This window comes from Elaeis guineensis, chromosome 7 (genome assembly GCF_000442705.2).
Source record: "Elaeis guineensis isolate ETL-2024a chromosome 7, EG11, whole genome shotgun sequence".
NCBI lineage: Eukaryota > Viridiplantae > Streptophyta > Magnoliopsida > Arecales > Arecaceae > Elaeis > Elaeis guineensis.
Genome location: NC_025999.2, coordinates 3,218,865 through 3,279,812, shown reverse-complemented (window position 1 = coordinate 3,279,812; position 60,948 = coordinate 3,218,865). Strand labels below are relative to the sequence as shown.

At 36.6% G+C, this 60,948-nt stretch overlaps 4 protein-coding genes across 6 annotated transcripts; 2 read left to right on the top strand and 2 right to left on the bottom strand.

Moving 5' to 3' along the window:
- Nucleotides 1–205: 205 nt before the first annotated feature.
- On the top strand, nucleotides 206–5,918 carry LOC105049342 (choline monooxygenase, chloroplastic). Its single transcript, XM_073260444.1, has 10 exons — nucleotides 206–617; nucleotides 1,184–1,229; nucleotides 3,055–3,190; nucleotides 3,910–3,984; nucleotides 4,078–4,290; nucleotides 4,431–4,526; nucleotides 4,980–5,098; nucleotides 5,206–5,299; nucleotides 5,387–5,437; nucleotides 5,539–5,918. Exons 1-10 carry the CDS (start codon nucleotides 308–310, stop codon nucleotides 5,677–5,679), a joined length of 1,281 nt encoding a protein of 426 aa, XP_073116545.1. The 5' UTR covers nucleotides 206–307; the 3' UTR covers nucleotides 5,680–5,918.
- A 1,016-nt stretch (nucleotides 5,919–6,934) lies between these two features.
- Nucleotides 6,935–9,739, top strand: LOC105049362 (protein LATERAL ORGAN BOUNDARIES-like). Of its 2 annotated transcripts, XM_073260445.1 has the most exons (3): nucleotides 6,935–7,301; nucleotides 7,447–7,934; nucleotides 8,712–9,739. In XM_073260445.1, the coding sequence occupies exons 2-3, from the start codon at nucleotides 7,572–7,574 to the stop codon at nucleotides 9,027–9,029; spliced, it is 681 nt and encodes a 226-aa protein (XP_073116546.1). In that variant the 5' UTR covers nucleotides 6,935–7,301; nucleotides 7,447–7,571; the 3' UTR covers nucleotides 9,030–9,739. The 2 variants fall into 2 exon arrangements, with proteins under 2 accessions (XP_073116546.1, XP_010927283.3); XM_010928981.4 differs by having other exon boundaries at nucleotides 6,935–7,934.
- A 229-nt stretch (nucleotides 9,740–9,968) lies between these two features.
- On the bottom strand, nucleotides 9,969–32,617 carry LOC105049341 (calcium-transporting ATPase 5, plasma membrane-type). The gene is made up of 35 exons (XM_029265770.2): nucleotides 32,367–32,617; nucleotides 32,065–32,255; nucleotides 30,040–30,156; nucleotides 29,917–29,959; nucleotides 29,036–29,148; nucleotides 28,802–28,933; nucleotides 28,598–28,687; nucleotides 27,389–27,458; nucleotides 25,707–25,777; nucleotides 25,517–25,600; nucleotides 25,348–25,425; nucleotides 25,197–25,268; nucleotides 24,748–24,831; nucleotides 24,521–24,603; nucleotides 24,339–24,447; nucleotides 24,204–24,259; nucleotides 24,030–24,072; nucleotides 23,869–23,952; nucleotides 23,549–23,683; nucleotides 22,765–22,830; nucleotides 22,586–22,684; nucleotides 17,123–17,233; nucleotides 16,881–17,048; nucleotides 15,891–15,950; nucleotides 14,971–15,135; nucleotides 13,501–13,617; nucleotides 13,247–13,345; nucleotides 13,019–13,156; nucleotides 12,642–12,742; nucleotides 11,550–11,595; nucleotides 11,296–11,430; nucleotides 10,958–11,065; nucleotides 10,778–10,869; nucleotides 10,357–10,445; nucleotides 9,969–10,239 (listed from the first exon to the last, which is right to left on the bottom strand). The coding sequence occupies exons 2-35, from the start codon at nucleotides 32,209–32,211 to the stop codon at nucleotides 10,217–10,219; spliced, it is 3,228 nt and encodes a 1,075-aa protein (XP_029121603.1). The 5' UTR covers nucleotides 32,212–32,255; nucleotides 32,367–32,617; the 3' UTR covers nucleotides 9,969–10,216.
- Nucleotides 32,618–43,993: 11,376 nt separating this feature from the next.
- On the bottom strand, nucleotides 43,994–58,731 carry LOC105049340 (zinc finger CCCH domain-containing protein 40). 2 transcript variants are annotated; one of them, XR_003801421.2, is made up of 5 exons: nucleotides 58,597–58,731; nucleotides 56,752–57,021; nucleotides 46,432–46,655; nucleotides 44,451–45,347; nucleotides 43,994–44,333 (listed from the first exon to the last, which is right to left on the bottom strand). XR_003801421.2 is itself a non-coding variant. In XM_073260443.1 (5 exons), exons 1-5 carry the CDS (start codon nucleotides 58,699–58,701, stop codon nucleotides 44,272–44,274), a joined length of 1,467 nt encoding a protein of 488 aa, XP_073116544.1. In that variant the 5' UTR covers nucleotides 58,702–58,731; the 3' UTR covers nucleotides 43,994–44,271. The 2 variants fall into 2 exon arrangements, 1 of the variants encoding a protein (XP_073116544.1); XM_073260443.1 differs by having other exon boundaries at nucleotides 44,542–45,347.
- Nucleotides 58,732–60,948: the final 2,217 nt, after the last annotated feature.

The window sequence follows — 60,948 nt, the reverse complement described above, 5'->3', positions numbered from 1 at the left end:
ATTTTAATTTTTATTCTAATCCCAATTTCGATTTTAATTTTGATTCTGAAGACCGTTAGGTCCGTTACAATAATCACATAAGAGTAAAATAAGAATAATTAAATTGGCGGGAAAGGAGGCATCTCTATTAACCTTTTTTGCTCCCTAAAAAGGTGAAAACATATGAGCACCCTTGGCTTCTTATATTAACGTTCGGACGGCGTTAGAGCCTCTTCAGATTCTATAGCCGCTGGCGTTAACTTAAAAGATTCGGAAGCTGGAAGACGCCGGACACTCCCGAACGGTCGCTTCCTTCTCTCGGCCGGCCATGGCGATTGGAGAAACCCTAGCTGCACTCTGCTCAAGCAAAACTCTAATTCCTCGATCCGTTCCATCTTCCTCGTCCGCTTCCGCTCGTCCACGTGGCGTGAGGCTCGCTTGCAGCTTACGGTTTCCGTCGTCTCTTGCGCCGGAGATCGGGATCTTCGACACCCAGGCTCTGCGCCGCATGGTGGAGGCCTTCGACTCCAAGATCCCCCTGGCCGAGGCCCTGACCCCGCCCAGCTCCTGGTACACCGACCCCTCCTTCTTCGCCCTCGAATTCGAACGCGTCTTCTTGCGGGGATGGCAGGCCGTAGGTAATCGAGATGCCCTCCGTCCGTTCCCTCTTCTTTCCTTAACTATTTTCGTCCTGTTGGATAATTATTTATAATGTTTCTAATCTTGTATTCCGCAAGCATTGACTGAATTCAAAACATTTGAATATTTATTTGCCCAAAAGATTCTATCTTTGTGCAAGAAAAAAGATCAGAACTTTTGGCCTTCCCCTATCATGTGCAATTTGTTCTGATTAGGAAAAATATGCAAAAGTCTGAATCATCTGGAATAAACTAAAATATCTGGAAATTTCCATCTGATAGCATAGTTTCTGTGTCAATCAAGATATTGGTTTATAGTGCTTTCTGTCTCCCCCTGATATCACGTATACGAAGTATCAGCTTTTATTATGTACACAGATATAAACTGGCGGTCTGTAATGATCTCTGGATATGAAACAAGCTTTATCAATCAAGGTTTTCTAATGTCCTGGAGCTTTGCAGAACTGGGAAATGATCTCTGGATTCTATAGACAATTTGTTGAATTCTTTCTGATCAAGTCATCATTTCGTAGGAATAATGGAGTTTATCATATACTGATTTTCAGGTTACACTGAACAAATCAAGAATCCTCGTGATTTCTTTACTGGAAGGTAATATTATATCTCCTGGCTTTCTGTATGTTAGGATGAATTTCTCATCTCAAGATTGTGCAATCTTACTGCCTTTGGTATTCTTCCCCTTCAAAGGCAAAAGGGTGTAAGGTATTATGTGCTTTTGGGTGTTTTGTCAGTGCAAATCAAATTTATAGTGAATGCCAAATCTTGCTTTTGCACTGACGAAACACCCAAAGTAATATGCGCTTTTGGAATTTGCCCACATATGGGCATGGACATAGTTATAAAGGGAAAAGGGGCATTCACTATAACCTTGGGTGTTTTGTAACTGCGAATTCGAATTCTTATATTAATAGTTAATGCTTTATAAAACCTATATTATATATAACACATAACTACAGAAGCACATATACCAGTACTTATAACATGTATCTTGTATTTATTGTTGTAGACAAGTTGAAAGTTGTATTATTCTCAGGAAAGAATGTTCGTTACAATTTGAGAATACATTGATTTTTACAAATTAATGTTTTTGAAAGCAATTATTATCCAAGAAAGTACTTAACTATGCACTAAAGGAATGTAGGATCCGTATTGCTTGCACCGATTAAGTAATTGAGTTCTGAACATTGAGTTGGCATTGATCATTATAGAAAATCAGATGAACATGAGATGCAGCATAAAACCTTGACTAGTATAAAATGGGCATACAAGATCATCGAAAGGTCTAGTTTCTTTATTTTAGTTTTAATTGTATTTCATTAGGGATCTTAGAATCATCTGGTACCTGCACTGAGAGGCCTAATATCCTTGTTGTTGTTTTTTTTTGGGGCTAATTTATATGTGGAATAAGTGAAGGTCGCAACCCGTACATGTTTAGGATTTTTCATGAAAAAGTGGGGGCAATGGAAAAAGATAGGAAGCATTATGGCCTTTTGTTTTGTTTTGTTTTGTTTTTCCTTCCTCAATTCAGTTGGAATATGCCAATGCATGAAATTGAGAATATGCCACTATATTAACTTCTTAGCCTCAAGCATGATATCTTGGAGGTTTATGTCTTGAGAATTATATCAGCAGAAAGGCTTAGGAGTTAAAATGATGGTATATATCCACATACACGGTTTTTTTCTGTTATTATATGACAATTGTAAGACCATGATTTGCTGTTTACTGGTTCATTTTAGTTACTCGGCCTGAAATCCCATATTATCTGCATACTTTTTATGCTTACCGTATTTGTAAGATATGTTTTAATATAGCAGCAGCTGACCTTTAATGGCCTGAACATGTGTGATCCTTAAATTTCAGTTATGATTCATACCTTAGAGATTCAGCTGGATATCTTGCAAGTAGCTAAATTATCAAGCTTCTTGGAGAACCTTTTTCTTTGTCGAGGTGCTTAGCTTGACTTCATAGTCCATAGCTTGACTTCATAGTCCAGATCTCCCGATTGTTTTTGATGGAGCAAAGAAGGGCAGAAGGGCAGACTTAACTGGAAATCCTACATGTCTCTATCTATTGTGGATCCTCTTTATGTAGCATAATTTCTATATTCATCGTCAGGTTTGATTGCTCAAAATTAAGATTAATTTAAAGCATTGCTGTACATCTTAATGAAGGGGTTTATTCTATTGCTCTGGAGAGCTAGTTTGATGATCTGGGAACCCCACAAGCAACATTTAACCATAGTCTAGTTATTTTTCCTTGAATAATTGATTTTTATTTCACCAGGCAACCACCTGAGATTGATTGGTTAGGAATTGGAGCCACAGATAAATTCTCCTTTTTTTTTTTTCATTTTTTCGTTGAATATAAATTAAGCAATTGTAATTCTCATATATCTAATTAGATGAAACAACAGATTGGGAAATGTAGAGTTTGTCATCTGTCGAGATGCAAATGGAGGCCTTCGTGCGTTTCACAATGTGTGTCGCCACCATGCCTCTCTCCTTGCCTCAGGAAGTGGGCAAAAGTCTTGCTTTGTATGCCCTTATCATGTGAGTTTCTACCCAAATGAATGACCTCTTTTTGGCAAATTTTGAAGATATGTTTCTACAGGGATATGCATGACCTATTAGAGCTTTGTGGAATCTGCTCTTGATAATCTTTGCGATCACTCTGACATTTCATGTCATGGATGTACCACTGTCCCGACCAGTTGCACAATTTTAAGTAATGTTTCTGGATCGCTTTGTTCTAGTTTTTTCTGACTGGTTAACTGGCTTGGCAAATGGAACCTTTGGTTGTCATATTTTTAGCATATGATTTGCCCATATAGAATGCAATTTGGAAGTCTTAAGAGATTTTGTGGTCATGGTGTTTATGCTGAAATGAAAGATAAGTCCATCCCAAGACACACACACGCACACGCACACGCACGCACCAAAGGAAAGAAAAGAAAATGAAGCACAAATATCATCTTTTGTACACGTTCTGATAGAGCTGTTTATTTTTGTTTTTTCAAGTGCCTGCTGCACTAGATTCTATTTGTCATCATGTTCTACTGTAACCCCTAATATATATTATTTCTCATTCACATGTTTAATCGGCATGTCCACAGATATGACAGTATCTTGCCTCCCTGTTTTCTTCACTATAATTTTCGTTCCTTTATGTTAATATTTATACTGATAGAAATGTACTTGTGAATGTTCAATTGATGATGAGTATAGTTTCTTGGGTTATATTACTCTAGTCTGATTTCTTGTGCTCTCAGGGATGGACTTATGGGTTAGATGGTGTACTCTTAAAGGCAACTCGAATTACTGGAATCAAGAACTTCAATAAAGATGTACGCAGAGTTATTGCTTTAATATCCTTTATTATTGGTTCATCACCTAATTTAAAGCTAACAAAGATGCTTCGTTCTGTCAATGGGGTACAGGAGTTTGGTCTCATACCATTGAGTGTGGCTACTTGGGGACCCTTTGTACTGTTAAATTTGGATACAGATATCGTACCTCAACAAAATTTTGCAAATGATTTGGTGCCCAATGAATGGCTTGGGAGTGCTTCAGATACACTTAGTAATGATGGGATTGATTCTTCACTGAAGCATATTTGTAGGCGTGAATATACTATTCGATGCAATTGGAAGGTTTGGTTTTTTGTAAAAGCCTAAGTCATTTGTAGTTCATATTTATCTTTGCTCCAATTAAGATGAAGCAGTGCCTATTAGTTAAATTAGATGATATCATGAAAGGTACTTTCTGAAATATCTATCATCAAATCATGCAGGTCTTCTGCGACAACTACTTAGATGGTGGCTATCATGTTCCATATGCACATGGAGGCCTTGCATCTGGTCTTAAGCTTGACTCCTACTCTACCCTTGTATGGACATTTCTTAATATGGTTTTCTTATCTGTTATACATTCTCTGTGCATTGTTCTTGCTATAAATTTTCAACCTGGCATTGTAATACTGCAGTGGAATGTCATCATCCTGTTTTTTCATTCCATGTTTCTATTGTTTCTGAATCATGAATGCTATGATGGGGAAACATGCACATTTTATGTAAGATTTGGCTTTCTTTCCAAACTGTGCTGTTCATCTTGCTTTGAAATCGTACTTTGGTTCCACCTTCCTCCCAAATTATGTGGATCCATAGTTCACCACCAGCTTTGCTACCATATTCCATATTCCCATCATAAGTATATTAAAGTGATGTCATGCTTCTTAGCATATTTTTTCCCCTTTTCTTCGTTGCATTTTCATGAGATGGAAGCTATAATACCTTTCTGGGACAAAATTTTCTTTTTCATTCTTTATCATGCTGCCATGTAGATTTTTGAGAAGGTAAGTATTCAAAGATGTGAAGGTGCTTCTGTAGATGAAGTTGGCTTTGATAGGCTGGGATCAAAAGCAGTGTATGCTTTCATTTATCCAAACTTCATGGTCAACAGGTGTGCTATTATTCAGTCCATAATTTCTCCTAATGAGGATCTGATGCTTATTCAATGAGTTATGGTAATTGATAGCTCAGAGATTTGAGTTTTTCAAATGTTTACAGGTATGGTCCATGGATGGACACTAATCTAGTCGTCCCATTGGGCTTGACCAAATGTCAAGTGATTTTTGATTACTTTCTTGATTATTCACTGTTGGTAAGTAATCGTTATTATTTTTCAATTGTAAAGCACATATATATGGTTGCTGTAGATAGTGCTGAGTTGATGTACTAAATTATTCAGGATGACAAGGTGTTCATTGAGAGAAGTTTAAAAGAGAGTGAAAGAGTGCAGGTAAATAAGCACAATCTACATTTTATATTATCTAGTCTAAAAGTTGCCAATTGCTTAATACTATTTTGGCATCTAACAAAAATGAGCAATTTGAACTGCAGATGGAAGATATTGCACTGTGTGAAGGAGTCCAGAGGGGCCTAGAATCACCAGCTTACTGTAGTGGCAGGTATGCACCATCCGTCGAGATGGCCATGCACCACTTCCATTGTCTTCTGCATGCATGCCTTAATGATCTCTGATTATATCATGGACTCCTCCATGATACCTGCAAAGCTGTTGTACCACCTTATCTTACCTGATTGATAATCAGAGTAGATAATTGGAGAACTCCCTTGTGTACCATTGAGGGATATGCATAAATGAAGACGTGATGCAAGCTTGTCAATATGCTTATTCATGAAAATTTGCTGACATGTTGTGTGCTGTTGGCCTTGAATCAGTAGCAGTATTTGTTGATCATTAAAATTTGGGTGAGGTCCTCATCAGCTTGTCAGTTTTCTTTCCATGAACTGGGTATGAATACGTAGGAAAATCACTCATTCGCTCCTGTTCTGGACCATTGAGTTATTCACATCATGGGATGTAATGTCATCACCACATTAATCCAATTATGCAAAGGTCCACAAATATGACAAGGTAAGATCTGAAGAATTGCAACCAGATCAAATGATCAATTTCATTCTGTTGTAGAATGGTCTCTATAATTTCATTGGTGAGCTTTTGAGCTGATAAGCACCCATGATCTCTAAAATATTGATGCTCTGGCGTGTGAAGGTGCTATGCTTTTGCTTAACCTTTGGATTGGACACGAGTACAAATCCTAAGACATGGTGCATCATAAGGTGTGCGGTATCAAAATCTTGCTTGCATATTGTTTGCTTGCTTCTTGAGGCAATCTTTTTGCTTCGTTGCACGATAATTATCCAATTGCAAGTCTAATTCATCGTTCATGGGATTTGATTATTCGTGGCCATGGATTATTGTCCATCACATATTTACGGGTTCCGATACTGGTAATCATGGTAGTAGAATTTGCAATACTTGGACAAAAAGAAGAGAATGTGTCGTGGGATTAGCCTTTGGTGCGGCCATTCTGGCACATGAACCGGTTCGGAACCGTGGCATGCAAGGTGCTATGAAATGGGTTTCTCAAAAAGAGAGGGAAAGAATTGGTCGGAGACATATTACTTGTTATTGCCAGAAATTTCATGCAATTGTGAGCCTTCTGAAGATTCCATCTCGAAATGTATAATTGAAATTCTATATAATGACAGCCGTTAGGAGGGTTTTGGCCACTCTCTATAATATGTTATTTACTATTATCACTGTCTGTTTTAACATGTATAGTGATTGAAATCCATTTGTACCTTTCTCTAGACAAATAATTAGTTTTGTAATTTTTTGCATTAAATTTTCTTCTAAAAGCGATTGAATAGTGTAAAAAATATTTTCATTCAATAAAAAGTGAAGGAGAAGATAACACTGTTAATTGTTTTGTTATTATTCATTATTTGCTGTTATTGCACCATTATAAGTTGTTATAACAGAATATGTAAATGTCAAAAGTTTGAAATGATATTTCTTTTTGAGGTAAATAATGGTTATTATGGTAGGTATAGTAGAAAATAGCAATTTCGGTGAATAATATAACACATTATTGAAAATCTTACGTACAATATCTGATCTCAACCGAAATCCAAATTTATTTGATCCACTATTGTTTTATGAAGTAGGAGATGATAATAAAATATGGGGGCATCAAAGGCTTAAAAGTTGTGGTTTGAGGGGAGAGTACTGTACCACCAACAGATTCAAGCAAGACGTCTCACCTAATATTTGATGCGAACATAGCTCTACTATTGTACGTCTTCATTTTAGAATATCCATCAATATTTGGATTTTTTTTTTTTGCTAGATTTTCTTTATTTAACATCCAGCATCAGCAGTGAAAGCGATGTAAAAACATATTTTCTTTTTTTTTTTTTTTTCTGTTTTATTTAATGAAGCTTGAAAACGGAAAGGCGACTCTAACCGGGAAGTTTCGGAGCATTCCTTCTACTTCTCTTTTCCTTCCCGCACCATTCGAATTCTACTAGCCGTTTGCGTTTCCTTCTAAAGCCTTGCTCTTTCAATGATCCTCTATATGTATCGAAGGCAACGGCTAGAAAAAATAAGAAAAAGAAAACGAAAACGAAGGGAGAAAAGATCTTCTGCAAGGCAAAGATCTTGGAGGATCCTCCAAAATCTTCACGAAATCCAGCTCTTGGATATCCAACAATCTATAGAAGATCCTATCCAACCAATCATGTCCAGTTCCAACTCCAATGTTTCCTCGAACGATTCCAATCCCAGGAGGTGTGCGGCATGCAGGTATCTGAGAAGGAGATGCGCTGGGGATTGCATCCTCTCTCCCTACTTCCCTGCATCCAATCCTCAAAGATTCGCCTGCGTCCACAAAATATTTGGTGCCAGCAACGTGACCAGGATGCTCCAGGTATCTCCCTCCTCCATTTACCATATATACCATTTCACCAACGCCTGATATATCGAAAATATGATATATTTTCCTCACGAAAAAAGAAGTGAATACTATATATTATAATATACTATAGATTCATAAGAACATGTCATTGATCATCTAACTATTATCCATGGACATTACATTGATCTTCTACTAAACCATGCTACTTTAATAAATATAATTTTTTTGGGTAATTTGAGAAGCAGACTTTGTAATGTGTTAAATGCTATTAAAGGTGACGGATGTATACTATCTATGCATCAATCTCACTGTTCTTTAGTAATGGAACATTGAAGGAATACCTATACAACTGCCTGAGGAAAGGATTGATATAAATGCTGAGATGCCGCGCCTATAGATTATCTAGATGACAGGAGTTTCTAATGACTGTGCCTACAGAGCCTGCATTTTCCCATTTTAGAAGCTCCTGCTCCTACGGGGACGGCAAGCAATTAGAAACCAAGTCCAATCATGATACATTTTCTTGGTACCAAACTCTACACCAGTGCCATTCTATTACTATATCGGTACGTGTGTGTATATATATATGAGAGCTAGTTCCATATACCAAGTGTCGGTAAACTCCTTGTATCATGTATCAATATCAAATCGATATGATATAGTATGCTCCGTGTCGTTTCCTTCCCATTACTCTTCCCCATGACATCTTGCGAGTGCTGGTTCTTCGTACTCATTGTTCTTATTGGTTGCTGATGCATATTCCTATAATCATTTTATTTGGGCACGCAGCAACTGCCGGTCCAGCAGCGGGCGCAGGCAGCCGATGCCATCTCAATGGAAGCTTATTGGCGGGTGCAAGACCCGGTGTACGGGAGCGTGGGGATCATAAACCTCCTTCAACACGAGATCTACATGAACCAGCACGAGCTTGCGAGGACACAAGCTCAGATTGCCATGTACACAGCTCAGCAGCAGCACCAGCAGCAACAGCAGGAGGCTCCGGCCAGCCAACCAGTTGAGGCCTCGAACATCAACCCCCAACAACAGGATCTTTTGGCTCCGGACAGAACCTTTCTCGACCTCAGCCATTTTCCAGACTCTTTCTGAGGCTTGCCATGGTGAATGAATGAATAAGATTACGTGGAAGAAGAGTTTGTGCATGCCTCTTTTCTGTCTTTTTTTTATTTTATTAGTTCGGACTCAGGAGAGACAAAAAGATTGAAGCAAGCTGAATTGTCTTGGTTGGGAGAAGTTGCAATAAAACTGATCTCTTTAGTTTTCTCGTCACTGCCTGGTCGATGAATATGGGCATGGCATAATCGTGTCATTCCATATCTGACATCATGGGCCGAGTCACATAAATGATTGGTAGCTGACAATTGCAAATATCTGATGCAGAACATCACATGCGGTGTAAGCTTCCACGTTCTTGTCATCAAGCACTCTCCACTTCATGGCACGACATACAATCTTCCGACTTTGTCCTGATGGTAGCCATCATCAAATTGTAGTGAGATTGATTCGAAAACAAAGCTAGCCCACTCAATGGAGGCGTCTACTTCAACTATTTTATCCAGTTAAATAACATCCCATCCTACCACATTTCCTGGCAACCCCTACTGCAAAATATTACCTTGCCCGCGAATTCATTCCATAAGTATCTTGTGATTTAAGACGCAACTCCCAAGATTCCTCAACGTGACTTCGTAGTGTTATCTTGAGATTCAACCTCAATAGCTTGTGTATGAGATGAATAATACTGGCTAGAAAAAGACCATGCCTGTGAAAGCGTACATGGGGGAGAGCCAATAGTTACCTTGACCTTAGCTTGAAGGAAGCTCTTCAACAATTCCCTCAGATTCAGATAAAAATTTTTGTAAAAGCGTGAGACAGCTACCAGGTTCTCGGTGCAGGGAAAAATGAAAGGCAGACATACTACTGCCGAGCAGTAAACTATTGTGCAAGCACTGCATATTCTTTAAAAAAGAAAAAAAGAAAAAGAAAGAAAGAAATAAAAAGAAAAAGGCTCACATGATACAATCATAATTGAGTGAAATCTCTGACTAGCTTTTATCCAAACAAGAGAAAATTTTGCTACAAATATTATATATATTAGATCTTGCTGTATAAAAATAGTTCCACTCGCTTAAGAGCCAAATAGAACCAATTGCTCAGTCAATATACATATTATAAATAGGGCTATATCTTTACAATATGATCCACGAATGGGGCAACTAGGCACTTTATCAAAATATCCGCCCATATTCAGCAGTTGCATATCAAATCTGGTTATCTCACTGCCTCTCAGCCCTTTCATCTGCAAAATGAAGAAAGATAAACCAAAAGATAAGCTGCGTGTGGTCTCAGCTTTTTTGATTAATATATGAAAATTATGACACATCATCCAGCCATATTAGAAATCAGGAAACAGGACCTTGTTCATTCCTCCGGTATCTGAAAATGTAGTCCCTGAAAGGAACCTGAGGAACTGGAATGAACTTTCCAACAAGAGCCAGAGGCCAACTGAGAAAGAAAGGATGCAGAATACCGTGAGTAATTGTTTAAAAACAGAAATATTAAATCAACATGTCTGCTTAGTGACAGCCAATTGGTAAACACTGTTGAGGACCACATTTTTATATATTTACAATGTTCATTAGAATATCCATGTGTCTTGATACTATATATTCATTATATATTTTACAATAAGAGGAGGCAAGCAATAATTTTAGCAGGGTTAATGCATGGTAATTTAAGGTCCTATTCACCACTTCACAAATATCCAAGTCATTAGCCAAAGACAGCGGAATTGACAAAAAAGGCGCTGTTGAAAATCTCAACACATAAAGGTATACCTTACAAAAGCTATAGCAATTGAAAACAGCCACAACTTCCAATTGAGCCTGACAGTTGAAGTAAAATGTCCAAGGAACTCAATAATCAAAACCTGCAGCAAGATATAGCTACTTAATTGGTTGGAAACGAGTACAAAAGAAGATGCTGCAAATTTCAAAAATACTTTCATTAGTTCTTACCTGAAGTAGAACTGTTATTCCTATAATCCCCATGAAGAGGCGGTTCTTTGTGACTCCACGGAAAACATTCTTTTCATCTGGTTTTCGAGCATTGAACTCATTGAATATCTGAAAGAAAAGGTCATAATAATATCATTAAACCTTCAAGGAACAACTAGACTATAGTAACAACTGATTAGACAAGTTTATGTGAGCCATGGTTGGCAGTTGGAGCAGGATTATAGTGCTATAAAAAAATAGATACTGGAGAGCATTCAATAAGACAGGAATGGTTAAACCTAGTTAAAATGCTTACATCAGTTGTTTGTTCCACTCTTAAGGAAAACAGTTAGGCTTACCTGACATAGGACAAATGTATTAAATACAAAAGTATTCTTCACTTTTTCTGCATGTTCTAGGGTATCATCCTTCATATGCAGGATGCTTCTGCCACCAAAGTTGAAAGTCAGGAGGATAGCCACTTGATAAAGTGCCTGCACTTTCGTTCAACCAATCAGTAAAGCGAAATTGGTCCAATAAACATAAAATTCAACCAAAAGAATGAAGGATCCACAGTTATATTACCAAAAAAAAGGAAGAGGAAAAAGGATACCTGCATTATTAAATTTCTCCACATGATATTTGTAACAAGAGGCTCCCTGAGGAAATAGATGATTATCAGAACTAGGATTTAGATATATCTAAAAGCAATCAGATTTACTTCTCCTGAAATGAGTTCAGAGGCAACTATTTCTCTGATCAAAGAACATGAGAATTTATCAATAACTTGCATCAAAATCAGAAACAGTATGGCTTGGTCAGGTAGACTATCATTAATTTTACAGCCAGAGACTGCACCGGTGTATAATCAGAACTGCAGAGGACATGTCTTAAATACACACACACACATACATACTTCTTCCTGAAATGATTTTAGAGGCAACTTACTCTCAGGTCAAAGCAATGAGAAGTCATCAATAACTCCATCAGAATCTAAAACTGATATGTCAACATTTATTATCACAAGTTTGCAGCTTTTTGTGTAGAGAATGTGCAAGAGAAAAGTCAAACAGTTCTTTTTGTATATATTTCAAAATGCTGTAATGTAGATAATGTTAGAAACTTCCAAATAAAGCAAAAATAGAAACTAACATTGCAACCTTCAAATCACACATTCCTCACACTTAGGCACTGTAGCCCAAACAAAAAGCAAACAGCAACGAGGGGTTTACCTCCGAGTGATAAGCTATTCTGTGAAGCTTTATAACTGTTTCTGTATTGTTTTCTGACAATTCATCATCGACAACTCCTATATCAGAGGCTAATATCATTTTTTCTGGTAGGAACTTTTGTTTGACGTTGTATAAAAACATCAACATTCAAAGGTTTGGTAGGAGGCATATGTGTGTCTTGTCTGTCAAAAAGGATTATATGATATATATTCTTTATAGTATAAATAAACAGCATCACATTGTTCTGGTGAATACTCAATGTATTGATGTAGAATTTTATTTGCAAAAGCCTCCACCTATCTTTCCCCACCTGAACTGTCCCTTAGAAGGGAATGCATGCAAAGAAACAGACTTGCGCACAGAACAAAAGCATCAGTGTAAAATTATTACAGTGCTACCGTAAAATAGTCCATTATATCACCATGTAAAGAAAGCATATTTATCAAATTATATCGAACATGAATTCTTCTAACCTCCGACCAACAGGGGGTCTGTTCATAAGTCGGTTAGTTGGTGCTTCAGTTGCCAATGCAAGCGCTCCAAGTGTGTCCATGATGAGGTTGACCCAGAGAAGCTGTGATAGATGAGAAAAGTGAGGCTCTACATAAGTAGAGAGGAAACATTTTTGCCAGAACTAATCTATAATTAGTCTAACAACACAAGATGCGTCCAAGCAGAATAGAAGAGAAGTCAGAGTACAACTCAATTAGCTTGTGTTTGCAGCATAACGGCTGCTCTGTGTACAACATTTGGGCAAGACAAGATATTTGAAGTTGGCCAAGTTGTTTTTGTTTTGACCTGTTCCTTTATCCTAAAACCGAAAAAAAGGGCAAAGAATCTTATTGTCAACCTGTACAGCATTTAAAGGTACATCGCCAGATGACACTGCTGCAACCACATTTATTACAAGGGCTGCAACATTGACTGTTAGCTGGAACTGGATGAATTTCTGAATGTTTGCATAGACGGAACGGCCCCACCGGACAACCTGAAACAAAGAGAAAATCATGCATCTACCGATCCCATGTAGCAGCTTGAATCCAAATGAGTACATTTAGCTATAAGATCAGTGTCCAACCTTCACTACTGATGCAAAATTATCATCCAATATAATGATGTCTGAGCTTTCTTTTGCAACTTCTGTCCCCTGAATTCCCATTGCAAGACCTATATCTGCCTAAAAAAAACAAAGTATACAACTTGAATGTGTTATCTGCCTAAACAAGAAAACGAATATCCAATTTGAATATGTTACATATACAGAACAGTAGTCTTAGCACTAAGCAAATATAGTTACAAGTCAAATAAAAAGATACAGAGAAACAACCAAACCTCATGCAATGCAGGAGCATCATTTGTGCCATCTCCAGTTACAGCAACTATGTGACCTTTTCTTCTTAATGCTTGGACAAGTAAAAGCTTGTCATTAGGAGAAGACCTTCCCATTACCTATACATGAATTTTCACAAATTAATGGATTGCTTTCATCATCATCTGGGAGGACTTGATATCTCTGCATCTTTCAGATAGTGTGGCTCTAAGCAGAGCCGGATGAAAGGATTCACGGCCTCAACTAGTTTGCATTTAGTTGAATTGAGTTGAGTTGAGTTGCTTTCATCATCATCCAAATACATAAAATTCATCTTTATTTTTCTTGTTGAATGTATGCAACTTATTTGCATGAAACAAATGCATCATAGACAATATACAAAGACATACATACTCAAGCACTGGTGCATGTGCAGACATGAAAACATGTCACCCTTCTTTGAAATATTGATCATAAAGGGTTAGCAAAGAATGATTTGTTAAGCACAGCCCACAAAATAAGGCTCAATAGTTATTGTTTTGTAAATCCTTAGTTCTTAAGCCACGTCTCGTCCACATCAGTTGGTTATATGAAAATTCATCATCATCCCAAAAATTTTATAACTGACTCCCAAGTTAATGTTGATCATCCAAGAGCTATGCTAAATACTATGCAAATTTGGATGTTGCAAAGCCTACCATGGAACCATGATGATTAGTTGGTTCAGCAAAATGTCCTGTTTATAGGCTGTGATTGTGCAATATAAGCAACAGAACCAGTCAATCATGCTACAAAGGTCCCCTTGAAGCTTTAGATGAAGTCTTAAGTAAGGAAGAAAAAAGACAAGGTTTGTTATAAAGAACTACATTGAAGAACCAATTTGAGCCAGAGCACCAGATCTGAAGTGCATTAAACTGTAAAAATTTAAATTAAAGTTAACTGATGGATTTTGGCCAGATTTGAGGGCCTAAGGAGTAAGGACTTCGATCTATTCTCTATCTTGTTAAGCAACTAAAATAGGAAGTGTGGTGGTTTATGATTCTAGATGGCATGCAGCAATACAAACTATAAAACTAGTTCTAGATGTCATGCAAAACCAAGATGCATGGATTACCTGATAGGAAAATTAATTTAACCATGGAGCTGGAAGTTTTTAGATTCTGCATTAATAATGCTTGAAAGCTTTTATGCTTGAAGCATGCACCAAGAGAAGTTATGAAAAGTTTAAACCAAGCAGACTATATAAGATTGAACATTTGGGGAGACCAATTATGCTCTACCAAACTGAAGAGAAACATAAACATTTTAAAACAAGTTATCTTTTAATTATTTATATCATTATGATGTAAAGCTTTTCTTATAGTATATGCCCAAATACTTAATGCTGTATGGTGTAGTTATTAGTTTCTGTCAGTAAAAATGTTAGCTAAAATAAGACAGTTATGCACAAAAAACACTCTTAATAGGTCCCCCCATGGTTGTCGTAAACTTACAGTTATCCTCTCAGCAATTGCTTCTCTTGCTGTTTCAGACAAGGCTCGGAAAGCTTTTCCTTCTATAACCGTTGGTTCAGTGGCACTGGCATCTGAATCAAGTATCCCACACTCCAAGGCTATGGCTTTTGCTGTTTGAATATTGTCTCCCGTAACCATGCGTACCTATTAATCCATAAGCAATCCACCTAGCATCAAATTGACCAATGGTATAAAATATAGATGCAAACCAAACAATTCAGAATCAATATCTGAGATCTCCAGAAGAATGAAAAGGTTATTACTAAGTAATATGGAAAACAAAAAATTTCTAGCACAAATCTAGCATGAAGAAAATGACCATAAGGAAAGTTTATAACCCCATTGATATAGAAAACTACCATAAATCCACAACAAAGTCTTCCTAGTGAGCACAGACTGCAACCCTTTTCTACATCTGAAACTTAATCAACAGCTTCTGAAGACATGCAAATTCCTCCTCACGTGCAAGCAATACGGACATGTGAACTTAAGCCATTTATCATAGACAAACTCTTGTTAGTATAGTAGAACACATACTTAGGACACATTCTAAAAATAAACATACAAAAAGATTATGGATTTAAACCTTTTTCACTCACAGTTTTGTCATTCCATATTTTTACCACATATTGTGAACTTATGTACATTTCCCCTCATCCACTACCAAATTTTGATAGAAATTCATGCATTTTTCCAGCCTTACTTTCACAAAGACTGTATGGGTTAAAATACATCGCAGTTGTTGTATTGTATATCTTCTGGTGTCTTTTTTGGCTGAATGCTAATTCAAATGATGCAGGACGACAAGGAACAGTTTAAACAAGCATGATTATAGCAAAGCAGATTTTGTGTGCATGTATTGCATTTTGTCAGATTTAAAAGAAATATCAAAAGGGTACCTTGACACCTGCTTTAGTGCATAAGTTAACAGCATCCTTTACGCCTGGACGACAAGGATCCTGCAACCAAAAACACTTATTTAGCAAAAGAGATGATAGGTGAAATTACCTTGATTATAGCAATATAGAGGATCTTAAGCAATGAAGTCTCTACTTGCCACTGGAACTTGGGCATTTTTTGCGGTTACTGAGAGTGGATCAAGACCATCAACTGGTTGTATGGAGTATGGATAATATATTAATAAATGTCCATTATTGTGTCCACGTCATGAAGGCAATACAACAACCATAAATAACACCACCAAGAGACAGTACTGAATCATCCCATTAATAAAGATCATTACTTCTTTTATAATAACAAAATCATAAAAATGTAAGCTTTTTAACACTCCGACCACAGGTTTATGGCCTGATAATTTTAGGCTGCCATCAACAGCCATCAATTAACTTTCACTACAATTAAAAATAGTTCACCTCATTATGCTATCAGCTAATTCAGATCACATAAATTTCTGAAATACCCTTTTATAGATTGAAAAAATGTTACTAGATCATCAGCAACAGTCACCAGATAACCAAAACCAACTTCATTCATAAGCATGCCAAACTAGAAATTGATTAACTTTTGCTGTTATATTGAATGAGATATATTTTTTAGAATTTTTGTGTTTACTCTAATGTTTTTCCTCTCATCAGTATTTTCTCCCAAATAGATATTTACAGGAGTTTTAAGTCCCATAGAGTTTTCTGATTAGTGTCCAGCAATTTTATCGCAGAGTTGCCAGTTTCTGTTTAAGCTAAAACCACTCAGTTTTCTTTTTGGTGTTGTGGTATGAAAACTAATAACTAACATGTACTTTCAAAGAATGAGCTCTAACAATAAAAAAGAGACTTACACCGGGGTTGTTGTAGAGTAAATATAATAAGGACTACCTCAAGAAAACTATAAAATTATCCAGCACATTTTCAATTAAATTTCTTAGAACAAACCTTTATTCCCACTATACCAAGCAAAATCAGTTCATCCTCAGGCAACTCCCAGGTGTCTCTCTTTTCCTCATTTGGAACTTTTTCCAGATCATACAATCTATATGCAAGCGCAATGCAGCGTAGGCTCACTGCTGCCATGTCCTTGATTGACTTCTTAAATTCATTCATCTGCAATGGTTTTTGAGCATTCAGAAACTAACTTTCTATGGAATGGGCATAAGATTAAATTGATTGATTTCCACCTTGTTTGAGGTTATCGGTTGAACTGAACCATCTGGAGCAAGCCAGTTTGAACAACAGGCTAAAACTAATTCAGCAGCCCCCTTCCAATGGATGTGAACCCTAGAATCTGGCTGCAATTACAAACAAATGAAAGCAGTTTTACACAATTAATATTGAATGTTAGATCACATCAACATACTCAACAATATCCAATTCTACATGACTACACATGATAATAAACAAAACGAAATGCTTACCAAGTAAAAGATAACAAGAGGAAATAAAACACTACTATTGAATGTCAAAGCCATGAGCACATAGGGACTTCGGAATGTCCTGGGTGAAGTGCATGTGTGATTAAGTGGTTTTCTTACTGCAAGCCTGACAGCTGATTGATGGCAGTTTCAGCATCTCTTAAAAGAGCAAGCATCATATAACACCTCATGATCTACATTATTTACTAGACATTACCGCAGGATAGAAGTCAGTCATTCACTACCATTATCTCTAGCTAGTTTTGGCAAATTTGAGCTTTTGGAATATGTTAAGGAGTGCAACCAGGAAGCAGGAAGCAGAAAGTGAAGCTTGTTAAGAAGATACTCAAGCATTGCAATACTACAGTCATTAATGAATAATGCTACAACCTACAAGCTTCTAGTTATGTCACTTTGAATTGCAAATAATGTACTTTTTGTTCGCACTTCAAGCAGAGACTACAAGAACATAAGATACAGAATAATGCCTCTCTGAAGCAATATACCCAATTAAAATCACTTATCATAACCACAGCCAACATGCTCCACTCCATCTATTCCAGTGTAGCCATATCAATGATGCTGTGCTGCCCATTTCAATGTAGGTTCACATCCAAACCATGAGGAGGTTCCTTAGTTCTTTAGCTATCAGTGCTATTAAAGTCTTCCTATGTTTTGTCATCCTTGTTCTAGAAGATGTTTTCCTAAATAAGAGTCCCTCTCACCTTGGTTGACCTGACAAGCCTTTATATGCATGTATCCATTTCTGTGTTACATGTTTCGTCTTTGGAATTCATCCAATATTAGTCGCATATGCCAAATATGGAGATGAGCTTGCATCAATAACTCAACATCCATCTCTGGTATTCCTCATTCTCAAATGAGAAGTTGAGAACTGAGAAGGCAAAAATTTGGGATTGTTGGCAAGAACGAAAAAATAGATAGGGCAAAAACTACCAAGAAGATTATGGAATATCATATGTTGCATAAGTTATAAAAGGTATAAGTTATTTCAGAAGAAACTAGTGTATCATCAGCAAAGTATGTCATTGGTCAAGTTACCATGAATTGCTATTGCTTTCTTTTACATTCAGTTATAGGTGCTACACATTAGGTTAAATAGTAAATAGGCATTATGATGCCCCTGACTAACATGTTCAATATGAATTCCTATGTGTAGGATAGTCGAGGGAACGATATCTAGAAGGGTTTAGGATACGATAGGAACCTAAAAGGTGCTAGAATTTCAATTGCAGATCTTAGTTTTCAATAAAACTGAACTAGAAAGATAAATTTTTGGAAGAGAATAGGTAATAGATAGATAATGTAACGTAACATTTGGGCTTCTAGAACTTAAATTGAGATTTTAATGGAATGCACAATTAAATATCTTAAATCAAGTCTTGCTAGAATATTATGAAAGAAAATCCAACATATTTATGACCAAAAAAAAACCAATTGGAAGCAATGCTCAAAAAAAAAAAATCAATAAGAGATGAATAGGAGACAAGTTAGCAAGACCAAAAAAGTCTCTATGGGTCAAACACTAAAAAAAATAAAATAAAGGGAAGGGAAAAGATAATACTGGACTCACTCCGGACCCTAGGAATCATATCTAGGGTTTGAAGGCCTCACACCTTGATGGAACCAAAGATTTCATTTTTTTCATTCATAATCCGTGTAAAGTCTGATTACATCAAATTTTAAAAGTCCCTTTTTATAACAGAAACCCTAATTTGACTCTGTTTGGCAATCCTAAAACTGCCTCTAATAAAGCACAGTCACCGTAGCGAGTACCATGAATGCTGCTACAGTACATAGTCTCATCAAGTTAACAATTAAAATCTGATATCTGTTTATAGACAGAAAACTAGAAAATTGATAAATATAATTAAATCTAAGAAAAATTCCATGTTGCTGCCCTTCAATGCACCATGACATGTTCTCCATCTCCATCATTCGCTTCGGCTGCATGGAAAAACTTGGGTTCTTTTAGATCGCAGTTGAAGCTACTCTTATTGATTCTTCTGTCTCAATGATATCCGGTGACTTATGCCAATTATTGGATGCCATGATATTGTCAGTAGGTTTGAAACTCCATTTGATGTGTGATCTAATCAAACATGTTTGTTCTTGATAAAAGCAAATCTTGACTTGCTTTCAATCAGCCCATGCTTCATTGCCTTTCATGTTAGCTTTGCCCTTCACATCTGCCTTGCATGAAGAAAACATTATTAGCATGCATTTCTTTTAAGATGACAACTTCTCCAAGGTTTGATGGAACCTATTGATGATCTTGTTCATCAAATTTATGAGGATCATAAAGAGCAAGTTTCCCAATTTCTTTAACACTTCTTTAGAAAATTTGGCAACCAAAGAGCTCTCTTTTGATGATTCAGCAATAGACGTCACCTTTTCTTCTAACATCACAGCAGAATCTTTGAAGTTCATAGCCTCATTATAATTTACTTCATTAAGATCTTCCTTAAAATGTGAACCTCAGGAAGCTTCTTCCATGACTATCTTTTCTTCCACTATGTCTTTTGGATCTTGTATATTATCAAATTCTTCAGGTTACTCCTTTGCCTCTTCTTTCAGTTCCACTGCTACATGGATGGACTTGATGCTTTGCTTCCCTGTATCCCAATCTGATCTGAAGGTACTTTGTTCCGGCTTTGAACTGAAATTAGCTTACTGGTCTTCAGTCTGCACCTCTGAAAATACTCTGAAACATGATGTGCTTGACTTCTTTGCCCATCTACCACACAATCAAGATCTTTCACTCGCTTGGTTCCTGAAAATTGATAAGGTTTCTTCAATTTTTTTCCAAATTCTTCTGTTGGATTCTTCATGGAAATAGGTTGGTCATATTTGTTCTGATGTTGAACAGTAAAAAGTTTTTGTAGGAGGGCAATAAATAACTCAAGCAAGTTCTTCATCTCTTCCCAACTAAGATTAAGAGCTCAATCTTGACGAATCATCCTAACTTCTATGCCTCTCCATGGTATGTAGGATTGATCTTTTAGCTTTGTCTTGGCAAAGTGAACTAGCATTTGGTCAGAGATATTTTACCAATAAATACAATCTCCTAATCTGTGATCCAATCCAAAAATTCATGTGGTTCAATATCCCCAGTGAAAACTTCATCAAGGTTATGTTCATAAGGGCATTGTTGATAATCAGATACACTCAATAAATTGGATCAGCCACAATGATAGAATGAGTTGGCTTACCAGAAGCTCTGCCTCCAAACTGATGTAGAAGTGTTTAGGATAGGACTGAAACCTAAAAGGTGCTGGAATTTCAATTTCAGATCTGAGTTTTCAATATCACTGAAATAGCTTTGTGAAGAGAATAGGCAAAGATGGCTATCATCTAACCTAAGATTTAGGATTCTGAAGCTTAAAATTGAGATTTTAACAGTTCATGCCATTAAATATCTGAAATTGAGTGCTTAGTAGAATATTCCGAAAGAAAATCTTAAAAATCGTATGGAATGTGAAGCTCAAAAGAAAGATCCATAAAAGATGAATAGGAGACAAGGGAGCAAGACCAAATAAGTACCTATGGGAGCAAATATAGAAAAAAGAAACTAAAATTAAAGGGAAGGGAAAAGACAATACTGGACTCACTCGCATATGTAGGGTTTGAAGGCCTCACATTTTCATTGCAGAATCACACCACAAGAGTAAAGAAAACCAAAGAGTCCATTATTTCATTCATAATGTGCATAAAGTCTGATCACATCAAATTGTAAGTCCCTTTTTATAACAAAATAGAAACCCTAATTGACTCTATTTTAAAAATACCCCTAGTAATACTGTAGCATGAACAGTGCTGCTACACCAAACAGACGTCATCATCAAGCTAACAATTAAAACCTAGGATATTTTAGTCTCAACCTTTGATTTTTAAAGATCTAAAAACTAAAAATAACAGACAATAAACCCAAAAAAAAAAAAACAATAACTAATTTTAAGAAACATTTCATGTTGCAGCCCAATGCACCATGACATGTTCTCGATCTCCATAAATGTGTAACTGTGATGGCTGATCTAAGGTCCCTTGACCATAGCATGGAAGCATTTAACAGCAAAATTCATCCTCTATAGTATGGAACAAGCTACTTGGAAAAAACAGAAAAGAAAATGAAGAAGAGCACAGAGAAGAAGTTGGAACTCCAGCTCAACATGAGCTCATAAGTGATATTTAGGGATTTCCTAATGGCAAAACTAGTTCCTTTTAACTACTTTATAAAAAATAAGCAGCCTTTAATCTTTTTGACTTATATTTCAAGGAGGCTCTTTATCTTAGGCAGAGAAAAGATGCTATTTGTCCCTGTTGCATCTGAGATGCAAGAATAAAGGCTCAAGTTTCTCTAAGAGACCTGCAAGAGCTTTTGCCTTCATTTTGCTCAAAGTCCCCAATAAACACCGACAATGTATGTCCATCATGGTCCTAATCCACCCCAACAAACATGAATGGGCTAATATTATCAAATGGCCTTCTACAGAAGTTGACCTCATGGGAGGGCTTCCACCTTGGCTAAGTTTGTGTCTGGCATTCCTTCTGCTTCTTAAAAAATCATTCTTAAGAAACACTTCCACTTAAGTTCTAAATAAAATGCATCTCTTAAGAAACACTTCCACTTAATTTGATGTTTGGTAAGTACATATTATAAAATAACCTTTTATGATACATCATATTTGAAAGATAATAAGCAGCTCATAGAAACAGAAGCTAAAAGTTAGTCTTTCTAGCTTCTTGTAAAATCCACTTTTTGACTTCTACTTCTTGAATGATCATATGTACCAAACAATTACCTTTGCCAGAATGCACTTTTTTTTTACTTTACAAAGTCGCAACAAGACCTTTTTTAAGCAACATCAAACACACCCTTAACAATAAAAGAACCATGTTCCAATCCCAACAATTGGGTTTAGATATAGTGTTTACTGAATGTTTGAGACTTCAGTGAAATCAATTTATTGAATCCAAAAGGACAACTTCTAAAGATGGAAACAATATATCTCAGAATAACCTCCCTAGAGAGAAACAGTTTATCTCAGAATAACATCTCTAGCAGTATTTGCATCCTCAATAAAATGTCAAGACAAAATGAAGGTTGGCCATGTAAGAAATAATGTAGATAAAGTTTTATTTGTTATCAAAAGAAAATAAAGAATCAGAACCAATGTATCTCTTAGAATTTATATTAGATGTCATTACCAGCTGTATTGCAACACCACCACGCTTCTTCTCTGAGTTGAAAGGAAAGACATGAAGAATTGAGGATTTTGATCTCACATCATTGAACTTCATTCCCAGCTATAAAAGTATGATCCCAATTACAATCAGCATCGATAGGCAGAAAAAAGTAATTATGAGAAAAGCAAACTGAATTGTACCTTGACACCCCAAGAAAGGATGGCCTTTTCAGTGGGTGAGCCAGTAACCTCCATAGCTCCACCATCCTATTTCAGAAATATATGTTCAATTAGATGCTTCATGTGTTACCACAATAATCATTTGACTTCAAGGTATAGGACAGAAAGGTTAGAGCAAAAAATAGGAGCTGTACAATTTTTGAGTCCAGAAAACATACAGGAAATATATAAACTCATTTACATTAAAATGTATGACCCGCAAAGGCATTTATATAAGTCAGATGTATAACAACCAAGAGAGGTTTACAACTATATAATCAACAGTGAAATAGTTAAACACCATAAGAAAAAGAAAACAGGATTTATTGAAATCTCAAAAACATCCAAAATTCCAAACAAGCAATCTGTAGTATAGCATGCAAAATCAACAACAATAACACAGCTACCATTAACAAACACTAAATCTGGAGTCTTATTCTAGCCAGTGTTCTAGACATTGTTTCGTAAAACACAATGCGTTAATAGTTCTGCTGTGGAAGACATGCCACGCAAATTTAGCTGCAAAATACAAAAACATTCACATTGCATCTAGAATATCACCTGTATGTTACCATATTATGTTAGTGGCATTAATTGGTAAAACTTGCCATCTCTGCCTTGTACTAGAAACAGTATCATATCCAAGAAGTTTCATCAACACAGAAGAGCCAAAAAATTCTAGTTAGGCAATAGGTTGGATCCTGCCCATCTGAATAATCATCCAAGTTGTAAGAGTAACATTTAAACCAGATAAAGAGAGGTGTACCTCAGGCTCAAACACATCACCAGTTGTATTTTGTGCAATGCCTTCAATCAACAGAGGAGATATATTACACAACTCTTTAACATCATTGGGAGCATCTAACTTCATCCCACCGACATATGCTTCCACAACAGTCATCTATAACAAAAAAGCAACACTTTTAGAGTTTAGAAGGCAAGCATATTAAGTTTCTTTAACTTCACATGTTGAAACAAATTCTTCATCTCATAATCAAATATTTAAGCAAGTAAACTTTTTGAACAAAATGTATAATTATAGTCAAATAGAAAAACAGCACCTATGAAAGTACAAAATTGATATACCTGATTCAGGGTCAGAGTTCCAGTCTTGTCACTGCAGATTGTTGTTGCTGAACCCATAGTTTCACAAGCTGAAAGCCTTCGCACCTGTAACACAAATATTTTAAAGCTTGTCCAATTTTATAAGTCTAAAAGTATTATTAAGGATTATGCGAAAAGCATACCAGGGCCTTGTCTGCCATCATCTTTCGCATAGAGTATGCAAGGCTGACAAAATGAAAATAAAATTAAAAATTTACAAACAGGAAAAGTAGGAAAGTTAACTTGAAATTAAGGAGATGGTGGACTTTTAGTATAACAAGATAAAATAATCCCGTAAATATATAGCACACCCTTACGTCAAGGTTACAGCCAATGGAAGCCCTTCAGGCACCGCAACAACCACGATTGTCACCTGTCACAAACAAGAGGAACATAAGCCCCTATAACCATAATATTATGCAATATAAAATACTAAATCTACCAATACATACTGCAATTGTCAAGATCTTAATGGCTCCATTAAGTGCATCCCTGACACCTGTCTGTCCCCTTATGAATTGAACAGTTCCATCAGGATTCTTGGTATGCCCAGTGAAATATCTGAAAATTAAAAGGAACAAAGGTAAAAATAATGTGAATAATTTCCAAATTAATTACTCAAACTTGCATTTACCTAGCTAAGAGGACTACAAGAACTGCAGCAGCAACAGTCAGGCCAATTATACCAATGAAAGTAGCAACACCATTCAAGCGCACCTATTTCAGCAAAATACCCATGTAAGCTGTTAAAGGCATACTCGACTAAGCTTTTCACACAACTCATAGAAGATATGATACAGCAAAGAAAAATAAAAACAAAAAGAACCCATTCTACCAAAGGAAAAAAAAAAAAAAGAAAACCTGCAAGGGAGTTTCTTCACCATTATCCTCAGATATGGAGGCCATCAATAGACCCCATTCTGTATTGATTCCGACAGATGTTACCTGGATATAGTTCAAAAAGGAACAAAAGACTGAAGTGAATAACATAGTACAAGACATAAACCCCCCCACCACAACACAACCCACCCGCGCCCTCAAAAAAAAAAAGAAAAAGAAGAAGAATAGATTATGATTTTACTATAGAATAATAGTGTCATCTAAAATCTTGTCAAAGCATTTACATCAAAGTTCCCTAACGGCAAATTCCCTAACTTGTCCCAACCATATGGAGTCAGCATCATACATCCAACTTCATCATTGGTCTATAACTAAATCCATTTCCTTTGAAATGGAAACTACATATTTTTTCAACTAAGTGAAAACAATAGGATGTATGGAAAAATGTCACATATTTCACATTCACTTACCAACATGGTACCATAGCCATCAGCAACCTTGCAACCAGACATCAAAAATGGGTTCTTTTGATCTTTGTGAACCTGCAGCAGATGCATCATATTTATATACCATCGATCATGATATAAAGATCAAGAGAGGAAAAAGAATACAAAAACTTACAATCTTCGCTTCTCCAGTCATACTAGATTCATCAATGGCAAGAGAATGGCCAGAAATTAAAATGCCATCAGCAGGAACCTGAAAAAGAAATTTAAGGAGACCAATCAGTTTGAATGTACAAGATGTAGAGGTACACCTTAATCTACCTAAAGCTACTTTCATTACCTACCTGATCACCAATTTTAAGAGGAACAACATCACCAACTACAAGATCAAATATTGAAACTTCAAATCTTCTACCACCTCTGACTACCTGGGTATCCCCACAGAATAGATATTCGAACGGTTCCACTCAACATTACCCCATGTTAAGGAAACAAAAGGCAAGTTAGAGAAAAGAAACAAGGAATGATGCTCACCTCCAAGTGTATATTTTGCTTTTCCTTGTTCAGATTTTGGAATTGAAGATTTTGCTTATAGTCACTGATGGCTAAAGCAGCAGGAAGAAAAAACAAGATAAAAATGTTGAAGTGAATGGATGCAAATTAAAGCTGCATGATTTACATGCACCAATTCCAAGCTTAACATAAACTGAGTTCAAGTATGAGTTGTAAATTGAATCCTATCTTGGAAATAAGAAAGAAATAAATAAAGAAAGAAGAAAGAGGAACGTCACAATCCAAAAGTTACTGCTAAGCCTAACAACTTTGTTTTGATCCACCAGCAAAACACAATATTCCATCCATAATATCACCCTACAGTAATCTATTTAATGATCAGAAAATGTAAGATCTACATCATCAGCAAAGAATTTAAAAGTAGCCTCAAAGCTTAGGCAAATCTAGGCTGCAAAGCATATGTTCACGTTGTTTTGAGATGATAGAGATCACCTGACACTTGACAGATGACTAGAAAAACTGACATGGCTTGAAAGAAGCATGAGAGTGGCTTAACATACATCCAATCCGCTACACAATGAAACATAGGATGACCAACCATTTTCTCCACTTTGAAAACATAATTGAAAACGGGTGAAAACATGTCACCCAAAACTGATCCTGCGTAAAAGGCATTACTCCATGGCATGAGCTATTAGCTTTTCTCCCATAGTTATGAGAAATGGACAAGACTGGCTGGTTGGACCAGAAACCCAGCAACTGGACCTATGTCTGATTCAATTCAATATTTGTATCAGATCTGCAAACAACCCAGCTTTCAACCACTGAAATCCACCAAACCCAGCCAGGTTTTGCTCGACCTAGCAGTTTTCAATGACCTGCATGATCCTTATCTTAAAAAATCCTAAGTAAAAAAAAAAAAAGAAAATGAAATGTAAAACCGGTGAGAGCACTGTAACCAGTGAGATTGCATTGCCAAGTTGTATCATGATACTTATTCTCAAGATATTTATAACAATTTTAATAGTTGAACTGGTGGCAAAGACCCTTGGCTGGATCAATTTCGGTCAGTTCTGATTACTACATTTTCTCCAATGTTACCTGGAGACATGGTATGGATGTTCAGTGTCCATGTGTCTGAGACAGCCAGACATATACAGGGGCATGTCCACATTATATAGATATGTTTATAAATATGTACAAATGCATGTATATATGAATAGTTTGTTAGACCAGTTGCTGCATTTTTCTTTTGCAGCGAATAGACCAATTGCACCATTATTTAATAGAATTCATAGAACCTCTGCTAAATGTTATGTTGGACTTGAGAACTTCTAGGTATGTGTGTCAAAATTTGATAAGCAACCATGATGATATTATGGTTTGCTGATTTGAAGTGTCAGGAAATATTATTCAGTGTCCAGGTTCCATGTGTCTACAAATGTCTGGGTAACACTGGTTTTCTCATTTTAATTTTGTTGTCAATGGTTTCCAACAAAAAACTACAATTTGCAATACCTTTAACAAATAACAGGATATACAACATAAAGTCTATATAATGGCATCCTAACAAAATAAGGTACATAGTGCCCAGTGTCATTGCCAAGCTTTTACAGCAGGCATGGAAGCAGGGAAATCCCAGTGCGAACAAGCAAAAATGAACAAAACAAGTGTATTGGGTGGGCGGGAGTTCAAGGCCATACCTGTAACAAGTATAACAATAATAACAGCAAAGGCAATGCTACCACCATCATACCATCCTTCACGTAATCCCTAAGATGATAGATAGAAGTAATCTAAAGTCAACATATGTCATGGAGTCATTCACTCCACCCTCTTCAAATGAAAAACAGTTCATAAGAAAATATCTATGATATAGAAAGCACTCATTATTTTATAATGATCCATATATTCAAGTTTTTGATACAATGAATTTCAGTTATTTTCCTTAAAAGTTCTGCAAAACAAATTAGTATAAAAATATAATTTGGTTGTTAAATAAAACAGTACAGAGCAGAATGGATGACATTAACCCTTCATTAAGGATGCAGAGATAAAACCCAGCAAGGAACACCATGAAGAGTACAAGATAAAGTGAAAGTATCTCAACATCACCAAAATAATCATCAAGAATCAATAATCCTCAAACAGATGTCTTATGTCTAGCTTGATAATTCCCAAATGAAGGGATCAAAAATGATAATTTTCTTACTTCACAAATGATGAAATAACATTTGTAATAGAAGATTCTGTCAATCACTTAAAATATTGAAAGCTTAACTTTGCAATTTAAATAATGTTATATGGAACACTTAGTTTTATTAAAGAATGAAGCTAGAAGGAAAGGCTCATAATTTCATAAATCTATCATCTTGGACCAAAAAACATGCGCTATGGTGACTAGAGGAGAACTGTAAAAGAAATGATATCAGAATAAGAAGAAAATAAGCATTGCATCAAAGAAATCTAGTATTACGAAGATAATAAAACCAGTTGTAAGGTCCGAAATTCCAACAAAAGCTGACAAGCCACTTAGTCAGGCATATTTTAGGCTAGTTAATAAAAGTCTCTGAAATGTTTAAAATCTAATTAGGCATGACCTATGTAACAATTTTTTGCACACAGCAAAACAAAAAGTAACAAAAATTAAAAGACAAGGGTGAAATAAATGAATTTTTCTTTATGCATAAAACAAACACTCAAATTGCATATATACAATATATTGAGTTGAAGTCAAAGGATCAACAAAGTAGAAGGCTACAAGAATAAAAGTATAAACAGGGAACATAATGGAATTGTGGAAATATAGTTACAGAATAAACAAACTCCAACATAGCTTATTAAAATTATTTCTGTTGCATATATAGGCTAGCAAGACAAATCTTCATTACAAAATATAAAGTAAAACTTACCTCTGTCTGTATGCCCAGCGCCAGAGATATAACTGCAGCTACCATCAAGATGACCAGGGTTAAATCTTGGCAGGCTTCCCATACAAAAACCTACAAGCATTAAAAGACAGGACATTAAGTTCCATTAAACAGGAATCCTCAGCAAGGAGGGATGTTTGAAAAATAAAATAATGACTATGACTGGCATGCTAGGTTAAAACATACCAAAAAATTTCTTCCTTTCTTTTGAGGATATGTGTTAGCCCCAAATATATTACTTCTGTGCAATACTTCTGAATCATCTCCGCTAATTCCCCTATCAATATTGGTCTTCAGCATATCTGACAGCCCTTTAACCTGAGCGAAGATATACAAATTTATGCACATCATTTTGATAATTAATAGAATACATAATGAAGAGTACATAGTGAAAATGCAAAATCTGAAAGAAGTACTTGCCCCCCCATATTCTTGTAGAGCAGAAAAATTATGATCCCTATTCATCGAAGTGAGCTGCTCCACACCAATTTGAAAACCACCAGCAGGTGCTATTGGCTTTCCTCCCACAGTGTCTGTTCATGAGATGCAAAGAACATGAATCAAAACAAAGAGATCAGCTTAATGTTGCATAAAAATTATATAACATAAATAGTAAAAAAGAGAAAACGTGAAATTTGGACAAGTATAAAACAATGCAATCTCAAGATTTTTTAACTTGAGAGTTAATCAGGACCAGTCATTTTAAGAAATATCTTGCAGAAAAAGGACAAAAAAGCACAACACTTTGATCAAATTAAAACAGTCTGAGCAGTGCAAAAAATAAAAAAAGAAAGAAAGAATTAAACAGAAGTAAAAGAATAGAGAAAAATGAAAAATAGTAATAGAGCAATGAATTCCTAGGCCTCTTTAGTCACATAAAAATTACAGAATCTAACATTTATAGAAGCATAGGTAAGTGAAATTTGATCCTTTGAGGTCCAATAATGGAAGTTATTAGGTCAAGTTACAAAAGTAATAGCACTACTACCAGATCCATTACTCAAAACTTGAGGCCCAATTAAATAATTATGCTCCAAAATAGTCCAATATCACCATATCATGAGAACAAAACATCATCAAATAATCAAGTCAACAATTCCTTTATAATGGAATAAGAAAATATTTTAGTAAAAGAAAGTTCAGTAAGTACACTTGAATAATTTCAAAATATATAGATAGTCCAGAAAAAGAACATGATATAGGTAATTAAATTTCTTAAATTCATGGCAATGCAAACTTCAACTTTTCCTGAAAAGAACATCAAACCATTAATCAAGCAAAAGAACTCAAGAATGGAATACCTGGTGGCTCTCTTTCCCCTGCCTCCTTAAAGAGATATGCTGCCTGAAAAGGTCAAACTTATGATGAATGTGCACTATCCCCCTTACGCAAAACTTCAGGCCTACTTGTGGATGAGAAAATACCCGTATGACTTGGGCATGTGCCCGAATCTTCCTCCTTATTTGCTCTTTTTGTTCCTCCTTTTTTAGATCCAGCGTGTATCGAAATCGACGAGAGGCATTCAAAACGAGGGCAGCTTGCTGCCAAAAACAGAAAATGATAGAATCAACAATTATCATAATCCACAAGATATCTCATCCATCTGAGGCTTTAATAATGCAACTGATTAAAAAGAATTAAAAGGAAATATTTATTGTAGATTACATATTATATATCAGAAAAATAGGAAAGAACCAAACATAGAGAAGTTTTCCTATTGATCCAAAGATGAGAAAAACAAGAACACTTACTCAAGATGACCCATATATTTGTAAGGTTGAAGCCTACATTATTAGATGGATTAAAATATATTCTACTCGAATAACATAATAAGCATGAAAGCAAATAATATATTAAGTTGCACAGCATCTTCCCCCACCATGCTGGGGGCGGGAAGGATGAATTATGAAGAATACAGTGATACAGAGACAGAAGTTCATGTGCATAGTAATGTAATCCTACCCAGCATCTTGCTGGAGTAAATACTAAATGCATGTAAACATGCACAATTAGAAGTAGGATTCTTTTGTAACCAGAAATAGGTCTATAATCCAGCTTAGGTAGGACTTGCTTTGAGCTTTACAATAGAGACCAGCAGTCTAGATGTACCTACAACATTAGGCGATGCTCAAGATAACTCACGTTGTTGACTCTGCTAATTACAGCAGAAAGTGGACCCATTAAGCAGTACACTGCATGCAGTGCCTTCCTATGAAATGGATAAGACCACACATATTCAACTCATGTAAGCACAAACTCGAAACAAAACATGCTCATCCCATATTTTTGACTTTGTTTTTTTTTTTTCAGTTCATTCTCAAACATTCTTCCCTGCCAAGCCTACTCACAGAAATTCTTATCTTAGTGAAGAAATGTTCAATAATTCTCAATATTTTTCACTAAGAACATTTTCTCAACTTTATGTCTATTAAAATAAAGAAAATGGTTGGTTGGAGTTCTTGGAAATTTCTGCAAGTAATTATTGATTTCCTGTACTATTTTGCAAACTATTCTTTCTACAATCTTGCCTCAGAATCCAAATGTTTCCCATATTTCATCTATTTTTCTAATCTTTGATATTATAGGTTTCTCATTCTTTTCCCTCAACTACTGCAAAACTATGCTTTCTACCCCCCAAAGATAATCCCAAATCCATAATTTCTTACTATCGACATCCTTTATTTAACCAGTTCACTAGCTATTTCAATTTAACTTCTATCAACATTTTCTAAGGCCTAATCAATCATTACTCCAGCTCATATGCACAGTTCAAGCTTTGCCCACGTCAGGTCATACTCAATCTCAAGGTTTCGCACTTTCGTCATACAGGACTTCCATGGAGCCACTAGAAGCAACACACTCACTATGTGCTCATCTGTTACAAATGACGATCTTCATCTTCAAGGTTAAAGGAAAAAAATTTTCCTTCTCTCAATAGCCATCGTTCTGTTCTCGTTCTAATCGGTCCTCGGCATCAATTTTATTCTCATTGTTGAAGCATAAGATATGCCAAACAAGTAAACCCTCCCTAGTGTCCGTTCCTTTAGCCCGTACGCCTTCTCCCGACCAGGACCAGTGAATCAAGCCCACCAAACCAAAACATCCCACTCGCACAATGGCAATCATGATGCAGTCAATTCCTTATCCGTTTTTCCTTTTTTCTTGATCAAACTCCTTTTGAGTTCGTATTTGTCTGTATTTTCGATCATGAGAAAAAATCTCCAGCATCAAACATCAAGACGAAATTCCCAGCAAGCAAGAAGCATCGAGGAAAAAAAAAAATCTCCAACTTTATCAAGAATCCTCACATTGTAATCAAGTAGATACAGCGAAGAACGGGAACGAAAGATGATATCAAAAACTCGTATAATTGCGGCGGGAATCTATATACATTGGATGCAACCACATCAACCAACATGTCGGCGTAGGAAGGGTAGGGATTGACGTACCCTCCACCGGCGGAGGCGCTCGACGGGGACGTTCTTGGCCGGGATATCGAAGGCATCGCTGGAGGAGCAGATCTCCTCGCCACCGCGATCTCCGCCGCACTCCTCGTCGTACTGCTGCAAGCGCCGGTCCGGCGATCGGAGTTCCATCCTGTCGTCGTGCCGCAGGAGAGATGACACCTCGCCCGCCGAATCTGGGCCACCAAATCAGCATCAGACGCTCCTCGCATATCCCCCCAAGAAACCACGAAATAGAGAGGCAAAAAGAAAAGAAAAGAGATATTTATAGAGAGAGAAAGACTCGCCTTGAGGGGGTGGAGACGGGTGGGGTGACGAGGGATGGAGAGGGCGAGGCGGTGGGAAGCGGAGGCGAGGGTGGGCGGTGGAAACCCCTTCCCTTCTGGTCTCCTTCCTCCCTGTTTCGTTCGTCTTTTTCTCCTCTTTTGGGAGGATGTCTTCTTCTTCCCTTAATTGTCTCTCTCTTCACGGGGTCTTCGGAGTGAGCGAGAGGTGGGAGGTTTCGCTGCAACTTCCCTCCAATAATAGGAGCCACAACGGCGCCAGGTTTTTAGGCACCTTCACACGACCGCATCATCTCTGAGGTGGCGCATTAAACAAGTCCTGTGCGGAAATCTTAATCAGCCGTACGTCCCTTGAATAGACGGTGAGATTTGAGATCTCGCGTAATGAATACGCGTATTCTTGTTTAGGGGGAAATTAAAATTAGAGAGAACGGGCTGTGGCGGGTCCCGTTAAGTGTCGCGCCTCCTGGAGGTGGAGTGACCGTTGTGAGTTTTGAATTGGACGGATCTGATTCTGAGCAAGCGGTCGTCATGTTGCCTCGACAAGTATAAGATGGCGCTGGGTTACTCTTTATATTTAAACAATTCAATATCAAAGAGAGGCCTGTTATCGACCGTACATGCACCTCGAGATTTGGATAGTCCACTGGATCTGGATCTGGTCCGTGTAATACTTAAGACTGCTGGTGGAGAGTAGGAATGAGCCCATCCACTTCAACGGCTACCCAAACTTCAGCGGGTCGCATCGGCGAGAAATTATTGTCTCCACAGGACCCAAATCCCATGGTGGATAACACGCCACATTAACCAGTATGTCACCAATTCCCAATTGCATGTTACCCACCATGCATGAGCCCCAAGATTTGCACTAATCTACCTGAACATAATCCAGACAATAATTTCTCCCCATCAACATTGATTTTCATGGAGAGAATCACGAAAAATAAAAATTATTGTCTGAACCGTTCCCAAATAGATCAGTACAAATCTCCGAACACATACATGATGGATAATGTGCAATCAAGAATTCGTGAAATATAAAGATTAATGTGGCATGTTATCTATCATGGGATTTGGGTAGTCTAATTGGACATGGTTCAAGCAATAATTTTCGTGCGAAAAAGCCCACCACTAGATATTTGATAACGGCTTTGCATCCTAACGGTAGAATGCAGTTATCTCACACCAATTGTAGTAGCTTTTTGAGGTAAACAACACAAATGGTTGTAACTGTCCACCAGTAATTTAGGTTCAGCTACCTTGATTTCTAGCTATCTTTACTCGAATTCCTATAAAGAAAAAATGAAGACATCACTCCATGTGACCAAAAGGTTCTGCTATTTGGATCAATAAAAATTGGTGGTTATGCTTTGACCCACACAGACCTACGTAATTTCTAGACAATGCCACTTCCCATACAGCAGTGCACTCAATTCGAATTCCACATTTAATCTATAATTGTCTACCCTCGTCTTTACTAAATACATTTCTATACTCTTAATCTCTCTCTTTTCATGCACATGCATGCATGCATGCACAAATATAGGCATGCAAATGCATGTGCATGTATGCATGCACTTACGTGTTTCTATAGAAACTCAATTGATATAAAGGCATCTTGTTTACGCTGGCCAATTAGCCATAAGGCCATTCTATTACCGAGTACAGAAGATTTCATTAGTAACATGCCCCCTGCAGAAAAAAATTTGATCAAATGCAATAACTCAAAAATGTGGAGTATATTGATAGGATTAGAACTCATGATTTCTAGCGAACGGAGGATTATGCCAAGTTATATTAATAATTAGAAATTAAACAGGGGGAACTATTGAATCAAGCATCATGTGAAGCTTAAAAAAAAAAAGAGGAGGAGGAGAAGAAAAATCCTAATTTCGAGTAAAGTGACTACATCAATCCTATGCTGCACTACGAGCAATGTATTGTTATTCTTCACAATGTCACCGATGTTGATAGCTTTTCATGGTCTAACATCGAGGGCAAGCCGATTTGTAGATCTAGACTTTCATATTCTTAACGATCTGTCTCTGAGGTTTTTGATCTTTCCAAGCTCTTTGTGAACCCACCTGCCTACAATAAACATTATTATTCTGTTCTCGCATAGAATGTTATGGTATGAAAACCGGTCAATTTGGAGAAGACATGCAACATGCAGAACACAACAATCAAAGTACGTGTGAGATAGAGATTTAGATATCTTTTTTTAAGATATTTGGATTAGACATTATTAGTTAAACATAGAATAGGAAACAGGAGAGAAGTTACCAAAAAGCTATAAATAATGGGCAGAGTTAGAATCGTGGAAGCAAAGCAAGGTCCTACATTTAACCAACAAGTCTGAAATGACAAGAGGTGCTCTAACCTTTCAACATTCTTTTCACACCAATGGGTCCAGCCTAAGATCTACCCTCGTCCAACTTGGTATAATTCGAGCTGTATATATCACCATCCGAACAAGTCTACATAGTTGGGAATCTCATGCAATGACTGAATAATTGTTATTGCATATTTGTGCTTGGATCACTAGGGAGCAACTTGGATGGCTATCCTTCGGGTCCACGGGAAAGTGGGTGAAGAAAAGTAAGACAAGAACCAGTCTTATAGTTTTGTTATTGCGACCAGGGGAAGTCAAGCTGCAGATCACGTCACAAGAGCGCGACTGGCAAGCTGGCAGCAGCATCGTCAAGCAGCGCGGGCTGGTGGGGGAAAAAATGGCATTAAATCATGGACTCCTGTCATATCGCTGCCCTGCCCCCGTCCCATGGTGAGAAAAAAAAAAAAAAGTTGCATCCCGGTCTAAACGGGATTTGATGGGATTAGGCTAGATAACTACGGCTTTTGATATGGTACACCAAAAGTTTTCAAAGTTCTTTCACCGACCGTCCAATACTATATAGACGATTGGTGGTTGTGGCAGACAAGCACGCTCATCTTCCTTACTTACCATCACTATTTGTATTGGTCATGTATTCCCACCTCGCTTTGCAAAGGCATCGGCTCCACCGTTCCTATTAGTTTGAAGGCCCCTTCACCAATTCTTCTACCGTCACCACCTCTGTAATACGAGGCCCAAACAATCTAGGCTTGATCCAATCACAAAATAAAAAGATTTAAGATAAATTTTAAAATATTGAAAAAAATAGAGGGCTAGCACGTGCTGCGCATGTACTTGGCAGAAGAGTTGGACTCCCATCAGAATTCTTTTCCTTCTTTGATTAATTTTTCTCCTCTCGACCTCCATTTAAAGGGACTAAGTCCCTTATCAAACCAACAATCAGTCATTGACCATTGCCAGAGAAGCCTTCGTCTTCTTCCGAACGACCTCCCCATATTGGCCTCGAAACCTCACCGGAGATGAGGTATGGTACTCCTAACTCTTTATATTTTTTTTTTTAGCTAGGTCCCTTTCAATCTTAAGTGAGCCACTGCTAGCTGGATTCCATTGGGAGCCATCGAAAATTTATTTAAAAACCCCTCCCTTGCCTTGATTTAGTTTGTCCCTTATTTTTCTTTGGTTTGCTAATGCCGATCATCATTGCTGACCATCAGTTCGAGATCCTCTACTTGCACCGTTGCAATCCCAGCCGCCGCTGGCAATAGCCACACCAATGGTACTCCTCTATTTTGGGAATAAAAAGAGGAAGTAATCCCTGTTTCACCATGGAACCAAAGAAAGAGAGAGAGAAGAAAAAGAAAAAAAAAGAAAGAAAGGAAAAAAAAAAAGAGAGTTTTTCTCTGTTCCCTCTCCCTCTCACCTTCCTCTCTCTTCCCACTTTCTCTCTCTATTTTTTTTCTAGTTTCTCTTTTCTAGGGTTTTTTAGATCGTAGAAAGATTTTTTAACCATCTTGAGGGACTTTAGTGAAAGAATCTTGACCATTAACTATTGACCAACCTGCCAAGCCCCATCTTGATCAGATCGAGTATCATGAGATTTTCCTGTCGATTGCATCTTAGCATCCTAGTTTGACCTTTGAATTATAGTTGGTCAATTGGATGTCCTAGATCGAATAGATTGAATGTCGGTCGTTACTGCTTAGCCAGTCCTATAAGGATTTTGAAATTTAAGATTTTTATTTTGAAAATAATCATGATTAAAATTTGATAAAAATATAATTTTTGAAAAATAATTTTTAGGATTAGTTGGATTTGTCAATCCATTGTTCGTGTGAGATGGCTCTATGTCAAATAAAAAAGGTTGCTCAAGGTGTTGCAAAATAGACATCAAATCAACATGATAGAGGTACTCAACAAATTATTAGCACCCTTCAACAAGGAGTTATTAATGATTTCATCACAAACGTCTAGATGAAGCAACAAAAACCAAGTATGGCCCAAATAATGCTGACTTTAGTCGGCTTGGTGCAATCGCAATAATAGTTGCAATAACAATTACTACAATAACAGTAAGTGCAACAGCAAACATCACCATCAAAAAAATACAGAGAGCAGTTAAATAAATGAAGTAATATTATAGAATTTAAGAAGTTGCCTCCACCGACTTTCAGGAGACTATCAAATCTTTGGAAGCAGATAATTAGATTTTGGAGATGGAGAAGGTGTTCGTTGTCTAGGAGTGCCATGATAATAAAAAGATTCATTGTGCAGCTTATTTGTTACAAAGTGAAGCGTTCAATTGGTGTCAAAGATTGAAACATGAATATGAATAAGATGGAAAAAAACTCATTTGGGAGAGATTTTAAAGAACATGTTCTGACTAGTATTTCTTTCGGAGTATAAGGACACAGAAAGAATAGAAATTTATTTATTTGAAACAAAGAAATATAATAGTTATAGGATATGAAGCTAAATTTATAGAGCTTGTCAAGTTTGTTTTGAGGTTGGTCGAGGATGAGCGTGATCGAGTGCATAAATATGAGATGGGATTGAAGACAAAAATCAAAAGACTAGTACCATATGAATTAACTACTACTTATGTAGATGTAGTGAATAAAGTATTAATAATTAAAAGAAAGTTTAATGAAGAACATACAGAAAGGAAAAGAAATAAAAAAAAGAGAAATAGGTCAAATGATTCTTTGGGACAAAATAATAAAAATACCAGGGGTTCGAATGATGGATCAATAAATAACAACTCTGGACCATCTAACAGTATCAAATATTCTAGGTGTAGTAAAGCTCATGCTAATAGTGAATGCTATTAGATTATTGGTGTTTATTTGAAATGTGGTAAGATAGATCACAAAATAGCTGAATGGCTATAAAGTATTAAGAGCCAGCCTATCTTGACAACTGAATAAAATAAAAATAGATATTTAAAATCCTAGATCTAAGAAAGAGTTTATGCTCATACGCAACAAGATATGCAGACTTTCGATATAGTAATAACGGACACTAAGAGATATTTTTAGAATTAATTGGACTAATCGATTAATTTCGCTCATAAGATAAGTAATGATTCATATTTTTTAGATTTTTTATTTATATAATATTATTTTAATATCGAACAAATTGTTAATAGATTTATATGTAATTTATAAATCTTACAAAAATATATTTTGAATGAAAATTGATATGAAACTTTAAAATATTATTTTTTGAACTATTGTTATAATTATTTACTAATCTGATATTGTTTATGTATATTTTGATCTGATCACGAAATATATGTTATTTTGTAAAAAAAATTTTAATATGAATCAAATTTAGACGCTTAGCCTGATTATATTTTAAATCCTACCAATTGGGGGTTATGTATTGGCACTTTGAGCTCATGATTCTATTTCTGACATGACTATAGGATATAAATATGGTATTTCGATCCCGCCACAAGATAAAGTATGGTATTTTGGCCCTACCATAAGGTATAAGTGTGGTATTCTACTTTAACCATATGGTATAAGTGTGGGTATAGTTAAAGGCTAATGACTTGAGTGCCATTTATCTTGAATCAAATTTTTGAATATAATTGATTTTGAAGTTAGGTATATGAATATATATATATGAATATTTGAAGGATACTAATATTATTGAATTTGTATTTTGAAAATGAATTTGATTGTGTTTGTACATGGATTAATGATGCACTATATTTTGACCATCACATCCTAGATTATTACATAAATTATCTAGTCAATGCATTCATTGCTCATTGGATGGTTAAGTTTATTATTTTCTCTTTCTTTTTCTGATTCAGATGCTTAGTTATGGATGTAAATATTGCCTAAGCAAATGAGATTAGAAGTGAGATTGACAATATCAATATAATTTAGTTTTGGATTTATTATTATATTTTATAGAACTATTATTTGAGGTTCAATAGATGCAAGACTTTTAAATTTTATTTATCAGTTGAATTTATTAATTAATTAAATTTTGATTTTTAATTATTTAAATTATCTTCACTATGATGTATTTGATATTATGATGAGATGTTTTATATATTTATAGAAAATATAATCGATGAGTATACGATGGTTGTCACAATTCTCGAGTCACGATCTCGGATCGAGAGTATGACAACCCTATTCTTTTCTTCTCCCAAGCTTGACCACGACAGATTTATCTTTGTCTTTTACTGTGCCCTCTTCTCCCTTCTTACCATCTATTTCCTCTTTTGCCACCTCTATTCCCTCCTCTCTCTTTCTGCCACCACTGCCTTCACTCACTGTTTACATTGAGGGAGGAGTCACAAGAAAAACAAAAAATGAGCAAATAATTTATAACATGCCAAGGAGGGAATTGCCTTAATTATTTTTATTTGATGAACGGTTAAAATTTTTCCCATCTCTTTATAGAAAAATAATCAAAAGAAGAACCATAGCAAACCTCTAAATATGGTTATTAGGTCATTATATGTATGCATAAATTTAGTTAGACCAGGTTTCCTTCCAAGAGAATGATCAAAATATTGGAGGGCTAACAGACCAGAAGATATTGTTAGAAAAATAACAAAACAGAATAAAAAGAAAAAAAGAAGTAGAAATAAGAGATGTGCAATGAAAAGTTGGAGACAGAAACATCATGTGGCCAAGTCAGAACCCAAAATCATAACTGAGCCCACAATTCACTAGTCCAGTTTTGATAGCCAACAAAGCCCGGCCTAAATCGAGACACTTCAAAGATCAACTTTCAAATTTTTCTACCAAAAAAAAAAAAAAAAAAAAGATCAACTTTCAAATTTCAAAGAAAGAAACCCTCAAAGTTGTTCTCTAAACAAAAATTTACTGTTAATTTCCATGCCTTGAAGGGCAAAAAAATCATCTTGATGATTTGTCAGCTAGTTGGCCTCTTAAGATATATACATACAAGCAGAACTATTTCTTCATTGAGATATTGAATTGCGGCTTTGCATTTCATGTAACATCAATTAACTAATAATTAAAAAATTAACTGGGTAACCTTTTTACATAAAGCATTTGTCATTCAACTGTCCAACAGTATGTGTTCCAAGATTTGAAAGACTTAGTAATCATCTACTTAATAAGCTCGTCCAAGGCAATACCCGATGAATGATGGAAGTGATATCTAGAGGATAGATATAGCGAGTAATCTGTGGAGAGGAAAGAAGAAGGCATGGAACAATTTCAGGTAGATTGTATCAGAAACTGCACCATTTTCTGCTTTACTTGGAATTTACAACTCAAATAATAATAAATTCTGGCAAAACAATTACTTCAGATAACAAATTCTAGATCTGTTCGTCGACTCTAAGACCATACGTACCTAGTGTCAACGGAGTGTGACACATAACTTCGTGAGAAGAACATCTATTCTATTATATAATGGAGCTCACCTAACGCATCCACGAGTGAGATATGTGTCACCGTCCATGCAATGTGACTCTAAGGTACGTTTGGATATGTTTTTTAATTTTTTATTTTTAAAAAATATTTTTTATTTTTTTTGATTTTTACTATTGAGTAAAAGTAAAAAAAATAAAAAATATGTTCGGTAACTACTTTGCTATAAAGTAAAAAGCAATATTTGGGGACGGCAGGTGAAGAGATCGACGAGAGAAAAAAATTCAGAAAAGGAGAGAGAAGGGGGTGGAGAGGTGAAGAGCTCGACGAGGGAGAAAGATTCAGATTCTTTACTTTTTGGTTTGGCATTTTAGATGTGCGAAAATAAAAAAAAGCAGAAAAATAAGTTTGGAAAAGTAAAAATTTTTTACGTTGTATATAAAGTAATTATTTTAATTATTTTAATTTTTACTTTTTATTATTTTTGATGTTACCAAATATTATTTTTGATTTTTTTTAAAAATCAAAAATATATATATATATATATATATATATATTTTTTAATTTTTAATTTATATTTATTAAAAATTAAAAAATAAAAAATATATATTTTTTTTGATGGCTAACCAAATGCACCCTAAATTTTAAGATCAAAAAAATCAAGTCCTCCTCCTAGCGTTATTATTTAACACACGTATCGCCCATGCCACATTCTAGTAAGCCCAAACATGCACCAACGAGATTTGGAGGTGGCACCCTATGTACTCCCCTTCTGCCTCATCTGTGAAAGAGTCCCTGCCAAGGATTTGGCTTCCGCTTTCTGGTCGTCGTTGTTATTTTCTCTTATACCTGGATTTGAAGGTTTAGACCCAATTTCGTGAGGGATTGAAGGGAACCAACTGGCCAAAGGGCTAGCTTTGAAGAGGTTGGTGCCTGCAATCCGAGTGAGATAAATTAGTATCCTTTAAAATTCGTGGGACAAACTTCTAAGTTTATTCTCAGAAAAAAATGTGCATCGTTCATTGCTTTTCCTTCCCCTTGTCGTCTATATTTTCGGTATGTTTGATTTGATTCAGTATTTATTTGATGTTTCTTGATGGTCAAAGATTTTTATATTACTGTCCTCTACTATTTCTCCATTTCTCCCTTTCAATTGGGAGAAACCTTGTTCATCATGGTATTCAGATCTGCCGCCAGCATTTGCAGGACCTAGGTGAAGCCTCCCCTATGATTTTTATCATGAATATCCTACCGACAAGATACGCTGAATTACTGATACCAGACGTTATTTATTAAGGACTCATTTGGTTCGTGAAAAAATTTTTTTTTTTAAAAAAATAATTTTTTGAAATTAAAATTTTGATATGTTTGGTTGATCATGAAAAGATGACTTATTATAAAATAGCTTATATTTATGTTTGGATAAATACTTATTTTTCTAAAAAAAAACTGTGTAAAATACCTATTATACCCTTAGTAGATATAAAACCATACATTTTTACTCATAAACTTTATATAAATATAAATATTATATTTATATTAACATAAATATAATATAAATATATTATAATATAATATTAGACCATAATAATTTATTATGTTAATATAATACTAATATATTAATATTATATTAATATAATATGAATATTTTAATATAATAAATTTATTAATATAGATATAAATATAATATTATATTAAAATAAATATTATATTAATATTAATATAATATTATATTACTATTCAGTATTTCATCCTAATCATCTATTGATATTTTATTAAATTTTAATTATGAACCTTAAAAGAATATTTTAGGAAAGAGAAAAGTACTGTCACTTTTACTTTTCATAAAATATGAAAAGTACTTTTTTCACAACATCTCCTCTTAAAATTTCAATCAAAATCAAACAAAAAGCTCTTTCTTCACTTTTCAGGAAATGCCTCTTCCCTCTTCACTTTCCATCAATCAAATGGATCCTAAAGCAATGGAAATGCTTCATAATTGTGCTCACCCTCCTCAAGCTTTGGAGTGATTACAGATTCTTACCCAAATTAGGGGTGGCAAATTTGTTGGGTTAGATTATAAACCGATCAGATCTGTATGAATCAGGTCAAAAATAAGCCAAACCTAAATTTGATCATTTTATTAAACAGATGAGAATTTAAAATATAAATATGTATTATTTAATAAATAAGCTATCTGATCCGATCTGCTTAATACATAGGCCAGATCGGATTAAGTCTACCTATTAGCTCAATCTATTGGATTAATCTTAAAATAAAAATAGATAGAGAGAGGAAGATTCCCAAGACGCATCAACCATCGTCAATTGAACTTATTAAGAAAAATCACGGCCCAATATCAGAAAGAGGAGATATTGTACGTTCTTATCAATTAGGAAAAGGAAGCTGTACATAGAAATTCAACCCCACAAACAAGATATTATTTTTTTAAAAAAGAAACAAAATCCTGCCAACTGATCCAACTAGGATTTTACCATGGCAATGATTGTTGCAATAATATAACTTCATAAAAATCAACAAGAATATGAAGAAAGAGATACTTGACAGGGAGAATAGGAAGAAATCATGGCCAAGGTTGCCGAGGTAGGAGATAATGAGGTGGGCGGACTCGATAGGAATGATGATCTGAACCAATTACATTGGCTCCGAGAGCAAAAAATTCATTATAGGGCCCCACTTTTATCCTTGCCTGCCACCATGGCTATGGTAGTCTCTCATCTCCTCCTCTTTTTCCTCTCTCTCCCTCAACGACCAAGAACCGCTATTTTTTCAGAACCATTGCGATCCCCAACAACATGTTCCTGACCACATCGCCATCAGTGATCACCATTCGCTCCTCCAAGGTGCCTACTTTTGTTGCCTTAGGGATGGGATCTTGGCAACGACACCGTCGAAGGGGGTGGAGATGAGGAAGCAACAGCCGAGCGCATCCCCACCGGCATACTTGTGGAGCCATCCAGACTATGATACTTGATTAAGGGGGAGTGCTCCAGAGAGACGATGAGGGCGATGGGGACAATGGTGATGAGGATGAGGAGAATGGCTGCCATAAATCGTGATGGAATAGGGTGGATGAGAAAAAGGCAAAGAGGGCGACATGGCATCAATCGTAGGAGCTAACTAATCGAGATAGCCAAAGTGGAACTCAGGAGAATTGGGACCGGATGCCTATTTAAATTTTAAATGAAAGTAATGCCACAATAACCCAAATCCAAGCACCCAACCCATTTAAAATTTAAATAGTATACAAGTCAACAAGTTATCTGATCTAATCTAATCTGAACATTAAATGGACTAAATAGATCAAACAGATGAGACATCTAAAATTTAAACTAAATCTAAATATTAAATAGATTAAATGGATCGACTTATTTATGATTCAAACATATTTAGCTCATACTTAAATCCATTTATGACAGATCAAATGTCAATTGAATTAATAGGTCAGATTATACTTTGCCTTCTTTATATTTGAAAAGTACATATTCCACTACCTAACTTTAGCTACGTGCACAATACATGTTAAATAAATAAACCAACCTCACCGACACCATCACCGTCTAACCTTCTTAGGTTTTAAAATACCTTAGCTGATTTGAGGCAAGGTTAAAAAGACCCGCTTAATTTAGATGGACTAAAGTTAGCTAAATTGGGATACTTCAATCCTTTTAATCTTGTCTAAAATCAGTAAAGATATTTTAAGACTTGAAATAGGTAGAAAAGTGATGAGTCCATCAACCTATTTGATAGAAAGATAAGCGTAGAAAGTTATGGGTTAAACAGTGGAAGGCATATTTCTGAAATGTTAGGTGAGAATCCATAGTTAGCCCGCACCCCCAGTGAGGTCAGCGTAATCTTCCTTTTCCATTTTTTTTTTTTTTAAGAGGATGGGCACGAAGTATAATCTAACAATAGAAGAATCTCTAAAACTATCCTTCAAAGTGGTATCAAACTGATACAGATGAATTCCATCCTGCCATCACAAATGACCTGTAAAACCTGGACGGGCTCTGCAAGCACGAATCGAAAGACAAGGATTTTACCGTTTCAGAAACCTGTTATCTTGAAAATCCAAACCCTGAACATCCACCGCATTTGGCACAATCGGCTTGGAATTCGGGGGCAATTGCAACATGGTTCGGCTGCATGCTCTTCGAGCTACGGCACATCAAACAGGAATTTTTGCTCTCACGGTGGAAAGCTCCTTCTGATTGCCTGGCAACAATATCTCTGGACAGCAAAGATAAACAGCATACAACATCATCGCCGGATTTCAATCATGTCATAGAGAAACGGCCAGAATTTAAATTTTTATCATCCACATATTAATTGACTAATGTAGCAAACCTGATTCAATGGGTAGCAAAGAGCAGATGAATCTAAAAGGAGAAATACACTCAAAAACGATCTCAACTCTGAGAAGACGATGCAGGTGCACCTGGAGGGTACTGCTGCACTGCAGGAGGTGCAGGCGGAGGTGGGGGTGGAGCCATCATTGACTGGTAAGGAGGATACTGCTGCTGATATGGTGGGGCCATGTACCCAAATGGTGCATAATACTGTGGGTACTGGCCCTGAAGATGTGGCGGCAAAACAGGGAATGCTTGCCCTGAGCTATTTGGTGCTCGCAGCAGTCCCTGCTGCTGTGCTGGCTGCTTGTCTGAACCCCCTTTGCCATCACTAGATTCCTGGGACGGTACTACAGCACCCATTCTCTGAGGATCCATCGAGGGGTAGAAGGTTCGTTCCGCTGGGGGTGGCGCTGGAATGTTGAAGTAGTGCAGTGGTGGCTGCTGTTGGTCCTGTGTGCCTGGTGGTTGAGGCTGCTGGTTGCTTTGTTGCTGGGATATAACAGCCCTTGGAAGCATCCCTCCATGTGCCATGAGCCCTTGCCTTGCAGCCTCATCATCTGGTACCTCGCCCTCTGGTTTGGAGGCCTGTGGCCTTCCCCACATCAGCTTCAGACGCATTCCTTTAATAACAAGCTTGTTGGCTAGCTCCTCTGCAGCCTTCTCTGCTCCTTCTCTTGTTGTGTACGTCACAAAGGCACAAGCTCTTTGGAGCACCATCCTGATCGACTCAATCTCACCATGGGCATAGAAGTGATCCCTCAGATCCTGCTCGGTGATTCGGGCATCAAGGCCCCCAACGTACAGTGTCCTAATGCTCTCATCATCTGGGGGAGTCAGAGATGGCATCTCACCTGCCTTGCTTAAGAGCTTCAGAGCGACTGGGTCATTCACTCTACAAACAAGAGATGCCATTATCATGAGAGAACAGCACTTCAAAAGGAAAAAAAATCACAATAAAGAAAAATTACAAAGTATTCACAACCAGATAATTAAGAATGATCAGAGTGAAGAGATGCACAAGACCTGCAGACTGAAATGCATTGAAATCTAGATTCAGATGCTGATATTAGATATTTGTTGAGTCAGTGTTACCTCAATCATATCTAGCCTGTTAGAACACTATCCATAAACCCAAAACCTAATAGCGGCAATAAGGGAATGACCAGCTCATTAGAGCTTCATCAATATTGATAGTTCATCAACGTCCCCCATGATCCAGATTTTTTCATGAACAGCTCAGGAAGACAATTGCCAATTTCTGATTGACACCACTATTCCTAAATCAGTTATCCTTTATTGGGCTGAGGAGGTCTTCTCAAAAATGGGCTGCAGAAATTTAAGAACCGCTGGACTTGCATGATTTGGTCAATGAGCAACCAACATTCTGGCCAAATGTAACACCTCATATCATCACAATCATCAGGGTAAAATGATTCTAAAAGCTAGCTAGCATCAAACAATTTCGCTGCACTCAAGCTCATTCATTTGTGCTGTATCATTGGCATGCGCATATGATCTCAATCAAATATAAGGAACTTAAAGATTTCAATATATTAATATAAATACTTCATTCGAGGGCTTATTCCAGGGTTTGAACCCTTTTTTTACTCAGGAGGATGGTTGTAAAAGCCCTCTAATGCAAAAATTTGATTATAAGCAAATACTCAAGTTTTGCATACCATCTTAAACAGGATCCACTATTCCTAGGGTGTGAGTTAGCACAGCAGTTCCATTGATCAAAATGTAAGCTTTTCAGCAGACACTAAAACATGACAGATAACCTTAATGATTTGTGCCAGCAGCTTAATGAAGATTCCGACGCACCCATTGAGAGAACGCAACTAAGATCAAGCTACTAGCACAAGCCAAGAGGTTTATATGCAACCTATTGATTCCATGTAGTTTTTTCTTCCCTTCTGTGTACTGAAGTAAGCCTAAATCCCAAAAAAAAGGTGATGATCAGCTGTCATACATACCCATAATACCGATCTTTTATGTTCTGCTGGGATAACTCCCCAGTAACAGGCATCTCATGCCGATACGGACATTCAGCACCACGTGTGCATTCACCACGCGCATAAAAGCTACAGACATGTGCGCGATTCCTTTTGTAATACGGTGTTGTCCTTTGAAGCTTTAAAATGGTGTCATTTGGACGCACCTTTCCATATGAAGACTCATAATCAATGCCAGCTCTAGCCTGCAAAGGAGGTGATATGTCAATAGATGCACATTTGCTGCAGAAGAATGAAAAAGGAGAGAGAACACTCCAATCAGATGCTTTAAAAGCAAGCATATATTAAAGCTGTATATTGTACAAATTACCAGTTAATGTGGTTGATTTTTTTTTTTTTAAATTCCCAGGATAAGGTCATAGACACCAGCTCAGTTACAAATTGAACTCAGGTATGTTCCTGCATTCTAGTCCCATCCAGCAGCCACATGGTCACACCTCACATCTATCACAAGCACAGTCCTAGAAAAATGTAAGTCTCTCCACATGGAAAATTATATAGATGGGGGTGGACATGTGGTGGTGTGATTGTTGAATTGATCCGGGCAACTGGAAAATTTCAGTGTGATTACAAGTAGAATATAATACATGAAATCATTGATCAAGGTATTGTGCCATCAGAATGTATCTCTGCTCCCGCATGGAGGAGCAACAGCTAAAGAGTTTCGAAGTCCTGCCTTAAAAATAATGGTTAGGTATCAACTGGCTTAGATAATGAAGTGGCTAGCAAGGAAAGATGAATCAGGAAGCCACCAGGCAGGCTAATCATATCAATAATTGTACAAATAGGTGACCAGCAAGTGGATGAAATTTGATTTTGAAGCCACAAAACCTTATGTGAAATGGATGAGAAGAAAGTATCTTAGAGATAGCATTTCTAAAATACGAACGGTTGTACAAATTTAAATCTTTGATTTGTGACCATACTCAGTGGCAGTGGTGGATTCATCAATTCTTGGTGTGATAATAAAAAGTATGAATTACCATGATATGGTATTTAAGTAAAGGTTGTGTGTGGAGTATAAAATAAGACAAATGGTGATGGATTATGATACAAGACAATAATGGCTCCCATATTTTCACTTGAGAAAAAGGGTCTTTTCCCTGACAGCTCTGAGTACTTATTGATGCAGGAGTGTCAACACTCAAAGCAAGTAACTGAAAAGACTGCTGTAGAACTAAATCCCATGGTCAGATTTTCCATCAGATGCTGTCTTTTTTACCCCACCAAAAATTCATATATCATGCCACCAATACAGGCATTCATCAAAGAAACGTTAAGAAAGCAAGCTGACTGTCAATAAATCACAAGAAATATGTGCTCCAAATTAAAAAGAAAACAACATCAGAATCCACCAGCTATCTAAACCACCCCAAGGGGGCCCCTTCCTCTGCTCTTTGGTACCCAAATTTTTTAAAAAAATAAAAAAAAACACTTTATAAAATGCCACAGCTACCATAGACAACAGTTACCAATGCAAGCTGATGGAAATCCTAAGCCACCCTTATGCATTTCCTCAAATTGCTGATTTGATATGAAATCCTAATTTAGTTAGGATTTTCTTTGTTTGCTGATTTGATTTGCTTTGATTTTTTTGATTTCTTTGATTTGATTTGCTTTGATTTCTTTATTTACAAGATTCTATATGTATTTCCTTATTTTGTTAATATGTGTTGCTTAATTTTGCTACTTTCCAGCTGTGAAATTATAAACCTATAAATATGGGCTTGTAAGGCATCATTAGCATGTTATAAATGAATAAGAATTGAAGTATTTTATAAAATTTTATGTCTATCTTCTCTGAGTGCTCCTAAATTTCTTCTCTTATCTTTGCTCTGCCATCTATCTACTTCCTCTTTTTCTTCTGTCTTGGTTTTGCATCAACTGATATCAGAGCCAAACTGTAATCCACAGGCATTGTTTGCTCCACATAAACAGCTCACCACCAACGCTGCCACAGAACTCCAGAGCTCTTACCACCACTAAAATTGTTGAAAGCCCTTGCCATCGCCATCATCAATTTCAGAAGGTATCCATCATTCCTTCATTGCTAGAATCCAAGCCTCCACTGATTGTTGATGTATCACTGTTCTCCGACCCTCGTTGCATCCGAAAGGCCCACTCTCTTCCCTCTCTGCTGCCACCATTGCTCCTTAAGCTGCCCGAACTCAGATTCAGATCTATACTCATAACCAGATCCGGATCCAACCCAGTTTAAGGCTGTAGATCTGAATTCGATCGACAAAAAAAAAAAAAAAGAGAATATGTTTCAAGTATGCACTTTTGGTTCCTTGAAACTCTTATGCAAGGTACACTTTCTCTGTATTTGAGATCTGTGACTAATTTCATATTAATTGGTAAACTAGCAAATTGCAAAGGGGTCCAAATAAACCATTAAAGCAGTGTTTGCCATACCGTGCCGAACCGGCGGGTACACCCCGTATCGTATCGGACCGACGAAGAACCGGCACGATTCGGCCGGTAAATTCGGTATACTGGCGGTACAAAAAAAAGAGAAAAAGTGAGAAAGAGAGAGAGAAAGAGAGGGAGGGAGGTGGGAGCCACCGGAGGCCGACGGTGGCCGACTGCGGCCGTGCACGCGGACTGTGCCCTCCGACGACCACTCGAAGGCCATCCGGCGGCCCCGCCGACTCCTTCCCCTCCTTTCTCTTTCTTCCTCCTCTCTCTCTATTTCTCTCTCTTTTTCTCTTTTTCTTCTTCCGATTCGGATCCGCTTGCCTTCGTCGGTTCGATATGGTATGAAATCGTACCGAACCATACTGTCGGCCGACCGATACGGCCGGCAGTATCGGTTCAGTATACCTTGAATTAAAGCCTATTTGTCTCTCCTTTTATTCAAAATCCTACTTGCTTGCACCATATTCACTTAGATTTTTAGGATTTCTTCGTTCTACTTGTTTGCCAAAAAAAAAAAATCGCATATCACTTCATATAGTTGCAGTCATTAAGTTCGTGATTTTTTTGTAAGAACAACATAACAGTTGATGAATTATTATTCGTTGCAATTTGAGTCCAAAATCCAGCCTTTATCTTTTTACCCAAACTTCTCAAACCATATATTATTGAGATTGAAATCACCATGACCATTCGAGACCTCTCCAACGCTCAAGATGCATTGGACAAGTGGGTCGACACCCTTGAATATAAAGTCGATACTTCCCAAACAATCATGGACCAATTTCGAGAAGAGATGATTAAATAGTTTTCCCAATTATAAGTTGCTTTAGGTAAACGTCATTTGGAGGGTAACTCTCCAATTTTCCCCAATGTTGAGCATGTTGGTAGCATAAGTAACAAACATAACCTCATAGGGACTTCAGATGCTAATCCAGGATTGCTATCTACTCCCGTCGTTCCTTCATTGCACCATGTTAGGACTCCAATTGCTAGGAGAGGTAGAGCACCACACATTGGAAGAAGATTTGCCCCTGCTGCAAATCCACCTCAAGTTGTTTATCATAGAGGACTCCCAACTGAGTTAGGACATATAGAAGAGGAGGAACCTTATCTAGAGGATGACCTAAGAGACTACCTCAGGCTTCGAAATTTTCATGTTAGGCACCATGATGGAAATCATGAGAGACTGCAAAAGCACTCCCCTCCTTGATACCACCACAACCAATAGGGATATTATCCTAATAATTCAGAAGATATCACTAAGAGGATAAAGGTTGAGGCCTCAAGTTTTGATGGCAAACTAGATCCCAATATCTGCTTTAGACTGGTTAGCAAATATGGAGGATTTCTTTGAGTGGTATGATATGACCGATAGTTAGCAAGCTCACTTTGCCAAAATGAAGCTTGCTTGCTCTACCAAGAGGTATTCACATAGAGTGCAGATGAACCTAGTATTTCTAGGATGAGATCCTATAGACTCGTGGGTTGAAATGAAAAAGAGATTAAGAGATACATCATACTCACATATTATAGGGCTCAACTGATGGAACAAATACTCACACTTAGATAACTATCTTCTAGTGTGATTGAATACTTATCTAAGTTTGAGGAGCTACTCACCAGATGTGATATCGATGAGCAACCATGGATGTTGGTCACTTAATTTATCACTAGATTAAGGCTAAAAATTAAAAGAGAGGTTAGTCTCTATTCTCCTGATTCTCTTGAGATGGCCTATCATAAAATCTTAGAGATTAAGAAATTTTACAAAATATCCACTCAGAGGTGCACAACTTCCTAAGCCGGGGAGTCATCTCAATTTAGCATCACTAGTACTTTCCCTAGCCCCATTGCTTCTAGGGGAAATAACAGTCTACCTCAGAGGACCTCAGCATATCCAGGTAGAGATGCTAGTATTACCAACCCTCGCCATAATATCTCTGATATTGAGTGCCATAACTGTCACGATAAGGGTCATATCACAGCCCGATCTCCTCATCGTACTTTGGCTTTAAACCATGATACTGAAAATCTGCCAACTGAGGATGACATCCAGGATTTTGAGGTTGAGAAGCATGTCTCCGAATACAAGGACGACAATGAAGGACAAGACAATGATGATAAATTTTGTGAGATCGTGAGATGTATTTTGTCTGCCTCAAGAAGCACCAATGAATGGAAGCGCACTTATATTTTTCACACTTATGTGAAATGTAGAGATGTAGTGTGCAAGGTCATCATTGATGAAGTTGTATGAATATAGTTTCAAAGTCAATTCTTAGAAAGTTGAAGTTGCAGCCTGAACCATATCTCCAACCATTCCGAGTGGCATGGGTTGACCAGACTTGCTAGTTACCGAGCGATGTTTAGTTTCTCTATAGATGGTTGATTACTCGGATAAAATTTGATGTGATGTTCTTCCTATGGATGTATCCCATGTTTTGTTAGGTTGATCTTGATTATATGATCTAAATGTCACTCATTATACGCGAGACATCACTTGTGTTGAGGTTTAAAGACAAAACCATACGGCTTCGGCAACCAAATCCTCTGAGTTGGATAAGAAGATGGCTTCGGCAACCATATCCAATAGCTCTTCGCATAATTTGAGTTCTTCTAATGCACATGCTTTGAATTCTTCCTCTTCTCAGTGAGTTGAAAAGAAATGCCTCCATCTTCTAACTCATAGAAAATTTGAGAAAGAGGACAAAGTCAGACGTTGTTTTAGCTTTGGTAGCCATGTTAGAGGACCAATTTTATTGGTCCTCTTTAAAGAAAGATGTTGCTCGGATTGTGTCCCAATGTCGCACTTGTCAGTTAGCTAAGGCTAAGAAAAGAAACATTGGTTCGTATACACCATTGTCTATTCCACACACCTTGGCAAGACCTTAGCATGGACTTTATTCTCGGATTGCCTAGGACTGCTAGAGGTCATGATTTCATCTTAGTTGTTGTGAATAGATTTTCTAAAATGGCCCATTTCATATCTTATACGAAGACAACTGATGCTTGACACATGGCCAAACTGTTCTTCCATGTTTGACCCAATGGCTTACCTTCTCCTATAGTATTTGATAAGGATGTCAAGTTTGTAAGTTGTTTTTGGAAGACACTTTAGTTGTTTGAGATAACTTTAAAGTTTTCATCTGCTTTCCATTCTCAGACTGATGGACAGATTGAGGTTGTTAATCGTAGTCTAGGACATTTGCTTAGATGCCTTGTGGGAGAAAAATAAAAAAAATGAGACTTATTGTTACTTATTGTTGAGTTTGCCTATAATAACTCTGTTAATAGATTCATTGATAAGTTGCTTTTTCAGATTATCCATGATTTAGCCCCTCACTAGCCCATTGACCTTGTGCCCTTACCCTATGATTTTTATCATTCTAAATCTACAGAATCCTTTGCTCACCATATTCGAGGTCTTCATGCTGAAATCAGACGTAAGATTGCAATGAATAATGAAACTTCTAAACTTGCTATTGATGTTCACCACAGAAATTAGGATTTTAATGAGGATGATTATGTAATGGTGTGCATGTATCTTGAGCTTTATCTCAAACATTCTTTCAAGAAATTGCATGCTAGAGCTTCCGAACTTTTTCATATCATTCATAAATTGGAACTTAATGCTTATTTGCTTGAGTTACCTTTTGATACGACTATTAGTTCTATTTTTAATGTGAAGGATTTGTTTCCTTATCGAGGTACTTTCGAGCCATCCAAAGTATCTGCAAGTATTCCTATAGATAGAAGTCGGACTTTTTTTGTGCCTATCCCTGAGCTTCTGCCAGTTCATCAGTCAACTCGAGAGCAGATTGAGGGTGTCATGGAGGATGAGATTGTGGATTCAACATATGGTGGATTCCAACACTACTTGATGCACTGGAAGGGACGTCCTATCTTTGACGTTACTTGGATTACTGAAGAGGAGTTTCGTCATCTCGATCATGATCTTTTGGAGTCATACTAGCATCATAATTCACCGAAGTCGAGTTCTCTTCAACCGGAGAGAAATGATGAAAATCCTAAGCCGCCCTTATGCGTTTACACTAAGCATGGGTGCAAATCCTGATTTGATTAGGATTTTCTTAAATTGCTGATTTGATTTGAAATTTTGATTTGGTTAAGATTTTCTTATATTGGTGATTCGATTTGAAGTTCTGATTTGAGTAGAATTTTCTCAAATTGCTGATTTGATTTGAAATTATGATTTGGTTAGAATTTTCTTAGTTTGCTGATTTGATTTGCTTTGATTTTTCTTATTTATAGAATTTTTTTATATATTTTTTTATTTTGTTAAGATGTATTGCTTAATTTTACTACTTTCCAGCTGTGGAATTATAAGCCTATGAATATAGGCTTGTAAGGCATTATTAGCATGTTATCAATGATTGAGAATTGAAGTATTTTGCAGAGTTTTTTATCTTCTCTAAGTGCTCCTCCTAAATTTCTTCTCTTATCTTTGCCCTGCCAACCATCTACTTCCTCTTTTTCTTTTGTCTTGGTTCTGCATCACAAGCTTAATCAAGAAGATGGATTTTACTATGGGGGATAAAAATTAGAGTCAAGTGTAGTTTGTGATGATGAATAAAGTTCTAATGTTTTGGATTACATGCCTGTGGTAGTTTTTTGGTTAAGCATGGGATATAATCTTAGAATCTACTGGAGAAAGTAATAAGGATAAGCAACTTCCACCAGCAATGGTGCTACACGCAACCATCATTATCTTTCATTAATACATGGCATATTCCCTAATTAGAGATCTTTAGGAATGACCGAGAACATGGATTCAAGAACCGCCAAAATGGGATGGTACATTAGTAATGCACCATTCTGATATAGAACCGGCACCTGGCACCAATTATGTACCAGCTGTACCAGTCCATACTCAACACTGAACACACCGGTTGGTTCCAGCAGTTGTTTTATTCTTTTTGATGTTTTCAGGTTCAGGCCATACTAACAGTTGGTATTGTATTGATACCACACCATTGCGATGGGGAAAACATAATAAGGGTCAATCCTGATATTTAAAACTTTGATCATAAAGGCACATAGGGATTGTCATTAGATATCTTTCTATTAGTCCAAGAGAAGACTTTTATGACTTGATTATAGACAAAATCACCAAAGATAAAGGTTTAAATGTATGATCTGGAGAATTACAACTATACATCCCCATCCAAGCAACAACTTTCCTTCTTAGCCTAAGAATATCCTTACCTTCAAAAAATCATAACAAACTCCTAGTTTTGATACTCATCATGAATGTTCATAGTTTATTATGCATATTATTCATAAAGATAACCACATAACACAGGATTATGGTACATAAAGATAAACCACAAGACCCAGGATTTCCCTATATTTTGAATGCAAAATACGGGCATTGAGGATATCCAACACCCAAAATCATTATTCTTCATTATTTTTCAGGAGTCCAGGAACAGCGAAAGTAACCTCAAACAATTCTCCATACAAGAGAAGCATGGTGGAGCTACCATCATATTACTTGTAGCATTTGAAAACACAAGCATTACTCAGACAAAAGGCATTATGGTTGAATAAGGAAATCATTCATGCTAGGTCTAAGAGCAACTTAATTTCACACCAAATAGTTTTGTAATATGAGAAAGTTCTCAATAAAAGGACCATCATAAATTAAGATAAGGTATAACAAAAGGATATTATGCTAATTAATTCATAGCAATCTTGAGGTATAAGAAAATGAGAGATGTTATCATCAAAACAAGATAATCAAAACAGATGCAATACCCGATCCACTTATCAACAATAAGCATGCTTATAAGAAAAAAGTCTATGTTGAATTTGGAGAAAAGGCCTATAACATTCGAACACACAATAAGCTTTCTAATGCTTTTAATATCCCACTTAGAACCCAAACAACAAAAGTTGTGGTCAACATATTAACAAGTGCTGAAATAGTTATGAGTACACCCATCTCCCCCACCACCCCAAACATTATCTTTAAAAAAAAAATGAACGAAAAGCAGGAACATTTATGATGGTCTAATGCTGGTCCTAGGAAAGGATTAAGTGTTTGTACACAAGGTGCGCTGGCAAATGGCTGACATGACACATGCCTGGACATGCTTGAACAAATAAAAGACTTAAAAGGCACTTTAATTGGCATAATAAGAAAAACTAGAAAAGTACCATGTCCATCTGTTTCAGGTGCCAGGACTAGCCCAGCAATGGCCAATTTTAAGTGGAGCCAAGATCTAATTACCAAATTCTAAATTTCACCATTTTGGTGTGGATTCAAGTTTTCATGGCAAACTCAGCCATTTAACAGACCTTTCAGAAAGACCCTCAAACTTTCAAGTCAAGAAAGCTAGGATTATTTTGACTTCCAATCAAGAAGTTTTGCTCCATCCTAGAGGGTACTCTTTAGTAAAAGCTTTAAAACTTCAGACATAGAATTCTGACAACACCAACAGCAGTCAAAATCTCATATCAAGACCCTTCCCTTTATTCTTCTACATTCCATTTTTCTTCTATAGTTTCGTTTCGCTATCTTTGGAAGATCAATAAACATCTAAATTACATTAGCACATGCTATGATACTCCAGAAATTTATAGAATTCGTGCAATTCTATTTCATAATCATAGGTTCACAGTGTTAGAATTTCCAAGAACTAGGACTACAAGTAATGTGCTCTTAGATGCCCCCTTCTTTAGCAAATTTTTACACTTTGGAGACTACCTTGATTTTCAGAAAAACAATCCTCGAGTATTAGTTCGAGCTACTATCCTCATACTTCAGGACTTCTCAAAATTACCTCAACACAAGCATGAAAGACAAAAGATTGTTTCTTGACCAGCACATAAAATAATTCTGAAAATGGTGATTGATTTTCAGGATTCTTTAGCAAACTCGCAAGTTTTCTTGGCTTTTCTCAACAAGTTGAGTATATCAGGATTTAGATATAAATTAGTGGGTTCCGTAATGCTCTGATTCACTTCCATAGGAGGTGCATACAAGCTTACTTTAAGCCAAACCCGTCAAAAATATCCTTTCCCAATGATCCATAGTATTCTAAAAGTTTCATCTTAATCTTTCAAAAGAGAAAAAGTTTAGACTTCATTGTCTATCACACTTTCACGATCCATAAAATTACATGCACCATTGATCATAATGTGCTTGTTTGTAAAGAACATGGAGCAAATATTTGAGACTAGTGATGCTTGCATTGATTGAAAATCACTTTCATCATGCGATTATTCCCAAAGCACCAATCTGGAGTCACTTAAGTTAAAGCTGCTTGTCATGGAGACCATTAAACTAAAGACAAAATTGCTTTATCAACTAATCCCATTAATGAACTGAAAAAAAAAAAACAATTGATCCACATTCTGTTTTAGAGAATATAACCCCTGAATCCAGAAAAGGAATTCTTAGTCTAGCACAGAAGATAGGGGGAAAAAATCTAAAATTCAATACAATAGTTAAGTCTTTTACAATCTGCTTTTTTAAGTACCAAAATTTTCATTTTAGCTGATTAAGTCCTACCTACAGACCTCAATCAATTTTTTTTTTGAAAAAAAAAGTCCAATTAAACTCTGTTGCATATCCGTGAAAACACCTATCATATTCAACACCTACTAGGTCCCTCTTGAGATGCACTGATACAAGAAAAACAAATACAAACAAAAAAAGCTACACTAAATACCCTGGCAAAACAAGGAGTAAGAAATGACCACAAATTAAAATGGACAAAAAAAAAAAAGTACCTCTTTAACAGTAAAATGATGCACAAGAATGTGATGCTAGTAAAAAGAATAAAGTTAAAAAGCAAATTAGAATAAGAAATAAGTACAGGCTGTTCACCAACACACCCTGCGGTCATGCTCTTCTGCAAAGTACTCCCTATTCACGTCGCTCTTTGGGATTGCATCATTGGAATTGATCGACAAGGCAGTGTCCCGAACCTGAACAGGCAACCCATAGTCAAGATCCAGGAGGCAGACCTGGCACACATTTTTCAGCTTACAGCATGTCTGGCAGATCTCTGTCTTTTTGTATCTTGCATCACGTCCCGGTCTCCACCTGAAGACTGTAAATGGCCGTGTGCAGATCTTACACTCCTTGTCATAATCTGCCCTTGTCTGTGCAATCCAAGCAGAGATAACAGGAAAGTCATCGCCCACTACCATAACAAAATTTTAACTCAGGATATGAAACAAAGGACAAGGACACAAGAACATGGCATATGAAACAAAAGCCATCACCACCAAGAATATAACATTCATAGACCAAACCATGTGCATGCAATTTGCACATGCAGGAAGCTACAATTACGATTATCTCACTAAAACCCAAACCAGTTTTGAACATTAAAAGAAGTCAAAGCCATGTTCAAGTACTTGTCAAAGGATTGCAATCCTATGACGACAACTTTTCTAAAGGTTGAATTTTAACAGAAATAAAAGGGCAAACTGCTGAGTTTAATCAGATCAGGGTTTGCAAACCAAATGTCTTTGCTACTCTAATTAGTGAAAACCAACTCTTCACTCTTTCAGTCTTTAAAGAAAACCTAAAGCTAGGAAGAAATAAAACATTTGATGAATACAGAACTTAATAAGATGACTGCTTCTGTTAATTCTGTTAATTTAGGCCTTGCCTCTCTTTTCCCCATGAAAAGCACACATCACAAGTACCTAAGCCCCTTTAGCACCATTCCAATTGGAAAACTCTCCCAGAAAATTTGAACTTCATATGAAGAAAGAAAAAGAAAAAGATCAAGTATACTTAGGCGTTATGTTTGGTGAGACCTACTATTACCTAGACCCCTTCATCACTATTCCAATTGGAAAACTCTCCCAGAAAATTTGATCCTCATATAAGGAAAGAAAAAGAAAAAGATCTAATACACTTAGACACTACATTTGTCGAGACATGCAACTTCAGATACAAAAAGTCAACTTAGTCCAATATTACTCTGACTAAAAAAATTCTGGACAGCTTAAAGGTAACCAAATCTATGCAGAAACTTGAACATTTAATTTAAAAAAATCCCCATGTATGATTAGGGTTTCAGGTAGTTTTAACCTTTGCAGGCAAAGACACTGGTAGAAAGAGCTTCTATCGCAATCGACAATCCTATTGAAAACCTTGAGCAGATTTCAGTCTGATCTAAGAAAGGAAAAGGATGACTTTAATACTCAGTTTTACCAGACCAAGGATCGTAATCCAGGAACCAAATCGTTCAAAGCGTTCACTTTTCCTGACATAATTAATAGAAATCATTTCTAAGCGCCAAAAGAAAACCAAACCTGAGCACAAACAACTATATTGGCATAAAAATCAAACGAATCGATATACGGTTTCTGTTCCTTTGTCCGGAAATTCCTAGGGTTTCCGCTGGTGTACTTCTCTATCGATCACAAATCTAACAGATCAAAGATCTGATCTTTATTTAATAAAAAATATGGAACAAACTCGGTTTAGTCGAGACTCAGATTTCCTAATCCTCCCACGCCTCCTCTATACCTAATTGCAAGCTTTCTATCGCCTGCCTATAAACCAACCAAAGATAGAATCCAGAAAGACAGGCTCCTGCTCCTTTCGCATCCATGGCTAGGGTTTATAACGATAAGCTCTTTCGGATCCTCTTTCGAACGAAGGAAGAGAGTTAGGGACAAAAAGAAAATGAAGAGAAGATGAGATGGAAGAAGGCGTACCATTCGAACATAGGGGTTGTCACCGAGGCACGATTCGCAGATGATGGGGAAGTCGGAGCGCTCCCATCCGTCGGCCTGCGCGTCTCTAAGCAACCGATGCGCCATTCCCGACGACGGAAGAACAGAAGAAAGAGAGAGAGGGATCCACCAGTTGTCCCTCTTATATGATATCCTATTATGGGCTGTCGGATGGCCCAACAGGCCTCGGGTCCAGACATTGGGCCTAACGTTCATGTCATTTTTAGATTTTACTTCTCCCTCTCTCTCGCTTAGGGACAATAGAGAAATGCTTTGTGCACTGCAGGTGGTGCACACCGCGTGCACCGCCTGTGGTGACTGACTCATGCATGAAGCGAGGATGCAGTATCTGAAATTTTTTTTTTTTTTTTCTTTCGGCCCCATACATGGGCCAATCATCGCTGGCAGTGCGCGTGCTGCTCCACCCATAGTGCACAAAGTATTTCTCAGGGATAATAATCATGCCCTTGGTTGGTCCATTTTGTTTGTGCCTCTCTTCTATAGTTGCAATTATAGGAGTTTGGATCTTCTGCGGTATATATTTTGCACCATAAAAAGCTGTTAATCTTTGGATATCGATCATGTCATCCATCTATCATTGCTTGTCCCGAGAGTTTGAGTGGCCGTACCTAGTACCAAACAAAATATGTCTGGAATGAGTTTAATAGCTATCCATTTTTAAAATAGATGACACGGTGGCTATCTGGACAATACAGTCTCTTGTAGTGCAAAACATGCACCATGAAGGATTCCGGCTCTCAACTATATTAGACATGCTTAAATGTGAATATATTGCTATCTCATTATACATCGACACAACATTATTTGTCTATTTAGGGATTTATTGTTGGACATTCATGTATATGTACATGGGCTAAGAGCCACTTGCACGGCATTAGTTTTGAGCGGGTACCGAAGCAAACAGCCAATTAAGGTCCATAAACTCAGGGCTACATATGTGTGGTTCATTGCATGTGTAGGTGGTTCCAATCTACGTACACTCTAAAACAATAATTGATTATAAAGCAATTTACAAGAGTATTGAACCACTTGACATCGACAAAAATCACAGGCAATTGAAGAACCCTTCACTTCTGATCAGTTGTGGAGTTTTGACAATAATTATCTATTCGCTGACACTTTCCAATGGCATGCATCTGGAATATGGATAAAAACGTCTTTCTATCACAAGGCAATCTATTCCATGCTTGCATATGTTATTCGCCAACCCTTGTCAATGAGCCGCAGGTAATGGAGGTAGCCCATCAAACCACAGGTGCTGGCAATCCAGAATGTAACGTCTGGAATGCCAAGCTCCGCCGCCGCCCGCCATTTGAAGCCCGTGATGCCATCCCAAACCACGGCAGATTCGAGGAATATCCGATGACAATGCACTGTTAAGCCTGATTATAAGATCATGGATGGTGAGAGGCCATCTAACACACTGCATTTCGTGGTGGAAAATGGCGATGACGAAGCCCTTGGAATGAAGCATCTTGGTTAGTTGAGGAAGGGGTTTATGTGGTCTTGAAATGCCATTGGGAGGCAAATGGCATGAGGCCTCTCTGTTTGCCTAAGCTCCATCTGCTGGTAGGTAGGAGGTAGTTCCCACTGCATTGAAGAGACCCCATTTAATTACCTGTTAGTTATAACAGGTTCACTATAGCGTTCCGTTGATCTTCTCCCAATGCAGGGCATCAATGAAGTATACAATCAGATAGTATTTGATGATCCAAATAAAATCACTACAGTGATATAAGATTATTGATGATCCGAATCCTATGATGATCCGATTCTTAATGATTTAAGAACTGTATTTAGTAGGCTATGATTCAGTGATTAAAGATCCTCAAGTATCTATAAGTAATCTATTTGGTATTCTATGAGAATGCAGGATCAATGATCATATAATACTAAAACTATACTTGGTATATTCCATAAAAATATATTTATTAAATATAAATATATTATAATAAAATATTAATATATTTATTGATATATTAATAAACATTATATTCTATAAAAATATATTTATTAGTGCTATAAATTATTAATCCTATAAAAATATATTAATAATATGGTATATTTATATACCCTTTTTACTAGTTTGAGAGATATTTTTGTCCTTTAATTTCAATCCAAAATTACGGTCCGGGGGTGATCTTGGATTTTTGATCTCAAGAATGGAAATTTTATCATTGGATTGGGCGGTAATTTGAAGAGTGGAAGTGATTTGAGATCATTACTACATGAGATTATCATAGTACAACCAAATATGATAATCTTATCACCTTCACCTACATTATCCTGGATCTTGAGTGGACTACTTAATAT

Bases quoted from the DNA above. Each gene is read 5' to 3' on its own strand.
- LOC105049340 (XM_073260443.1), bottom strand. From the start codon at position 58,701: ATGGCGCATCGGTTGCTTAGAGACGCGCAGGCCGACGGATGGGAGCGC. The intron at 57,022-58,596 runs GTACGCCTTCTT...TGGATTGCACAG, and splicing joins ACAACCCCTATGTTCGAATG to ACAAGGGCAGATTATGACAA. The intron at 45,348-46,431 runs GTATGTATGACA...TCTTGTTTGTAG, and splicing joins ATAAAAGATCGGTATTATGG to AGTGAATGACCCAGTCGCTC.
- LOC105049341 (XM_029265770.2), bottom strand. From the start codon at position 32,211: ATGGAACTCCGATCGCCGGACCGGCGCTTGCAGCAGTACGACGAGGAG. The intron at 24,604-24,747 runs GTTTTCTTTTTT...TTGCTGAAATAG, and splicing joins GTGAAGAAACTCCCTTGCAG to GTGCGCTTGAATGGTGTTGC. The intron at 13,157-13,246 runs GTTGGACACTGA...TCTTTGTTTCAG, and splicing joins ATTTTGCATCAGTAGTGAAG to GTTGTCCGGTGGGGCCGTTC.
- LOC105049362 (XM_073260445.1), top strand. From the start codon at position 7,572: ATGATCCTCTATATGTATCGAAGGCAACGGCTAGAAAAAATAAGAAAA. The intron at 7,935-8,711 runs GTATCTCCCTCC...TTGGGCACGCAG, and splicing joins ACGTGACCAGGATGCTCCAG to CAACTGCCGGTCCAGCAGCG.
- LOC105049342 (XM_073260444.1), top strand. From the start codon at position 308: ATGGCGATTGGAGAAACCCTAGCTGCACTCTGCTCAAGCAAAACTCTA. The intron at 1,230-3,054 runs GTAATATTATAT...ATGAAACAACAG, and splicing joins CGTGATTTCTTTACTGGAAG to ATTGGGAAATGTAGAGTTTG. The intron at 5,099-5,205 runs GTGTGCTATTAT...AAATGTTTACAG, and splicing joins CCAAACTTCATGGTCAACAG to GTATGGTCCATGGATGGACA.